The sequence below is a fragment of the Pezoporus occidentalis genome, unplaced genomic scaffold, assembly GCF_034315485.1.
Source record: "Pezoporus occidentalis ecotype Australia unplaced genomic scaffold, CSIRO_AGI_Poc_V1 ctg398, whole genome shotgun sequence".
NCBI lineage: Eukaryota > Metazoa > Chordata > Aves > Psittaciformes > Psittacidae > Pezoporus > Pezoporus occidentalis.
Genome location: NW_026915722.1, coordinates 30,747 through 102,835, shown reverse-complemented (window position 1 = coordinate 102,835; position 72,089 = coordinate 30,747). Strand labels below are relative to the sequence as shown.

General features: G+C 42.0%; 1 protein-coding gene across 1 annotated transcript; it reads right to left on the bottom strand.

The window, feature by feature from the left end:
• Positions 1-19,656: 19,656 nt before the first annotated feature.
• On the bottom strand, positions 19,657-60,590 carry IFTAP (intraflagellar transport associated protein; the record flags this gene model as incomplete). Its single annotated transcript, XM_062632768.1, is given in 5 exon segments — positions 19,657-20,673; positions 36,276-36,403; positions 42,288-42,342; positions 42,719-42,765; positions 60,545-60,590. Coding segments are annotated over 5 exon segments (429 nt in total), but the record flags the coding sequence as incomplete, so codon positions are not given.
• Between the last annotated feature and the right edge of the window lie 11,499 nt (positions 60,591-72,089).

Below are 72,089 nucleotides of genomic sequence, written 5' to 3'. Positions count from 1 at the left end.
GGCTCAAAGGAAAAAAACCTCATTAATTTTGTGTTGGTGAAATGGAAATTGGCTCAGCTGTGATAGAAGCACAGAGAAGGGGTTGTCTGCCAGGCACAAAGCTCAGTGAAGACAAAGGAAAAAACAGGGAAGACCATGGCCTAGGAACCAAACCAGGGGAGCTGCAACAGCACACCAAAAGCAGGACAAACAGAGAATCACAGAATCATAGAATAGTTTGGGTTGGAAGGGACCTTCAGAAGTCATCTAGTCCAACCACTCTGCAATCCGAGCATCTTCATCTAGATCAGGTTTCCCAGAACCACAGACAACCTGGCCTTGAATGTCTCCAGGGATGGTGCATCCATCGCCTTCTCTGAGCAACCTGTGCTGGTGTTTTACTACCCTCATTGTAAAGAATTTCTTCCTCGCATCCAGCCTGAATCTCCCCTCTTTTAGTTTAAAGACAACACCCCTTTCCGTATCATAACAGGCCCTGCTAAAAAGTCTTTCCCCATCTTTCTCATAGGCCCCATTTAAGAATTCATAGGCCATAATAAGATCTCCCCAGAGTCTTCTCTCTGAAAGACAACAGCCCAAGAGAAATTAAATACTCAGTTGTCACCATTGTCTTTGCAATGTAGGGCCTCTCCTTCTCTGTCTCCCTCTGAAGGGGCTTCCTCTCAGGCTGAACAGAGAAAAAAGCCATAGGCATTGATCATAAAACTGATCTCGATTATGTTCCCCTTGTGGTCACCACCTTTATATTTTGGGAGGTATATAACAGAAGTGCTTAGAGTTGCACACCTTTTTTCTCTTTCTTGGGTGGTCAACCTGTGAAGGAGACATTCTCTTACCCTCCCAGCCCCCTCGCAGACTGTTTACAGCATTGTTTGAGAGTTTTGAAGTTTTTGAATGGCCTTTAAATACCCTTGAGACCTATTTGCTGATCGTGATGGGGATCACCATGTTGGCATGCATACAGAGTGTGTTTTGCTCACGACCGTTTCATCTGATTTCAAGAGTTAAGCAGAGTCAGGTTTGGGTCTTGTTTGGGGTTAGATGATGATATAGGAGGACCAAGAGATTTTCCCTGAGGCTGGACAGCCATGAGTGGCAGGGTGTGTGGGATAGTATGGGCAGGTATCTAGGTCAGTGGGCCCCTCCAGTGCTTTGGAATTTCACCACCAAACAAGTGCAAAATCCAGAAAAATTAGTAAAACACTTAAATGAGGTGTGTGGTCATTCTGGCCATACCAGAGATGGACAAATCATGGCAACGTGCTGGGGCTTGGCCTATGCTTACAGGGCCTTGTTCAACACTATCCAGCACCTTCAAAAGGAAAAAAAATGTCCCTGGATCTGAGGGCAAAGCAACAGATAGTGCAGCTACTCCAGCTCCAGGCACAGCAGCTACACCACCCCCTGCAACAAGTACAGTTGCTGCTCAAACTTTGGCTGCAATGGACAGCGCAGCTACCACAGCAACAAGTACAGCAGCTACTCAGACTTCAGCTGCAACAGACAGTGCAGCTACCCCAGCTCCAAGCACAGCAGCTACACCACCCCCAATGACAAGTACAGTAGCTATTCAAACCACAGTGATAATCACTGCAGCTAAACCAGAGGACCAATTCATACCAATATCTGTTGCCCCTGTACTCAAGAGAAAAAGCAAAAAAGAGGCAAGAAGGGTGAAGCAAGATGAAGAAATAATGTTCTCACCACCCGGGCCAGCATCTGATCAGGAGTCATCATCACATGATGAAGAAGAAGAAGAAGAGGTGATTTCTCGACCTTGGACCTCAACCGAGCTACGGATTATGCGAAAAGATTTTCCCCGTCAACCAGGGGAGCACATCATCACCTGGTTGCTCCGATTCTGGGACAATGGGTTCACGAACTAGAAGGTACAGAAGCCAAGCAGCTGGGATCACTTGCTAGAGTAGGGGGAATTGCCAAAGCAATTGCAAGAGAGAAAAAGCCCCTCAGTCTTTGGAGGCGGCTCTTGGCAGCTGTGAAAGAAAAGTTTCCATACAAGGATGATGTTATGAATTGTTCAGCCAAGTGGACTACTTTAGACAAAGTCATCTAGTCTCTGAGGGGATCAGCCATCGTAGAGATGATCTATCACATCAAGCTGAATAACAGGGATATACCCGTAGATCCAGATGAAGTTGAATGTATACGACTCATGTGGCAAAAACTTACATGGAATGCACCGTCATCATATGCCCATTCATTGGCAACAGTAACCTGGAATGACATAGCACCACTAACAGTGGATGAAATGATTCATAAACTCCGAGAGTTCGAAGACAATCTCACCCCTTCCATCATCTCAGCTGTGGAAAAACTGTCCCAGGATCTCAAACAACCGCTAGACGATCTATCTGATTTATCCAGCTCCTCACATGTACCAACACATGTCTCAGCTATTAACAAAAGGAGTCCTATTGTTTGAGAGAGAAGATATAGAACGTATACGCCACGTGCCACCCTATGGTTTTACCTGCAGGATCACGGAGAAGACATGATGAAGTGGGATGGAAAACCTACTTCAGCTTTGGAGGAACAGGTGCATGAACTGAAGACAAGAACAAGGGTCAAGGCTGATCATCCCATGAAAGCTGCGGCTTCAGTCTCTGGTAAGCAGGATCCCAGATGGAGTGGAAGAACCGATTTTACTCCGGCTCCTGTGATAACGAAGAATAATCCCTTTCAACAAGACTTAAGTGTCCAACATTGTGTCAACTATTAGAGAGGTCCTGCCTCCAGCCAGGGGGAGTTAGGGGACAATCAGATTTACCAGACTGTGTGGATCAGATGGCCTGGCACATCAGTCCCACAGAAGTATAAGCCTCTAGTAGATACCCATGCACAGTGTACCCTGATGCCATCAAGCTGTCAAGGGGTGGAACCCATCTGTATTTCTGGAGTGACAGGAGGATCCCAAGAGTTGACTGTATTGGAGGCTGAAATTAGCCTGACTGGGAGGAAATGGCAAAAGCACCCCATTGTGACTGGTCCAGAGGCTCCATGAATCCTCGGCATAGACTACCTCAGAAGAGGGTACTTCAAAGACCCAAAAGGGTACCAATGGGCTTTTGGTATTGCTGCTTTGGAGACTGAGGAAATTGAGCAGCTGTCCACCTTCACTGGTCTCTCAGAGGATCCTTCTGTTGTGGGGTTGCTGAAGGTCAAAGAACAATAAGTGCCAATCACGACCACAACAGTGCACCTGCACCAGTGTTGCCCCAACCAAGACCCCCTGATTCCCATCCATAGGCTGATCTGTAGACTGCAGAGCCAAGAAATGACCAATAGGACCCACTCACCCTTTAATAGCCCCATACGGCCAGTGCAAAAGTCTAACAGAGAGTGGAGACTAACAGCAGACTATTGTGTCCTGAATGAAGTCACACCACCATTGAGTGCTGCTGTACCGGACATGCTAGAACTTCAGTATGAATTAGAGTCATAGGCAGCCAAGTGGTATGCCACAACTGATATGGCAAAGGCATTTTTCTCAATTTCTTTGGCGGCAGAGTATAGGCCACATCTCGCTTTTACTTGGAGGGGGTCCAGTACACTTGGAACTGACTGCCCCAGGCTGGGAACACAGCCCTACCATCTGCCATGGACTAATCCAGAGTGCACTGGAACAGGGGCAAGCTCCAGAACACCTGCAATACATTGGTGACATTATTGTGTGGGGCAATACAGCAGAAGAAGTCTTTTAGAAATGGAGGAAAATAATCCAAATCCTGCTGAAAGCCCGTTTTGCCATAAAACAGAGTAATGTGAAGGGACCTGCACAGGAGATTCAGTTTTGGGGAATAAAATGGCAAGATGGACATCACCAGATACCCACAGATCTGACCAGCAAGATAACAGCAATGCCTCCACCAACTAATAAGAAAGAAGCACAAGCTTTTCTTAGATGTTGTGGGGTTGTGGAGAATGCACATCCCAAATTACAGTTTGATTGTAATCCCTCTCCATCATGTGACCTGGAAGGAGAATGATTTTAAATGGAGCCCTGAGTAACAACAAGCCTTTGAACATATTAAACAAGAGGTAGTTCATGCAGTAGCCGTTTGGGCCAGTCCGGACCAGGCCTGATGTAAAAAATATACTCTACACTGCAGTCGGGGAGAATGGTCCTACTTGGAGCCTCTGGCAGAAAGCTCCAGGGGAGACTCGAGGTCGACCCCTTGGCTTTTGGAGTTGGGGATACAAAGGATCTGAGGCCAGCTATACCCCAACTGAGAAAGAGATACTGGAAGCCTATGAAGGGGTTCCAGCTGCTTTGGAAGTGATTGGCACTGAAGCACAGCTCCTCCTGCCACCCCAGCTGCCCGTGCTAGGCTGGATGTTCAAAGGCAGGGTCTCCTCTACACATCATGCAACCAATGCTACATGGAATAAGTGGGCTGCACTAATTACACAACAAGCTCGAATAGGAAATCCCAATCATCCAGGCATTCTAGAAGTCATCATGGACTGGCCAGAGGGAAAAGATTTTGGAATGTAATCAGAGGAGGAGGTAACGCTTGCTGAAGAGGCCCCACCATATAATAAACTGTCAGAAAGTGAAAAACAGTATGCCTTGTTTACTGATGGGTCCTGCGGTACTGTGAGAAAGCATCGGAGATGGAAGGCATCTGTATGGAGTCTCTGACAAGCTGCAGAAACTGCTGAAGGAGAGGGTGAATTGAGTCAGTTTGACGAGGTGAAAGCCATCCAGCTGGCCTTGGACACTGCTGAACAAGAAAAGTGGCCAGTACTTTATACTGACTCATGGATGGTGGCAAATGCCCTGTGGGGGTGGTTGCAGCAGTGGAAGCAGGGGAACTGACAACGCAGAGGTAAAACCATCTGGGCTGCTGCACTGTGGAGGGACAGAAGGATAATCAAGGGACTGGAGCACCTCCCGTATGAAGACAGTCTGAGAACATTCGGGCTGTTCAGCCTGGAGAAGAGAAGGCTGCATGGAGACCTCATAGCAGCCTTCCAGTATCTGAAGGGGGCCTATAGGGATGCTGGGGTTGGGCCATTCATTAGGGACTGTAGTGATAGGACAAGAGATAATGAGTTAAAACTTAAACAGGGGAAGTTCAGATTGGGTATAAGGAAGAAGTTCTTTACTGTGAGGGTAGTGAGGCACTGGAATGGGTTGCCCAGGGAAGCTGTGAATGCTCCATCCCTGGTGGTGTTCGTGGCCAGGTTGGACAGAGCCTTGGGTGGCATGGTTTAGTGGGAGGTGTCCCTGCCCATGGCAGGGTAATTGGAACTAGATCATCTTAAGGTCCTTTCCAACCCCAACTATTCTATGATTCTATGGTTCTATGATATCTCTGCCTGGGTGCAGAACCTGGTGGTGAAGGTATGCCATGTACCCAAGAGTCAGGCCACTGAGGAGCACCAGAACAACCAACAGGTGGATAAAGCTGCTAAGATTGAAGGGGCTCAGATGGACTTAGATTGGCAACATAAGGGTGAATTATTTTTGGCCCAGTGGACCCATGACACTTCAGGCCATCAGGGCAGAGATGCAACACAGAGATGGGCCTGTGATCGAGGGATGGACATAACAGTGAACACTATTGCCCAGGTTATTCATGAGTGTGAAACATGTGCTGCAATTAAGCAAGCCAAACGGTTAAAGCCTCTTTGGTATGGAGGACGATGGCTGAAACACAAATATGGGGAGGCCTGGCAGATTGATTATATCTTACTCCCCCCAACCCGCCAAGGCAAGCACCATGTGCTTACCATGGTGGAAGCTATCACCGGATGGCTGAAAACATATGTTGTACCCCATGCCACTGTCTGGAACACTATCCTGGGCCTTGAGAAACAGATTTTGCGGCGACATGGCACTCCAGAGAGAATTGAGTCAAACAATGGGACTCATTTATAGACACTTGGGCCAAAGAGCATGGCATTGAGTGGGTATATCACATCCCCTACCATGCACCAGCCTCTGGGAAAATTGAACGGTACAATGGGCTGTTAAAAACTACACAGAGAGCAATTGGTGGTGGAACTTTCAAGCATTGGGATACACACTTACCAAAGGCCACCTGGTTGGTCAACACCAGAGGATCTGCCAACAGGGGTGGCCCAGCCCAGTCAAAACTTTTGCATAGGGGATAAAGTTCCTGTGGTGCACATAAAGAATTTGCTGGGAAATACAGACTTGGTTATTCCTGCTTCATGTAAAGGCAAACCCCCTCATAGGATTGCTTTTGCCCAGGGACCCGGATATACTTGGTGGTAATGTGGGAAGATGGGGGAGTCCGATGCGTACCTCAAGGGAATTTGATTTTAGCTGAAAATAGCCAATGAAGTCAATTATATGGTGTTGCCTGCTACGTATCACTTTTATAGCCCACCAACTAGATGTCTTCAGATCACCAGTGACTGTCCCTGACTTCCCTCTGACCATCATCCCAACAAAGAATGATGAAACCAGACAAGCTCAGCAGTGACCAGACAAGTTCCATGGTGTCATCAGCAGGGAACAATCCAACACTGCACACAGTCTCTCCTGCTCTGAAAGACTGTTGCAAGAGATGGAGCCTGACATCAGGGACTTGATGAACTCAGCAGCTTTATAGCACTAAGGAATGATATCTCTGTGTATGTGTGGATGTATATATATATATATATATATATATATATGATTGAGACAAGAGTGATGGTATATTGAAAAATGTGGAATCTGAGCATGATGTGAATGGTATGGAATAAGGGGTGGATACTGTCCTGGGTTCAGCAGCAGCAATCATTTTTCTCCTTCTTAGTAGCTGTTGCAGTGCTGTGTTTTTGACTTTCAGCCTGGGAACAGCACTGAAAACACCGATATTTTTTAGTTGTTGCCCAGTAATGTTTACTCTGACCAAGGACTTTCTGAGTCTCATGCTCTGCCAGGGAGGAGTGGAAGCCAGGAGGAAGCAGAGACAGGACACCTGACCCAAACAAACCAAAGAGGTATTCCATACCACAGCACGTCATTCCCAGTACATAAACCGGGGGCAGTTACCCAGAAGGGCTAGATGGCTGCTTGGGTCTGGCTGGGTATCGGTTGGCGGGTGGTGAGCAGTTGTATTCACTTCCCCTGTTATTTCCCTTATCATTATTATTATTGGTGGTAGCAGTAGTGGTTTTGTGTTATATCTTAGTTACTGGACCGTTCTTACCTCAACCCATGGGAGTTACACTCTTTCGACTCTTGTCCCCATGTCTCCCGGAGCAGGGGGAGGAAGTTGGGGGGGGGGGGGGGGGGGGGAGTAAGCAAGAAGCTGTGTGGTTCTGAGTTACCAGCTGGGCTTAAACCACGACACTGCTCTGCTGCAGTGATCACCTGAAGGGTTCCATCAAACAACACCAGCTTCAGGGGGTTTTGTGCCAAGAGCCTGAAGCTTTTCCCTCTAAGTTCTTCTGCAATGCCAGCGTTTCTTTGTAGACATTTAGGGAAGCTTATATTTAGGCTAGAGATCTTTTTGAAAGTTCATGGCTAGCTTATTTGAGCAGTAAAGCTTTCTTTTGAGAGGGAGAAAGCTTCACAGCTCTTGTGTTATCTCTGTGCACAATGGGTAGAGGTTTTTATTAATCTAAGCGCTCCTCTAAGGCAGATGTATTTGGGTTTATGGAATAAAACTAAATAGTCATATCTTTTTCCAGTATCAGCTACATTATTTGTGCAAAACTTAAACTGTATCAGTGCTTAGGATGCACGTAAACAATATAAGAGTGGCAAAAGGAAAGGAAAAAAGAGTATTTTTCTTACAGTTTACTCTGTATTTTAATAGAAAACACAATCAGTGCTACCATGTGCAAGTATAATATTCCCTGGGTAAAGCATCACTCTACTGCATCTACCTATTTATTGCTCAGTAAATTAATATTGGCTGGGTAAGTGCCACATGACAATTCTTCAGGAGTGGTGCAACATTGCCATCATGTGTTCTGAAGTGAGAATTTGTTTTACCGTGTCAATACCACTACCCTCCTTTGCCCATTAGTTCAGAAAAATTTCTCCCCAGTAAAATATTTTATTATTGTAGACTTAGGTATTGGGAAACAGCACCTGGAGCATTTTGGAACTATTACATGATGCTCAGCAAATCCCACGTTGATCTTAATCCCATTTCACAACTGAATCGTAAATTTCATGGAATCACAGAATCATAGAATGGTTTGGTCTGGAAGGGACCTTACAGCTCACCCAGTGCCAACCCCCTGCCACAGGCAGGGACACCTTCCACCAGACCAGGTTGCTCCAAGCCCCATCCAACCTGGCCTTTGCTCTCACCCCTTTAGTCTTTCTTCTCCAAAAGAAAAAACCTTTTTAGTTAGTGACCTTTCATCTCTCCCTTTGTCGGCTTTCCCTCAAACCCTGTCTCATAATAGATTCAGACAGCAGGACACTTGGGATTCTCTTACTGGTCTTTTGTTCTTGTGGAGTAAAACTTGAGTCAGGAATTAATGACCTGACGTCTAAGTGGAAAATTCAAGAACTGAAATAGATCAGGGCTGTTTGGGTTTTTTTCCTAAGAATAGTGTCTTTCTTTAATATTTCTGTGAAACTGTCAAACCACATATTTTCTAAAGTAATCCATTGGAAATCACATTCTAGTTAAAGTGGGAGTGATTTGCTATACATGCTATACATGCTGACTGCCTTTATGCATCAGTGACATGTTCAATCATCTTTGACACATTCTTCTGTCTTTCGGAGGGGTAGGTCTTGGCTATCTGTGATGCTGGTTCCAGCACTAACAGAGTTCCCAAACCATCTGTCTTTGCCTTTCAACAAGATCAGAATGTACTTTTTTCCTCTTGATGAAGAATGCTAAACATTAAAATCAGAACCTTAATGCAAGGAAAATACAGTAGCCTGAATGCATATGATATTTTTGTGATTTTTCACTTTGAAGAACTAAAAAGTACACAAATGTATGGCACCTGTGATGATAGGAAAGACAAACCTAAATTGGAACTAGGTAAGCTTTAAGGTTCCTTCCAACCCAACTATTCTATGAATATATAATTCTATGAAATAACAAAACCAGGAAAAAGTCTTTTTGTGTAATGCCTATGGATGGGAAGGTTGTGGGCTACACTGAAACACTCATGCCACAGATACGCAAGGCAAATGTGTGTTTGTACCAGCAGTGTGAAAAACAAATACATTTATTTTCAAAGATATGTTTATTGACTGCACTGAGTCAATTAAGCCTGATCATCACAGTCAAGGTTGTGGCATTTCACGACACGGACTCAAGTTGATGCAGAGACTCAAATCCAGCTTTATTACAACCAAGCCCTTTTTATCCCCCTGTTCGGTACTTTCCCAACCTCCACATACATACAACGTTCAATCTCATTGGCCCCTGTAAAACTCTCCAGGTAAATAGTCCAATCGCAATGCTGCAGACCCTCTCATAACCCCCACATCCTCTGGCCTTCAGCGCCCCAACTCATTACCCCAGGGCTTGTCAAAGCACCAAGGCCCCAGAGCATATTCCCAAACTGTTCTTCATGCAAATCTTATCGCCTTCACTCCCCACAAAGGTCACTGATACTACAGTTCCCAGTTGGTCCAAAAGACTGGAGGGGGTAGTACTATTTACCACACTGGCTCCCTCAGTGAGCCACAAGCACATTAGAAACCTACCCTTAAGGAAGCCAGTCTTCACTGAATTAGGTGGTGTAAACTGCACCCAATGCAAGGCAACATGATACGCAGCCATTCTGGTCATACTAAATATTTTTACTGGTACAGAATCTTTGAGTGATATTATTTAAAAATCATATTCCCAGCAAACACACCAAATGTAATTGTTTTTGGCTAAGAGCTTGAGGCAAAAATTGTTTTAAGCAGCAGCTAGTGCAGCAGCTACTGTAGATGCTACTGCAAATTTGATGTGCTACCAATAGTCCATAGCTGCACAAGAGTTTGAATATCACCTGTCAGTACACAACAAACAACGAATCACTTTCACTCCTCATTTCAGTACAGAACCGATAGAAAATAAGATCTGAAGCCTGAATATTCCCCAAGTAGGGGCTGCCTTAAGCTGTGGGGGGCTGCTTCAGTCCCCAGGGTGGGTACAGACTCTGAAGTTCAGCTCAGATTTCACCAAAGTTTTGACTAGAGGAGACATTTCAGACTCTTCACTGAAACTGCCTTTTTGTTTACTCCATTTAAGCCTCTCTTCTGTATACAGCTAATAACTTTTCTGTCACATGCTCTGCAATTAATAGATAATTGCATCAACCCAGCAAGAGCATGACTCATTAAGTGAGCAATATCCATTTTCAACAGGACAAAAATACCCATATAGGCCCAATTAATTGTTCCATGATACAATTTAGCATGTATTGAATTAATTAAAAGGCTTTCCTCCCTGTCAAAGGTATAATCAAGGCAATTTGCTTACAAACATAATCAAGAAACTGTGCAAGGAAAGCTGAGCAATATGAGCTATTTTTTCATGTGGAAAGTTAATTGATTTTCTATCATTTTTCCACTCTGGGATTCAAATAGAGCTTTACAAAAGTTGTTTTTTTATGTGTAATTGGTCCATGTGAAACTAGGCCAGGAAAGTACTTTTTTTCCCTTTTTCTCCTGAGAGATTGTATCAACAATTCTTTAAAAAAAAAATGAGCTGAGGTCACAGAAAAATCCAGAATGCTTAAACTAAAATAACTGATGTTTGAAACAGAGAAACTTTACTGTGAGGTAGCAACTGATGGAGGTGTTTTGGCTTTGTTTTTTTTTCCTCAGTGCTGGCACCAGAAGTAAAATTCCATCTGGAAAAGAAAGGTTAGGGAAGGTCAACTGAAAAGCTTGAAAATGAAAAAATTGAAAGCTCAGTTAAACCAACAAGTGATAATCATAGAATCACAAAATGGTTTAGGTTGGAAGAGACCTTAAAGCTCATCCAGTTCCAATCCCCTGCATGGAAGGGACACCTTCTACTAGACCAGGTTGTCCAAGGCCCTGTCCAGCTGGGCCTTGAACACTGCCAGGGATGGAGCAGCCATAGCTTCCATGGGAAACCCATCCCAGTGCCTCACCAGCCTCATAATCATAACGACAACCATAATCATAATCATAATCATCATCATCAGTTGGCATTGGTATTCTCCCCTAGCTATTCCTTTGGGGAGGTAAGGGTGAGGCATGTTTTGGAACAGAAAAGAAATAAAAATTACACTCCCCTCTGGGAAGCCTCTTGATAAGCTGCAGCTCCCTGGAAATGTCCCAGAGAAACGCAAGAGATGGCAGTGAAAGTCAGCATGTTTCCTATGCTGATTCTGATAGAGCTACTGTGGGATGGGAGTATCAAGAGGAACTTACAGTGACCACAAGAAAAACTATTATTTTGAAGTTGATTGAACTGAGTTTTCTTCTGAATTATTTCAACCAGCAGCACCTCCCTGACTTGGGTAATACAAATGCTTCATAAAAATAAGGGCTTAACGCAATACACACGTATTCAAATTGAAAAGTGGTCATTCAAAGAGAGACTCTTAGGCTCTTGATGTGGAGAAGGTTCCCCTTTCCCATTGAAAAATGTAGCAATGCTACACCCTGTTATCTGTATATTACACTAGAACCAGATGATCTTTAAGATCCCTTCCAACCCAACCCATTCTATGATTCTCTGATTATATATTTATTGCTGTATAGTGTGGCTGTTAAGACCAGTAAAGGCAAGGAGGAAACACAGTACAAGAAGCATGCCCTACAAATACAAATTTGTTACTGGTTTTGAATTCTGGAAAAAAAAATAACTTCATATATTCCAAAGTAAGATCAAACGTGATGTAATTTACTCAGGCAAAGAGTTCAAGGCTGTACTTGAAGTCATGAGCCACAGATCTACATAAAGACAGGTTTTCTCAAAGCCCTAATGTGGTTCCAATCCAACGTTTCCCTTCAAAATTCTGAATTAAGGAGTTTACATAAAAGCAGAAAAAAATAAAAGCCATCTCTCCTATACTAGCATGCAAATGTAATGCACTAGACTGCTCAGAAAAGCAGAGTATTTAAATAATACATCATTTGAATTTTTGCAAATGCTGGCAGTGATGCATCATAAATGGGTTGCCATCCTGTGTACAAATCAAGATTTTATAGAGATGCCCTGGAACTAAGTCAGACTAAACCTACATCACTAAAATGTACTATCCTTTTTACCATTTTCAGAACTGGAATCCCAAGACAATAACAATCATAGTGAGCAAAATTCTCCAGACTTCAACCATTTGTTCTCACATTCCTTAGTCTTAGAGGGAAAATAATCAAATCCAGCTCCTAGCTGATGCAGTGCTTTGTTCCTATAGCATATTCTTCACCATTTTTTTTCAGATTTATTTTACTTAACCTTAGCCCACCAGCTTCCCTCTGTGGTAGTTGCAGAGTCTAGTATATAAAATAGCATATATTCACAATAGAGAATGAGAATAATATATATTCAAGGCCAGGGGGAGCGTTAGGACTGGATGAGTTTTAAGGTCCCTTTCAAACCAAACCAATCTGTGATTCTATGATTCTATATCTGAATTTCAGCAAGTTGTTTTTTTCCTAAATTTAACATAAGTTAATTTTATTTTGTTCCTTATTTCATCACTTCTGTTACGAGAACTCTAATTTATGTTTTTGCAGTATCATCTCTGAAGGATGACTTTAATCTGTTGGTTCTGGGGCAGTGAGCGAAAAGTATGAAAAGAATACATATTTCAAAAATGAAATTTGGACAAGTAGAGGATTCCAAGCAGATAAACACTTATTTGAACATTTCTGCTCAGAAATGCTCTCAATTGCAAGCACCTTGCAAAACACCCTATAATGATTACTATTACCCTTGGAATAGTAGGCAATTAAATTTGGATAGCTTGTTTGCCAGCACATCCATACTTGTGGGTTTGGGAGTGGGATTTTATTCAGCCAACTCTTTTGACAAGGAAGATTCTTGTACGACTATTGTAAAATCAAAAGAAAACATCAAGTGCCACATTCAGAGCACAGGCAATATTTGGCTGCTCAGCAAAACTCTCCTTACACTAGCTCCCTTCTTCCTGTTGTCAGCAGAAAGATACTCACTGGGCCATTATCTTTTTTTATTGATAATGTACATTATCAAGTACAGTTTACTTTACGAATGTTTATGAACATTAAATAGATCTGTGGAATTCTAGAAGTGTTTTAAAACCCAAAACAGAAAGTCTTAAACGGATCCCAATTTGGTTCTGGGAAATGCTATTCAGCTAGTGAGAGCTGTCTGTACTTTTGACAGTCTGGATTTTGAAATATGTTACCAGAACCCTTGGTGGGCAGAGGGTTCGAATTGTAAGCAGCTGACTTAAGCACAGGCAGCTTGTAATTAAATTTTCATTCAGTAAGCAGGCTGGCCAGCATTTGCATTTTCCTGAATGATTGTTTTTAATGGCTTCGCAAATGTTAAGCTTGTGCATGAAATTCTAATGGTGCTTTGATGTTTCCTGGCCCAGGCAGCAGCCTTCCATCTTTTTTTCCTTGAAAAATTTATCCAGCAGGAAAGTCGTTCATTGCTTTAATGTAGTGTCTTATCAAGTTTAGGAAAGCTAGTTGCAAATTTGACATAGGAAAGACAAAAACAAAAAAAAAGAGGATGAAAAAATGTATCTCAACATTTCTCTCTCAAAGAACAAATGTGCAATCTGCAGCAAATCTAAATGGCAGAAGCAACACTTCCAAGTAATTGGTAAAATTTGTCTACTAGCTAAGTCATTCTGAGGAGTATAGGCAACATGATAAATGACACTTGCCTCTTTCTAAGAATTATGCATATCATATTGCATATTACAAGGATTTATACATACAGACAGAAAGCAGATGGATTCAATAGAACTTATTAAAATTAAGGTTTACTTGCTGCAAGTACACACCTGCACTCCAGAAAGGGCCACCAGATTCCTCAACCACAATAGCCACAAAAGAACGAAGTCTGTTGTAAAAGATGATAGAATGAGGCTAAAACCTTAATTTATGCTGTTAGCACTGCCACAGAATACACTGAAGAATCCTATACAATTTTTAATCTCATTTTAATGGCTCAAGAGGTAACTGGGTTGTAAATTCACTTGAATTACAAAATCATTACACTAATTTTTCAGCTGGGCATTCAAAGGTTCTCAAGAATTGTGTGAAGTCAACAGAATATTTTAGTATGGTTTATTATCTAGAAAAATGTATTTTTTGACTTAATGGTACTGCCTTTAGAATCCTTTTATCCATTATCTTCCTATACAGTTATTCCAACTGTCATGTTCCCTAGTTTTTTTTCTATGGGCAGGTCCCTGACTGCTTTGTATTTTGCAGTCCAGATGGGTACTAAATGGTTGCCTGAGAAAGGTTTGGTTAGAGATTTTTCAAGTAGAATATCTGCTTTCCCAAAGTTTGGGAACATTCAGATTAAAGAGGGCTTTATTTAGTGTGAAGTTAGATTTAGGAACTTTGTTAAGATCTATCTTTGCTTATTATTTGGAAACATTTATGTGGATAGATGTACTGAACAAGACACCCCAGAGCACATAAAATTATAGATGATTAATCAGGGGAATTTTATTATCTGTCCTTTTTGGAAGTGCTGTAAATGAGACAAATATTTCTGAATTTTTCATAGACCATTAAAATTGATTTCCATTTTAACTTTGGAGCACTGCAGTTGCAAATAAAGTAGCCTGTCTATAAAAATGACAGTACCTCTTAAGATTCACTTTTCTTCTTGCAAACTTGTCATAAACAAGCACTAAAACTATCTTCAGTCTAACTTCGTGGCATTTCACAGCACCTGCAAAATCCGCTTAGAGTACCTTGCCCGCAAAACACAAGGTGTCACCTCCAACAGCCAGAAGTCCCAAACTTACCAAACTCATCACCTTTTGAGATGAGGTACAACTTAATACTATGTCAGAGAAAACTGTCTTGTTTTCCTAAGGGATAAGCAGTCATTTAGCACTCAGGTGAATTGCATATGCCTAAGACTGGCAAAGGCAGCTGCCTTTCAGTGAAAGGGTGCATCCCTCCATGAGGAGCCCAGGACACGTGGTACCTCACACCCACCTGTGCTAACTGACGCCTCACCACAAGAAAGCACACTGTGATGGGAATGCCCTGCGCTATCACAAGTGCTCAGCTCTGTGGTGAAGGGAGCTCACCTCCTGAGGCCAGAGGGAACCCTTATCATGGGTTTCCTCACTTCACTGGGTGGCCTGAAAACACCAAGTCTGAACTTCAGCCTGTGAAGGGGGGTAGTAAGCCACTTGTTCAGCATGGTCCAAGAAAGTCATGAGGTCATAAAAATCACAGAATCATGGAATGGTTTGGGTTGGAAGAGACCTTCAAGCTCCTCCAGTCCCAACGCCCTGCCATGGGCAGGGACACCTTCCACTAGACCAGGTTGCTCCAAGCCCCCATCCAAACTGGCCTCGAACACTGCCATGGATGGGGCAGCCACAGCTTCTCTGGGAAGAACTTCTGCCTAAGAGCTCATCTCAATCTCCTCTCTGTCAGGTTAAAGCCATTCCCCCTTGTCCTGTCCCTACAGGCCCTTCTTAAAAGCCCCTCTCCAGTTTTCTTGTCAGCCCTTATTTCTTATTTCTGCATCACTAACCAAGAAAGTCTGCCTTTATAAGAAAGCATATGTTTTCACAAAGGATATCATACTTTCCTAAATTAATTCCAAGATAAAGCAAAGTTCACTTCCAATCCTTGCCAAGATGAAGAGGGAGAAAAGAAAAAAAAAACCCAACCCAACCCAAACAAACTTTAAAGCAGGTGGGAATCTTTATTAATGTGTGTAATCAAGTTTCACAATTTGAACAGGATTTGAAAATACATGTGATATTTTTATTAAAGCAAAAATCAATGTTCTAAGCACACGCCACTACAGAAACTCCAAAATTACCAGAGTAAAATTAGTAACTGAATTGTTAAAGATGTTTTTTACATTTCAAGATACGTTTTTAATATTTCATGTTTGCATTGGCTCTGCATTTAAATATTTTCCCATCATGAAAATAGGTCATATATATAGCTATATATTCAGTAATGTTAAATCAGGAACTAATTTGGCTCCATATTCTTTCAGCTAAGACTGTAAATACCTGGGTCCCATCTGCTCTGTATGAATACAGATGGCTTCGGTGGAGTTCTGCCAGTTTATAGCAGCAGAAAATCAAGGCCAGAGGATCAAAGCGTCTCCTCCATAACAGTAAGGATTTGCTTCCATGCCATCCTCTTCAAGAGGTTCTGAATTATCTGGTGAGTACTCTCCATACTAAAATTATGTATGTATTGTATGTAATGTAATGATACCTTTGTGCATTAATAGAAATATACTTAGAAGTGTATCTGAGTCAGATTTGTCTGCATCTCTTCATTTCTTCCATTTTTATCTTACTCTTTCACAACCATTATCTCAGCAAATAATTACTCTTCCTTTTACGCCCACAAGGAGTAACTCTGAGCATTAGTAATATCTAAGCTTGCACCATTGCCAGCCAAGGTAACAACCATTCAGGTTCCTACCCTAGTGGAAGGAATATTATTCTTTCCATAAAACTCCAGGAGTTCCTCCCCACAGCTCAGGATCCATCAAGACTGCGGAAAGAAACAGTCTGGTAACACCTTTCACTATATCATTCCCCCTTGTCCTTGTCCAAAGCCCCTCTCCAGCTTTCTTATATGTCCCTTTAGGCACTGGAAGCTGCTCTTAGGTATCTCCAGAGCCTTCTGTTCTCCAAGGATGAACAAGCCCAGCTCTCTTCGCCTGCCTACAGATGAGCTCTCTGAATTATATGGATGTATATCTGTTGCACTTTGGACATCAATGAAGTCACGAACACAAAGGGATTAGAGAGATGCATCACCCAGCCTTAACTTCCAAGGGGTGAAAGATTCTGTAGTTCTAAATCCTTGCCAGTGTACTAGGGGTAAAATCATATTCCCTACTGCAGCAGCTCCTAAGTTGATTCCAAGTAGCACTTTAAGCTTCCTGTTCCATGTGTGAATTTTGCCTTTAATTCTGGAAAAGAGTCTAAATGTTTAGAAAAGACTGTAAATAGAAAAGGACAACATCCTTACAGAAAAGGACAACATCCCTCACAACTCATGCTGAATATTTTAAAAAGAATACAAGCTATAAGAAGAAAAGATACATATTATTCAGACTTTGAACCACCTTGTGAACACTGAAACAATTCCAGGTAACTAACTCCATGTACATGTATAAAATCTAACATGCACATAAAGTATGTTCTTAAAAATGACAACCTGGTAATGGAGAAGAGGGAAACATGCCTCCTCTGTGAAGGATAATCAATTGAAAAGTACAGTCCAAAAACAACCACAGGGGCAAGCCAATAAAATATTCAGAAAATGAAGCCTGCATTGCCTGACCACAACTGTGATATTCATCTTTCTTAAAAAAGAGCAAAAATCTATCTCATGAGTGGTGTAAATGTAAGTGAATTATCCCCATTCCTCTGTCACTAGAGTTCCAATTTTGTTGGGTATTCTGTAACAAAGTGTTTCTTTATATCAAACAGAACCATACAATGACTAGACTGAATGATATTTACAGAGCATAATAGGTATTCTGAACATCTGGTAAAAGAATCATCTCATCGTATGAGAGAAGGTCCTGAATGGCTGGATGTATCTCTAATGTACAGGGAAAAACTGATAATGAAATGAACAGAAAATGTACTTAAGAGATTCCAGAGGTGATTTGGAATGAAGATCATCATGAATCCCTGGACAAGGTTTCTCATTGACGCTACTGGCTATAAGATTCCAACAGGACGAATCTCTAGTTTGTGTGCCTCATACCTTTTTTATAATAACATACAGAAAAGTTCTGAATTCATTATTCCACAAAAGTTCATCTTCATTTATGGTTGATTCTTTGTCTGCAGGATAGCAAACTCTGTACACACAGGTCTCTTGCTTTATATTTGCTATACATACATATAGTAATGAGGCTGTCCCTCTTATTTCTCTGTTGAGGCTTTTAAAGGCAGACCTTGCTATCTTTATGCAGTAGTTCTCCATTTGTTCCTCCCAGATTTGCCATTGGAACTCTTCCAGAACTTAGTTCTTATCCCTCCCATTTATACACATTAACTGTGTCTTCCAGAAGAAGGTGAATTAATAATTAAATCTGCTCAGGAAATTTTAGCTGAATGTTTCACTGGAATATTCCAGTTGGATCTGAAGCACTTCATTCAAAGTAGGTTGGGTTCAACAACACAATTCATGGAATTCAAATGAACTCACATTTAAAAAAAAAAAGGAAGATGTTTCCCAAACAACAGTAGAATCTGATAGATAGCAAATTATCTCAAAAACTACAGCACAGGCATCTTTATTAGTGTAAATCTAAAAAATTAATTTCTCATTATCTCCTACAAGCAAGAACCTATACAGACTAGTTTTTCTATACAACACACTGGCAGTTTTATATTACTCTCTTTAAACATCTTGTCTGAGACCCCTTTCTTTTCTGGAGAAGAGAAGGTTCTGGGGATACATACAGCAGTCCAGTACCTTAAGGGGCCAACAAGCAATCTGGAGAGGGGCTTCTGACAAGGGCCTGCAGGGACAGGACAAAGGGGAATAGCTTTAACTTGACAGAGGAGAGACGGAGATGAGCTCTTAGGCAGAAGTTCTTCCCTGTGAGGGTGGTGAAGCACTGGCACAGGTTGCCCAGAGAAGCTGTGGCTGCCCCATCCATGGCAGTGTTCAAGGCCAGTTTGGATGGGGCTTGGAGCAACCTGGTCTAGTGGAAGGTGTCCCTGCTCATGGCAGGGGGTTGGATCTAGATGAACTTTAAGTTCCCTTACAACCCAAACCAGTCTGTTATTCTATGAGTCTATGAATCTCGCTCTTGAACTATATCCCCCTAATCAAGGTAAACACCATTTCTCAGAACAAATACTATTCAGATTTCAGTGGTGTGTGATTATGGTCTACAAAATTACTGATCCAGAACATTTACTTTGGAGAATCAAAGCACCTTTCCTTGCTTTTCTAAATTGCCAATAACAGATCAGCCGACCAGGCACGGGGATTTCATTCACAGCCTTTAAGCAACTTGTGTTTTGGTCTCTAGTATGTCTGCTCCCTTCCTATATTGATCCCACTTCATAAGTAATATATTCACCCACTTCAAAAGTAATGGAGATAGACAGGCCAAGGACAAAATGTTGGTCAACAGACTTTAGCTAATGTAGTTTCACCAGAAAACAATGAATAATACAATTCAGTGCAGTGACGTTAAACCAAACCTCAATAGTGAAGCTTCCACAGTAAGCTGGAAAAAAGTAATTCTAAAAACCTCATAGCTAGAGTACATACTACCCTGTGTCAAAGATACACACTCTTCTCACCTTTACTCAACTCCAGAGTATGCTGTATTTCAGTGATGCTTAGTATAAGCCATAAGCTGGAATTTGGAATCACCTCAATGCCAATTTTCAATATGAACAGAAATTTGTATTTTCAATGCCAATTCTTTTAATGGATGAGATGATTATTTTTTACTTTGTGTGGAAGGCACATGTTATTATTGTTAGGAGTTATACAACGTCAATTTTGATGAACTCAACGAGTTTATTGGAAACAGGAATATTTATTTCTCTGCAGAACTGAAGTAGCTCAAAAAACAGAGAAAAAAACCAAAACAACATTCCCATATTTATCCACTCATGTAACTCCGTACATTTAAACCTTATAATGAAGTGAGTTTATGGACTGATCTGTCAGCTGCAGAAAGCTCTTATTTGCATTACTGAAAGAAGTAGGTAAACGGCAGCTCTAGGACTAGTTTAGCACTAGTCAGGACCTGAGTCTGCACCAAACAGAAGCAATAGTAGCCATAGCGCTATTTTGAATTCCACCAGCTAGCTTTGGTCCTATGGAGCAATTACTCCAGCACGCCTCACCTGAACCAATACAGCATGCACCCTGCTCAAGGATTTTTCTACAAAAGGGAATTCATGGTTGTCACTGGATACATCCTTCCAAATGCCTTGTACCACCTGGAAAACAACATCATAGCTAAACACTGCAGACTAAAAATATTATCTATATAAATATTTTCTATACAACATTATTATTATACAAAAATCCTGTTTGGGTTCAGGAACAAATGCAGACTTCAGTCAACCTGAATGCCTAAGCAAATCATTGTACAGACATATAATATAGTAGCTGAATGGCTATTATACAAGAACTCTGAGCAAGCACCATCTTCCTATTCCATGTTCTCATGAGGACTTGGAAGGAGGAGATACAGGGGAAGGGAACCAAAGTCTCCAAGGCACATTGGTACAGCAAGCAAAAAGGTATTGAGGATGTCATTTACTGGCCACACAGACAAAACCACTAAATAAGGATAAAGTGAAGTGCTAGATTTACCCCCTAAAATGTTATTTAGCAGCACTGCACAGAATGCCTTCAACCCAGTCTTCAGCTCATGCCGACTTCACATCTGTCCCTGTTTTCTTCTCTTCAGACAAATCTATAATGGCCTTGAGCTCAGCTTCAGAGAACTTCGGGGTCAGTGCCACACTGTCATAATCAAATCCTTCATCAAGTGAGAATGGGTGAACATCATCTCCTAGTGGCTGTAATGAAGAGAAACAGATATGTAAGTAACATTGCTGCAAGTGAAGATAAGGGAGCTCAAAATACAAACTTCTAATTAATACTTCCTGACTCTAGCACTGTCAGCTGATTAAGCTCTTTTTAAGTAAAAGAATAAATTCAATTATTCAATTTGACCTAATTTAAGCCATTTAATGTGCTCCATTTGTGCTGTACTGTATCTGAATGAATATAATTAGCTAATTTTGCCCAAGGCAAGGAATCTAAAAACCTCCCTTGCATGTATCTATTACATTCTTGACACTAATACTGGCAGGGCTGTGGGGATATGGACAGTTACGTACAGATATGTTAAATTTCAAAGACAGATTCCATATCCCTAAAATTTCAGCAAATATCACATGGAGCTTGGGTGTACATGCATCTGATACTAATGTAATATGCTTCCCAGAACACAGTTTCAACAAAGGAAATGCCTGGAATAAGCAAGATGACACAATCAATTTTCAGACTGTAATTCTTTTCACCATCTCAGAAATATGCAATTGGCTGGTTTGGATTTCTTGCATGATGACTGTAAGAGTTGTACTGCATTTGCCAATGTTTGCTTTGTTGACATAGTGTAAAGCATTTCTTTATTGCTTCTTATTGAAATAATTTAGAATAAACAATCTGCCTATAAAATAAAATAATGAAAACAAGTAACTGTGGCAGGCTGTATAAGGGGCCAAGACACAGAAGATTTATGGCCAGCAGTTACATAAAATTAATTCCAGAGCTACACAGAAGACACATCCTTGCTGCCCAAAATGGATATGAATGCCCCCTATCCTTTGAGAAGTCTAGAAATTTCAACCATGAAAAACAGCACATCTCCTTAAGGGCTATGTGTTTCAAAGATTTAAGTACTTGAGTACCAAGTAAGCAAAACATTTAAACACATGCTTATTTTTATAAACTTCTGACAAATCCTCAATGAAGCCAAGGACTGAAGTTAAAAATATGCCTTTTTTTTTTTTTTTCTGAAAGGCAAGAAGGACACTCAGCATCTTACCACTCAGTTTAGAAGGCCCAGTTTCTGGTAACATTTTCTAAGAAGCTGCATTAACACAGTTAATGCCATCTAATAAATCAGAGAAGTGGTAGTGGGATTTCTCTCCAGTGACCTGGAACCTGATAGAGATGGCAGCAAATGCCCTGCAAATTCTACATCTTTTATTAATAAACTTTAATATTTACTGATTGATCAGGAAATATTTTTCTGGTTTTGTACAATTTTATTAATCATCTATATTGCTTAATGGCTTAATGTACTATGGGCCTGGCTTACATTGGCTTCTAGAGTTGCTGGATCATATATACCATCTCAGATGCAGACCTTGAGACCCTAGGCAATTATAAATGAGAAAAACAAACTTCAGATAAGAGTTGGTTTAGAAAACAGTATTCATTCTGAAAGCAAATATTACCTTGATTATGTCCATAGACAATAAAAGGTAAACTGTAAGCGGCGAGGAGAACCAGACAGGCCAACCCAATATGGGTGATAAGCAACTTCTAGTTTATTTGTGACGCAGTTCACATATATATAGGAGTGGTATTCAGCCACTCCTCCTTGGCACAACAGTATTGGTTAGCCCCACACAGCTTCCTCCACGTTCTCCTCCCATGTCTGGTCTCTGGTTACCTGTGGGGGCCACCCCCTGCCTTGCTCGCACAGTCCTCCAGGGCTCTATGGTCCTGCTCCTAGAGTCATTCTGCAACAATTCCTCCCTTTTTCTTTGTGCGAGCAAGGCATTGTGGGTTATTTTGTTCACCTGTTTTATCACACAACTATAAGCAAGTCTAATAGCTACGATGATTAACCTAACAATGATACATAAGTGCAATACTTTAAACAGCAGTGTTTGACTCAACCTGTAATGCCCCGTGAAGACAACCATCTAGTTATTCTTAGGATATTGCTCATTTACTATTGCTGGGTAAGCTGAGCCAGGGTTCTCAGCTGTGCGTGCATCGAATTAGCATAATCAGAGAGACTCATACAACACATTCCATCAAACTCTTCACATCCATGTCCCTGTTCCAACAACAAAAGGTTCTGCAGTGTTGCATGTCTTACAGAGTCAACATTAAAACAAATCAGAAATTGCCTTCGATGTAGAATTGTCTGCTTAGCAACTCAGCAACCCAGTCTGCTTAGTTGAGCCAAGGCCCCGGCTGAAGCACTTACAGTGATTTGGCATATTATGATTGGATACATGTTTTGAAGACCCTCAGTGACTAACATATAATTGGTTAAACACAGGTGTGAGAACTCAACCTTGAAAGCTTGCCAGCAGTCCACAGTTCTCATTAACTTGGTGAATTCCAGACTCTTATCTTGCTTGCTTAAGCTTCTTCAGGCCTCTCATGGCCTTGCTGTATCTTTCAGGATTATTCAAAGTTTATGTACCAATTATGCGTTCTCCCATGTGAACACTGTCTCCACATCTTCCCCCTTTATGTTTTAGATATGGTTTGGGTGACCCTACTTGAGCAGGGGATCTGGACTATATTATATCTCCAACATATGCCAACTACAGGCTGCTGGGCCTGCCCCTTTTTTCTGCTGTATGGCTCTCTGATAACAGGCTGTATAGCTCTCTGATCCTTCACATCAAGGTCTGGCATGGCATGTGTCTCCACCGCTCCACGCCTGCTGGGTTGCAGCCAACAGCGGAGCTAAAGGTTCTTCTTGGTGGCAAACACAGAGGCCAACCCAGTCTTGCCCTTGACTGTGGGAGCAGGCATTTTGTCAGCCTCAGTCCTTGCACCTTGCTGTCAATGCAGAGTTTCACCCGCTTCATCCAGTAACAAGTCGCTACTACAGCAAGGCACACACAAATTTACATTAGCAGAGTAACTATTACAGGGTGCAGCAGCATGTTGAAGATGCTGATGGCAGTGAGGGACTAGCCAAAGAAATTTCTTACCAGTGGAATTCTCCCACCCTCTTAATTTGTTCCATCACCTGCTTTATAACACTACCATTGTATTAGAATCTTTCCAGCTTTTGTCTTAGCATTTTCTAGCAGCTACTGCAAATTTCCATACTCTAACATCTCTTTTACAAGTGACAAATCTATACAATACAAGGTGTAGTTTCTTATTAGCAACTGGCTAGTAAATACAGGTGGTTTTATACACAAAATCACAGCCTCTAATAATAGCTACTTTACAAGCACACATATTCAGGATGTTACTTTTCAGTTGCCCCCAAGTGATGTTTTGCAATCATTCGTTTTTCTCTTCCTCTATCTCATTCTGCTTGGGGTATTCATGGTCAGCTCCTGTAGCTGAGGCATCAGGTTTTTCCATTCCTCTGTCCAGCTCATGGCAAGGCTTGACAAACTTTGCAGGCAGTCGCCATGGACCCGTAGGCAGGAGGACACAAATATAGCCCCTCCTCCAGGTTATCAGTTCTTGAGAAGCAGACAGGTTAAACTGCACATTGTTAACAGTTGAGGAGTTTGCTGCATCATTGCCTCTTTTTTTCTTTTTTCTTTTTTTTTTTTTCTGCCACCCTGATGCTGCTTAGGTGACGGCTTATAAAGCTTGTGCTTGCACTACCCCTCTCACCTTTTCAGTTAGCAGTTCTTATTACAACCGATCTATCTATTCCTGCAAGTCTTGGATTCACCCCCAGGTTACCTTAAACATACTAAGCAAGGCTCCTACCATGCACCCACTGTGTCGCAGGTGCTCTTTAGGCTTTGTCTGTGGTGTCTCTACAAACTGCCTCAATAGATTGAGAGGTTGGGTTTTGTTTGTTTTGGTTTGGTTTGTTGGGGTTTTTTTGTTTGTTTTGTTGTTTGGTTTTTCTTCCTTCACTCCTCGGCTCTGGCGTCCATCCTGGCCGTTCCGCCGGTGGAGCACCGGGAGCTGAATCGGAGGTCAGCTTTTTTTTTTTTTTTTTTTCCCCAAATTCGCTCACCCTGCTTTGCACAGCTACAAACGCCGGCCTGCTTGGCAGCAGCTACATCTGCCTGCCTGCTTCAGCAGCAACCATAAATACCTGCCAGCAACCGCACTTTTGCATTAACCCTTTCTTGCCCGAAATGTTAAACTGTTACCGGTTAAAAACTTTTACATGAACCCAACAACAAAAAAATACACAGAACACCGTCTGCCCTCAACACACACACACGTATGGGATCCCACAAGCACACTCCACACAACTACAATGTTTGAAGCACAAAATCCAGACAATCATTACTCCCACTACAGTCCCACGTACAGAACGTGGCACAAGGATCCTGTGGAGACTAACAGGAAACCAGCTCCGAGAAGCATCATTGCAGTGCGAGGTGGCAGGCTCATCCTTAGCGGGCATCCCCACAGAGGCTCTGCCTCCCCCACATCGTATGAGGCTTGCGCTTTTATACTTACCAAAATGCACGCTCATTCCGACACAGGTGGCCAGCCTATGTTGGAAGAAGTGGCCAGCAATATCTATAAAGGTCTCCAAAGGTCGATAGAAACCTGGACATACTTACATTTACCAACTTCTAGTACATGAGTATCACAGAGAAACTGTATTAAATGAGTTGTATATGGGCTCCCAAGTCCACGGTCCGTCACAGTATGCCCAATACCCCTGATAAGAGCATATGAGAGACCTTCCCACCACCAGAAAATCACACAATACGTCTGTATCCCGCGCTCATCTTGCTTCCCTGGAGGTTTGGGGGAGGGGGGGGGTGGGGGTGGGGGGTAGTTCTTTTTGGGTTTTGGGGGTTTTTTTTGTTTGTTTACTTTAACGTAAAAAAGGTTGCTCCCTTCACTTCAAGAAGGACTGAAAACATACACAAAACGGATGTCCTAAGCTCAAATTTCAATTAATTCAATCACTGACAAGGGGGATGTCCTGGAGCGGTGCTGACTCTTGCCAGGGTTTCACCCATCGAGCTGGCACCCACTGCAAACCGGAATCTGTAATTTACACACATATAACCTCAACCAGTTAGTTTTACTTCCGCAGGACCTTTCCAAATGCCGGTTTCCAAATCCTTGTACTGGACCAGAATACCCGGAGTTTTAGTCATATAACCATAATGCCTGACCATGTGTTGTGGTTTAAACCCAGTCAGGTAACTCGTTCACTCACTCCCCACTTCTTCCCCTCCCCCTACTACCAGAGGGACGGAGAGGAGAATCAAAAAGAATGCAACTCCCACAGGTTGAGATAAGAACAGTTTAGTAACTAAGGTATGACACAAATCACTACTGCTACCGCCAGTAATAATAATGATAAAGGAAATAACAAGGGAAGAGAATACGACATCTCACCCCCAGCCGACCGATAACTTGCCCCCCCAGCCCGACCATGCTCTGACCGATGCCTCCTCCAACCCTGCCGTCTCCCAGCCCTTCCGGCTATCTCCCCCCCCGGGCATGACGTGCTGTGGTATGGAATACCTCTTTGGCTAGCTTGGGTCAGGTGTCCTGACCCAAGTAGCTGACCCTGTCAGCTACTGCAAATTTCCATACTCTAACATCTCTTTTACAAGTGACAAATCTACACAATACAAGGTGCAGTTTCTTCTTAGCAACTAGCTAGTAAATACAGGTGGGTTTATACACACAATCATAACCTCTAACAATAGCTACTTTACAAGCACACATATTCAGGATGTTACTTTTCAGTTGTCCCCAAGTGATGTTTTGCAGTTATTTGTTCTTTCTCTTCCTCTGTCTCATTCTGCTTGGGGTAATCACAGTCAGCTCCTGTAGCTGAGGCATCAGGTTTTTCCATTCCTCTGTCCAGCTCATGGCAAGGCTTGACAAACTTTGCAGGCAGTCACCATGGACCTGTAGGCAGGAGAACACACATATACCCCCTCCCCCAGGTTATCAGTTCTTCAGTTCTTGAGAAGTAGACAGGTTAAGTGCAGCATCATTACACTCTATCTCTCCCCCCCCCCCTTTTTTTTTTTTTTGTCCCTGCAAAAGCCATCATTACTCCCACTACAGTCCCACGTACAGAACGTGGCACAAGGACCCTGTGGAGACTAACAGCAAACCAGCTCCGAGAAGCATCATTGCAGTGCGAGGTGGCAGGCTCAACCTTAGCGGGCGTCCCCGCAGAGGCTCTGCCTCCCCCACATCGTATGAGGCTTGGGCTTTTATACTGACCAAAATGCACACTCATTCCGACACAGGTGGCCAGCCTGTGCTGGAAGAAGTGGCCAGCATTATCTACAGAGGTCTCCAAGGGTTGACAGAAACCTGGACATAATTATATTTACCAACTTCTAGTACATGAGTATCACAGAGAAACTGTATGGGCTCCCCGTCAATTGCAAGAAAAAATCATAACATATACAGCTTGAGTGTAAGAGGATTTTAATGCATACGTGGTCACTGTTTGTCAGGCCTCCTTAACTATTTTGAGATCAAGAGCTTCCCACTCTTTAGCCCCCTGCTGTGTAGTAAACACAGGATATGCAAAGATGCCCATTGCAGAAAATTCCCCAATAATGTTCGCATCCTTGGTTACCCATTGTTACAACTGAGCGTCTCCTTGGCCAGTAAGTCTGAGCAGACCGACCCGGGAGACGAAGAGTCAGGGTCTGGAAGCAGAGGATATAAATCTGGATCGGATTCAGGGGATTCGGGGGCTGATCCTGCGCTGAACTCGGGGTCTCCGTTGCTCGCAGCTGTGTCTTTCTTATCAGATGTATCTCGTTCGGTATGTAGCCATCTGCAGACCTGGCTCCTCTGTGACTGAGTTAAAAATTTTTTCACTCTAGGGCATAGTGGGTTGGAGAGGCTCACAGTTCCTTTAAATCTCCTGCTAGCGCATGATCTCTATTTTCTACTGCATGCTTCAAAATGGCGCCGCAATCGATCCGGCGCCGAGGCACCGCCCTCTTTCTTTCGGATTCCTCGACATTTATCATACGTGTACCTTCTAATATACTTTCTCTGTCCTTTTCATAGTCCCTACTTTCGGAACTGGGGTGGTGGGGGAGCAGGGGGTTACACCTCCTCTGCGGCACCTTCTGATGGAGGGGGAGAAAAGGAAGGGGCGGGGGAGAACCCTGTTCTTCCGCGAGTTGTGGGAAATGAGTTGTAATCTTCCCCTGGTTTCAACCGACCGGGGACGTCTGTTCCTAGTTTCTCCGTTGCTACTGCGGCAGTTTTATTTTCCGCCTTGTATCTTTTTATACAGTTTATTACTTCTCTCCGTGGTTTACCGAGTTTCTTTCCTGTTTTATCATCATTAAGCATTGAGTCAAATAGTTCTTCACCAAACTTTCACCACTCACTCTCCTCAAAAACTGTATTAGGATCTACAAAAAATCCCTTAGCCTTCCCTACAGCCACTAGACCTGCTAGCTGCTTTAGAGTCTCAGGCTCAATTCCCCGCTTTTATAAAAAGCACTGTAAAAAGTTCAGGGCTCAGTTCCCCGCTTTTATAAAAAGCACTGTAATAAGTCCAGGGCTCCCTCTCGGTCCATTTTCATGGCCAGCCTTTTCCGGATCGTCTTCTTCTGGGTCGTCCTGTAATCTCGGTTTCCGGATCGGCCTCCCGACGCAGCAGTGTCTGGCTCGCCCCAGCGGCGGACTCCTTTTGGTTAGTCCAAGCACCCGGGTCCGTCACGCCACCGCAGCAGCATTGCCCGCGCTTCTCGGCCGCTGCCGCCGGCACCACTCACTCGCCGTTCCGGGTCCCCATTAGCCGGGGCCCTGTATTCGGGTCCACGTCAACCGGGGCCCTGTATCCGGGTCCCCGTTAAACCGGGGCCCTGTATCTGGGTCCCCGCTGACCGGGGCCCTGTATCCGGGTCCCCGCTAGTCGGGGCCCTGTATCCTGGGTCCCCGCTAGTCGGGGCCCTGTATCCCGGGTCCCCGCTAGTCGGGGCCCTGTATCCCGGGTCCCCGCTAGTCAGGGCACTGTATCCCGGGTCCCCGCTAATCAGGGCCCTGCATTCCGGGTCCCCGCTAGTCGGGGCCCTGTATCCGGGTCCCCGTCGACCAGGGCCCTGTATCCGGGTCCCCGCTAACCGGGGCCCTGTATCCCGGGCCCCCGCTAGTCGGGGCCCTGTATTCCGGGTCCCTGCTAGTCGGAGCCCTGTAATTCGGGTCCCCAGTGACCAGGGCCCTGTAGTCCGTGTTCCTGTTCGGGCGCCATTTGTAAGCGGCGAGGAGAAGCAGACAGGCCGACCCAATATGGGTGATAAGCAACTTCTAGTTTATTTGTGACGCAGTTTACATATATATAGGAGTGGTATTCAGCCACTCCTCCTTGGCACAACAGTATTGGTTAGCCCCACACAGCTTCCTCCACGTTCTCCTCCCATGTCCGGTCTCCGGTTATCTGTGGGGGCCACCCCCTGCCTTGCTCGCACAGTCCTCCAGGGCTCCATGGTCCTGCTCCTAGAGTCATTCTGCAACAGTAAACCATCATTAACTTTTAGAAATAGCATGGTCAAGAATGTGTACGTGAGACAAAGCCTGCAAACAAGTTCTTTCCTATTAAGTCTAAGGTCAACTCCTCGACCTCCTCACTATATTCATGTCCGGTTTCATCTTTTCCACAGGCAAAACATCTTAAAATTCCATGCTAGTAATGGTACCAGCAACTGGGTTCATTACTACCTGTCTTTCCCTAGCAGAAATCCAAAACACTCTTCTAAACTACAATGTAAGGTGCAAATATCTTTCGGTTTCTTTGGTTGTAACAACAGCAAATGTTGTTTGCCAATGACACCAAGCTGTGTGGTGCAGTCAAGACACTGGAGTGAAGGGAAGCCATCCAGAGAGCCCTGGGCAGCCTAGAGAGAAAGAAACAGAGATGCTCTGAGGGCTGAAGCACCTCTGCTATGGAGATGGGCTGAGAGAGCTGAGCTTGGTCAGCCTGGAGAATAGAAAGCTCTGGGGAGACCTTAGGGCAGCTTCCAGTACCTAAAAGCGCCTACAAGAAAGCTGAAGAGGAGCTTTTGACAAGGACTTCAGGGACAGGACAAGGGGAATGGCTTTAAACTGACAGAGGGGAGATTTATATTAGGTGTTAGTCAGAAGTTCTTCCCTGTGAGGTTGGTGAGGAGGCACTGGCACAGGTTGCCCAGAGAAGCTGTGGCTGCCCCATCCATGGCAGTGTTCAAGGCCAGGTTGGATGGGGCTTGGAGCAGCCTTGTCCAGTGGAAGGTGTCCCTGCCCGTGGAAGGGGGGATTTGAACCAGATGAACTTTAAAGGTGTCTTTCAACCCAAACCATGCTGTGATTCTATGAACATTTGTTACCACATTTATAGGTAACTAAGCTAAGAAGAGGTTAAATTACAGCAAGTCTTCATGAGGATTCTACAAAACCAAATCTACGTTTTCTCTACCAACATAGTTACTGAAAGTATACACATTCACTATGCCCTTATGTCGACCTTGTTGTTCCAGGAACGTTCTATGCATGTGCAGAGAAACAGTAGACAAACCTTTGTTTAAAAGCTCGAGCCCCAAATGCTTATGGAAATTAGATACCAAAGTAGAACACACTCAACTTCACTGCTAACAATTTTCTCTTACCCACTCATTGCATATTAGAAAAGTTTGTTCACACTGCATATTTACCAGTATGCTTCATCCTTCAAATGATTTCTCAGTGCACTAGGGAGTCTCTTTTTCACTTCTTTTCCCAAAAAGCCATTCATTTCAACCTTCCACACAGACAAGTGGTCTAAAATTTTCACACTGCAAACTGCAATTTTCATCTGTTTCAAAAGTAAGACATTTTGCCACAGAACATCGAGTACTCTGAGCTGATCAAGTTATGATCTTGTTACTTTTGCCTAAAGAGCTGAGAGAAATAGGTGAATTTCAGGTGTCTAATTTAACACCTAATTGAAATCTTTTTGAGAGCTCTCTGGGAATAGAAATTTGCTCCATTAGAAAACTGACAGTAGCTTAAGATTGCTCCTGCAATTTACCCTGAAGAAAACAAATAATTTTCATTAACAGTTTCTGGATGTCCAAGTTAAAGCAGAAAAGACTGTAATATTCCTATTAATAACTAAAGTATTTTGCTAGAGGCTGGTTTTCAAAGTAATCTTATAAATAAAGTACCTTAAAGTTGAGACTTTCAAAAGTCTATTGATAATTGGCAACTCAGTTCTCTTTATTAATCTGTGCAGAGTTACAGCTAACTGAACAGCTTGTCTCTGTCCTAGGATTTTTATTTGTGTGTAATTATGGCACTCTATGATTCACTTGTTCAAACTATGTGAAGTATGCACATATACTCACCAATGATTTCACTGTATACTCAAGGGAAAGCTTACTAAATCAGTAACAAGAAGTTAAAAAAAATAAAATTAATATATAATGATGTATGTCTTGAGCTTGGGGCACTGCATTGGGAGTCAATAAATCTTGACCAATTTTTCACTTCTGCTTCATCATTCTGGACAAGTCACTCGTTCTCTGCGTCTTAACTGCCCTCTGAGAAGATGTAACTCTTACGTCTTCTTTCACTTAGTCAGTCCTGTCTTTCAGTTCTTATTTGTTCTTACTGTATTTATGCATAGCATGTAGGAGAAAAAAAAAGCTCAGTTGAGGCCTGTAAGTAAAACCTTAAGCCAAAGAAACTCAATGAAGCTGTACTTCAGGTGACAGGTACTGCCATTCTGCAGAGAAAGACAGAACCATAGAATCATAGAATCACAGCATCAACTGGGTTGGAAAAGACCTTTAAGATCATCGAGTCCAACCATCACCTCAGGACTGCCAAGGCTACCACTAAACCGTGGTCATTCAGGGCCTCGTCTACACAGTTTGTGAACACTTCCAAGGACAGTGAATCCACCGTTGCCCCAGGCAGCCTGTCCCAATGCCTGAACACTCTCCCTGTAAAGAAATTTTTCCTAATATCCAGTCTAAACCTCCCCTGGCAGAGTTTGAGGCCATCACCTCTTGTCTTGTCACTTGTTACATGGGAGAAAAGACCGATCCCCACCTCACTTTTAGGTAGTTGTAGAGAGTGATCAGGTTCCCCCTGAGACTTCTCGTCTCCAGACTAAACCCCCCAGTTCCCTTAGTCGTTCCTCATAAGACTCATTCTCCAAACCCTTCAACTTTGTTCCCCTTTTCTGGGCCCACTCCAGCACCACAATGTCTCTCTTGTCATGAGGGGCCCAGAACTGAACACAGGATTTGAGGTGGGAATTCACCAGTGACAAGTGCAGGGGGATGATCACTGCCCTGGTCCTGCTGGCCACACTATTGACGATACAGGCCAGGATGCTGTTGGCCTTCTTGGCTGCTGGGGCACAAGCTGGTGGCTCATGTTTAGTTCTGTCAATCAGCACCCCAGACCCTTTTCCACCAAGCAGCTTTCCAGCCCCTCTTGCCCAAGTCTGTAGCATTTCATGGGGTTGTGGTGGCACAAGTGCAGGACCCTGCACTTTGCCTTGTTGAACCTCACCCCATTGGCCACAGCCCATCAATCCAGTCTGTCCAGATTGAACTGCAAGAGCCTTCCTATCCTTCAGCTGATCAACACTCCCAGACAACTTGGTGTCATCTGCAGACTTACCAAGGGTGCACTCAATCCCCTCACACAGGTCATCAATGCAGATATTGAACAGCACTGGCCCTAACTGAGCCCTGAGAGACACCACTAGTGACCAGTTGCCAACTAGATATGACACCATTTACCACCACTCTTTGGGCTTGGCCATCCAGCCAGTTTCCAACCCAGTGAAGAATCCACCTATTCAGGTCATGAGCAGCCAATTTCTCCAGGAGAATGCTGTGGGAAATTGTGCCAAATGCTTTACTTAAGTCCAAATTCAATGACCACAGCCCTTCCCTCATCAACCAGGTGGGTTACCTTATCATAGAAGGAGATCAGGTTGGTCAAGCAGGACCTGCTTCATAAACCCATGCTGACTGAGCCTTATCCCTCCATTTTCCCACACATGCTTTATGATCTCACTTAGGATCATCTGCTCCACAGCATTTCCCAGTACTGAGGTCAGACTGACAGATCTGTAGTTTCTGGGTCTTCCTTTCTGCCCTTTTTGACCTCCAAACCTCTGGCACCTGCCAACTAGATCAGGACTGCTGACAAATGATGGAGAGTGGCTTAGCAAGCTCCTCTGCCAGCTCCTTCAGCACTCTTGGGTGGAACTCATCCAGCCCCATAGAACTTCCAGCTCCTCCTGTTTGTTGCCCATGATGTGGGCATTGACAGAAATGCATTTAAGTTGCCCTGTGGATCTCGACTCCAACAGCAGCATGCTACCCTGTGGCTCATGTCTAGTTAGCCTGGTGTTATCCCATTCCACCTTCAAACCTAGTTTAAAGCTCTCTCCATAAACCCTGGGCTAGCACCTATTTCCCTCTTTGGGACAGGCATAACCCATCTCCCCTCAGCAAGCCTGGTGCTGTATGAACTGACCCGTGGTCAGAAAACCCCAAAATTTTGGCACTGACACCAGTCATGGAGCCAGGAATTACTTAATGCCATTTTTCTGATGTTACCATTGTCACTGTTTGTGACTGGCAGGAGAGATGAGAACACTACTTGGGCTCCCAAACCCTGAACCAGTTGCCCCAAGGCCCTGAAGCCCTTCTTGAGTCCCCTCAGGCTTCTTGAGATTTCCTCATTGCCCACCTGGAAGACTAATAAAGGATAGTAGTTGCAGGGCGATACCAGATGAGTGAGTTTTCTGGTGAAGTCCCTTACTCTGGACCCAGGGAGGCAGCAGACTCCTCAGAGTCTGGTCACAGGACAAAATGATAGGCATGGTAAATACTTTTTTAAATGCTCAAACTAAAGACAAACAAAGGATAATTAACAAAGAATTAATTTTTCCTAATCCCAGCCATATAAAAATTAGTCTTCCAGATTAAGATGGAATCCCAGCCAAAAAGGACTCAGCTGAGAGTCAGCTTGAGGACAGACACGTACTACCATCATAGGACAAACAACTACAGCAAGTGGGATGAATCACTCGCTGGAAGTGCCCATCTCTCTTCCTGATGACAGAAGGACTAAATTAGACTACATTTAAAGCTGAAGGTAGGTGAGATGAACTCCAATTTGAATGCATGTTTATAGTGAGTGGATGGAAAATACTCATTCAACTGCACTCATATGTATGGGAGGTGAAGGGAAAATAGGGACAAATCCAGACCCTAGGAAGCAAAAAACTCTAATGTGTTTTATGAAATAAACTATTAAGTAGAAATAAAGGACAGAATAAATATCTGGGTAGGGAAGGTAAATCTTCTGTGATAACGTACTTCAACAATGGAGTTAATGCTGTTTGAATTTTCAGTGACCTGTGGGAAGTCATGAATATTGCACTGTTGATATTGAAATTCAGAAATATATTTATGCTAAAACCAGGGAAGAAAGATGAAGCAACACTGGTGAACAACATAAATAATTTGCTGTGTCATTCACTAAGCCTCTTTCCAACTGCTTTTGACAAAAAAACATTTTCAGGGAGACAATCTGTTCTTTAAAAATTAGCCAAGTCAGACACTGGGTCTTAACAGAGCTTCTTTTTTTAAACTTTCCCTAGCAATACATTCAGCAATACACACCTTGCCCTAAAGTCCTTCACAGATGCATCTGTAACAGACATTTGACATCCTACATTGAACTATTTTTGAAGCTTGTTTGTTTTTCATAGGGAATAGTTTTGCCCTTCCCTAACAGATTTGCTTTGATGGGCAGAGAACAGCCTCATTTCAAAGTAGGAATGTCTCCAGGGAAAATATTTTTCTCTTTCTAAACTAGTCCTGCCATAAGCAATACAAACCTTAACTTCCAAGGCAATGAGAACTTAAAGAACAGAATTATTTTAAAATGGACCTCTTCAGCCTTGACATTCTAAAAATCAGGCCACAGTTATATAATCTAAATGAAGCCACAAATACATGTATTATTTAGGGAATAGACTGCTTTCATCTTGAGTAGCTTGGCACCAACCAAATGGTTATGAAAATCTTAAGTCTTTCTCCTTGAAAAATGCAGCAGTGAGACACTGGCACAGGTTGTTCACAGAAGCTGTGGCTGCCCTATCCCTGGTAGTGTTCAAAGCCAGGTTGGATGGGCTTGGAGCAATCTTGTCTAGTGGAAGGTGTCCCTGCCTGTGGCAGGGAGTGGAACTGGATGAGCTTTAAGGTCCCTTCCAACCCAAACCAATCTGTGATTCTATGATTCTGTGAAACTCTAAGCAACGTAATAGTACTCAGTTTCTCTTTTATAAAGCAACTTTTACTCAAACACAAAGGAATTTTGCATGCAGTGGGATCGTCATCTATTTTCCATGAATTATAGTTTAAAGGGTCACATGCAATCCTTTATGAACACTGTTGGCTGCCACAACCCTCCTTTGGTTTTATACAGAAGTTACCAGATAAGAAAACTATAAAATGTCATTCTAGGTTGGTTTTTCTGTGTGCCAAGGGATACTTCTCAAGGTAAAAACCTTGAATTATGTCAGTCCTTAGGGAAAAGGGTCAGCATTTTTATTCACAAAATGGTGGATAGTAAAGCTTGAAAGGTCATTTTAGAACATTTACTTTTTCCCAAAGCAGACTTGTTTCTTATAGTAAAGAGTTTATTGCAAAGAGCTAAATGCAATTGAGCTCAGGAAAGGAGGTACCATATGCACTGCTGTAACATCGAACTTTCACTGGTCACACATCATTTATAAACTTGATTTAAGCCTCATGGGACATCAATAAGCACATGAAACTACCAAAACTGGCCTATTTCAGCCAGCACCTAACTTCAGCTTCTATTACAATGATCAGGCAGGCAAAAAGAGTGGTGAAGAACTATGCAATAGAAATCCCCAAAACTTAATGCTCACACTCTACTTGAATAGGAAGCTTAATGACTTAAAATCAGCCTGTAAGCCATCCACACCTTCTGGAAGCTTGGAAAGAACTGAATTTCTGAGGAAAAATGGCCATTTTCATGTAGCGATTGTGACTGATTAAAAGGCTCAGACTCCATAAAGCAAATCTTTCCATGTCAGACCTAGACAACGCAGATTCTCAGCAGCACCTTGCTACTGTTCATTTCCAAGAGGAAAATGACCAATTCTGATCACAATATATTCTAAAACCTTCTTTACTTTTAATTGTCACGTTAAAGCGATTATTCGTTAACTTCTTGTTGCAAAAGATTTTTCCTATCTTCAGCCCAATGAAAATTGTACTATGTCATAAGATCATGAGATCACTGGAAAATTACATGACCCATCATTCTACATGAGTAATGATTTGTTAAAAAGTCAGAAAGTGCAAGAGTTTACTTGAGTATTTTGTGAGTTGCACCAACTAAATACTAAAAATCACACACACAGTTTAAAGTATTGAAGTACACATTTTGAAAATGTCAGATTATACAGCAGCTCTGTGCAAGACAAAATAGTAACTTTCTGTTAAGAGTTTTTATCTCAGTTCGTAACGTATTTTTTTCATTAATTCTTAATGCAAAAAATCAATAATGTGACTTGTTAACTTATAGCAGTTCCACATTCTCCATCTTTATCTCTCTGTTTTTGTGGAAATAATGTTAGAAGCCAATATTTAAATAAACAAACATGACTTCATACCTCCTGGGTTTTGCTGTCCGATGGCTGGGGAATTGACAAGGTCCTGGACTTCAGTTACATGGGTTTATCAAAAAAAGGTGTACAATAAGTCACTGTCTGTTCCACCTCTCCTGGGAGAAGTAATGACCCTGTTGAATAAAAAAAAAATAAATCAACTTTAACCTTCCATTCAATGTATAAATTTCAAAATCCTGTGTAAAAACCTGTAGTGCTCAGACATAGGCAGCAATTTGTTATTCAAAGCGTGCTGTACTTATTCTTGCATAATATAGGCAGCTATCTTCAAAACAGATCCATGCAGTCCCTGAGCTAAAAGCTAGATAGTAAACTACACTATGCTAAGTAAAAATCAAACTTGGTTGAAAACAGGCAGGTAGCTCTTCTATCTTGAGGACACTGAATTAAAAATCAGGATGTAGACACTCCTAAGCTCAGAGAGCACCTGGGATTCAGTTCATCTCTTTCATAGTAAAGTAGGAAGGTCCTGAGCAGAGATGTCTGCAGCAGGAGTTATAAAATACCAGACTGAATCCTGGTCTTGCCATTGATTAACTGGGCAGTCTCATTCAATTCTCTTTCACTGGACTTTCACTACTTGTACATTGGGCATAAAGATCTTTGCATCTTAAAGTACTCTCCTGAAACATTAAGTAAAAACACCTGCTGGAACTACTAATACTCCCCACTGCAGTGCTAGATGACTCTTTTGTCCAAGGATATTTCATGGATGTTTGCTCCTCCAAGAGCTGTCAAAAAAAAGAGGTACCTGAGAGGACTTCCCTACACCTGGGACATGGGAACACATAACCTTTCCATACAGTCAGGATTTGGTCCAGTGTTTACAAATGCACGGACTTTCTGAATCACTTTTTCTTTACGTATGTAAGCAAAATGTGTCTATTGGGAACAGTAGGTTTGCTTTCTGTGACAGCTCAGAAGGATATGCCTTAGGTTTAGAAATATCCTTTAACATGAATCAATCTCAGCTCTGCTACAGCACAGATGCGTCTATCTTGTCTCAGTAATGTTTTTATGAAGGTACTTCAGAGCACCATATGTTTTGCAATTTATTCAAAGAATTATGTAAAACTAACCTACTATTTTTTCTGGCTGATACAGCAGTTTCTTTACAGCTTTATAGTACATTTTAGTAGCTTAGACTAAATTTTCAAAGTGTTGCTTAAATGTTAGTTAAAGGAAGCAATAAGATGGTACATAGATCCAGGGTTAAAAGGAAGAAATGGCTACTTACCTTTACCTGCACACTTTTGCCACAGTAGTGGAGTTACACACTTCTCATTCTCCTATAAATGAGATTATAAATGAGACCATAATGATTTCCTAGCTAGGCCTTCATAAAAAATGCATTATTTAATTCTTCATTTAGTTTTCTTCTGGGAATTGCATAGTATTTCAAAGCCAGCAGGGCTTTGCAATTGTGTAGTAGAATGTTCTTTAACATAGAGCTCATGCAAAATGAATTCATTCCTTGGGGTATTTCATTCTGGGGGTTTTGTCTTTTAGTTCATGATTCATGTATAAGTGGTTTCATTTTCATCCCTATTACATTGATTGCTTTTATCTATCTCTAGTCACCTATGTGCTTACAGTCCTTGTTCTCAGTATAGCATCTTATCTTATTCTGCATCAGTTACATGAGAAAGCTTTCTGAAAAGAGCAGTGCAGCCCACAAATATATATGCTATGTCTTCACACGCTCTTCAACTCCTTTTTTCCATCTTTTATAACTTGGGCCAAAACTATTTGTAGGACAGAAGGATGATTTGAATGCTCCTTTAGAGGCAACTGCATCTTCCACTGCTGTTTACAAATAAATATATATCACCACTGAAGGAAGGAAAGCCTGGACATTAGGAGGTTTGTATCACCTCTTGATATAAACACTTCTTCCTTTATTGAGAGGGCTCACCCCTCAACAAACCAACCTGTGGAGAGATGAGGAGGAAGCACTGTTACACAACAGGCTGGCAATGGCTCAGAAAGGCAACCTTTAAAAATGAGGACAACAGAAGGAAAGGTATTTTTCCTTTTAGCAAGAACTACTTGACACCCTCAGAATGTCAACTCCACTATTTTAAGGCTCGTTAGTAATGCAAACAATGTTTCAGATTCCTTTCAAACATCCCATGAGAATGGTAATCAATCTCTGTTTGCCAGTAGACATGCCAGACATGAACTTTGTCTCTCTAGCCTGGCTGATGACAGTATATGAAAGTCTAATTGGTAAATTCTGCTTCCCCTCATAATGTTTAATCAAGAAACTCCTTCAGAAAGATTAGGGAGTTTTGACACTCTTCCTTCTTAGTGGAAGCTCCTAAAGGAACTGTACACTATCGTAAGTTCTGGCCAGTACCTCACAGCTGGTTTAGCCTGATGTTACAGCACTAGTGGACGATGATCCTAATTAAGCCACTAATTATGTTCTCTGTGGAGGTGAAAGGAAAATTAAATCCTTGGAAAGCCTTGGATCCTGCCAATGGCACCACATACAGAGGTAAGAGGAGGCAGCGATACCAAAAATCTGAGATTTCAGAACACACCCCTCACACCATGAAGAATGAACTTCCTGGTGATAACAGCAGCAAACTCCAGTGGTTTACCCATGTCCAGCACACTTTAATGAGGGCATATTTGGAAACTGAGCAATTCTTTTCTGTTCAGTCCCTTTCCCCACACACACAAAACAGACCCACAAAAAGTGATTACTAAATGTGTGAACACTACTCAGTTGGGTTTTTTTCCTCATTTTGTACCATTGACATTAATTACAAGTACAGGAAAATAAATCTATTGACACAAATCTGATTTGAACTTTCAGGAGTGAAATTCAAAGTTTTGTCTGTATCTTTAGCTTTACTGTAGCCAAATGATGCTCAGCTGGTAAAACACCGGTCTTACCACCTTCAGGCACTACATTTCATGAAAATGCTGTTGATGGGGGGCTGAGGACAGGGGCAGTGATAAAGAAAAAAGCTTAAAAGCTAAATGTTCTTGTCTCCTCTGATTCTCAGTCTTCAGGGTGTTGGCCCCAAAGACCTACCTAGCGTGAAATCAACATGGCAGTGTTAAATGATTGCAAAGAAAGGAGAAATAAAAAAGGGAGAGATTTACCAGTTGAAGGGAACCCTGTACTTGAAAAAAATCCACATAATTTAACTAAATCCTCTTCCTCAACATGATTTTTCTGGATATCCCTGGCAGTGTTCAAAACCTGGTTGGATGGAGTCTTGGGTGACATGCTTTAGTGCGTGGTGTCCCTGCCTACGGCATGGGTCTTGGAACCAGATGATCTTCCGGTCCTTTCCAACCCTAACTATTATATGATTCTCCTCAACCTCTGCAGGGTAACAGAGAACTGAAAACTTGAAAAGAAAAGTTTACAGTACATCAGCAGTCCAAGTTGAATTAGGATGAAACTGATATAGAATCATAGACTGGTTTGTGTTGGAAGGGACCTTAGAGCTCATCTAGTTCCAACACCCTGTCCCAGGCTTGGAGCAACCTGGTCTAGTGGAAGGTGTCCCTGCCTATGTATGAGCTTTAAGGTCCCTTCCAACCCTAACCATTCTATGATTCTATTTTGTACCATGCTTCTCACACTGTAAACTTTGAGCCACTTACCCTTGAGTGCAAATATTGTACTAATGTAAAATTGCTGACTAAGCTTACTGATCTGCCCTTTAAAGCTAAAAGAAAAATTAAGATACTCAACTGTTGCCAATGACAAGCAGAGATAAAAACTTGTTGTAATTACACTAGCAAGGTAAGATATTTTTTGCTAGGTGTCTTAGCTTGTTTTCTCAGTAAGAAGTATTTAATCTACCATTTGTTCTGACATACAGGTGGCAGCATTTAAAAAGGACAACAACAGAATGGCTTCCAAATTCTGTCACACTTTTTGCCTCACTAATAAACTAACTGGAATTACTCAGAATTAATCCTTTACTGAAGTGGTTAGTACGGATAATTTTTGTATTACTTTATTACTACAAACAATAGAAGCAACACCATTTTGTATTTTGATTAGCATTTTGTTGGTATGGTTTCTATGTGGTTGCCCCATCCCTGGCAGTGTTCCAGGCTAGGCTGGATGGGGCTCGGAACAACCTGGTCTAGTGGAAGGTGTTCTAGTCTAGTGGAAGGGGTTGGAACTGGATGAGATTTAAGGTCCCTTCCAACCAAACCAGTCTGTGATTCTATGATTCTCTGAAATTGCTTCTTTCTGCACTGAAGCAGTCTGTGCAGAGTTTGTGCAGGGGGTGCTGTCCCCTAGAAGAGCTGGGAGAGCAGAAATTCAAAGCCAAATCAAATGTCATGTAAAAAGCGAGTAGTTAGCACATTTATCTACAGTAGTGGTAGTATAATGTTATGTTTATTGCTTTTATAATCACCTATAAAAGCACTAACTGAAAAGTTTTCCCAGTGTGGCTTGCATAAAGTGCTATTTAGATACTACAAGCAGAGGATCATTTTTGTAATTCTCATCGTGTTCAAATACAGTCTGTTTTACTAGGAGTTTCTAAATGTGATTAACATTTACTCTTGCAGACAAAAAATACACAGAGATGACTGAAAAGCCTAGAGAGAAACATGGTCCAGAAAGTGGTGAGCTCTAGCAGAGCTCTTCTTTCCTCACTGCCCTGCTTGATATTTTAGTGTGGGGTTTATTTCTCATCATCCAATTTTTGGCCTGTTTTGAACTAGAGCTATCTAACTCTACTTCCATGAACTAGACAGATTGAATTCTCATTTCATTATGATAGAAGTGAACTGTAGGTTTATTCTTCCACTAGTAAGCCCTGGGAAAATATAGATATTATCAGAAATTAAAGCATAAACACAAAACAATGTCCTACAAAGGGAAAAATGGATACATTTGAACACAGCACTCAAAAGAAATCTTTGTACCTGATACAAGACTTCTACCTTACTTCTTCCTTCCTGAGATACCCACGTTGGAGAAAATATTTGCTGTAAACCTGACATGCTGATTTATTATTTCCTTGCAAGTTACAGTCAAACTCCAAATATTAAATCAACTAGAAGTTTAGAGGGCTTAAAAATCTCTAAGCCCTCTGACTGCACCTACAGCAAGGAAAGACTAAACAAATCTTTAATGTATTAGACAGACTCATCAAATAGCAATAAGTAAGGACCAAAGTCCTGTTCTGTACCAGCTTCTTTCAGTGACCTTAAGCAAATCCCTTCATCTGTGTAGCTTGGTTGCTTTGTGCAGTAACAACTATAGACGAGGAAAACTAATTTAATCACTAAAAGGTTGTCAATGCTGATGGTAATAAAAACCACACAAGCAACTATGGCAGACAAACAACTACAGACACTAGGTTTCTCTTTACTTGTTAGAGGTGGAAGAGTTATAATTATTATAGATATACAGAACACTTGAACAGAAATCCAAATGCTCCTAATTGGAATTCTTAAAGGAGTTCACTGTAAATTCAAAATTAGGCTCATTTATTAACCCCAGGATGGAATAATTTTAATAGGTAGAGACATTGTTATTAAATATTTCCACTTCACAGAACTCTCTTAGCACCCACAATACTTTGTGGAGAAAACTTCGTAATCAAAATAATTTCAACTGCAGAAAAAGAAGTGCAGAAAAAATGTGGAAATGATGCTAAAAATAAGCGCTTTGCAATTCTGAAAAAAAAAAACCAAAACACAAACAAAAAACAAACAAACAAAAAAATTGACAAAAAAAACCCAAACAAACAAAACCAAAAAACAACAAAAAATCCCCAGCCCTGCTCACCAGGACAGACACAGTATAATAAATATTCCTTATAATTTATTATCTCATTACCTCCTAGAGTGAGGAAATAAATCATTTGATTGGGGAATTTTCTAACAATAGAACTGAGGAAGAATATCTTTTTCAGAGGAAAAAAGTTTTTTAAACAAAGTCCATACACTTGCATCCAAAGACAGACAATGATAGTAAATATGAAAGTGGGGGAGGGATCCTACCACTGCATGTCTCTTCATCTGTGTCGGTATCTTCCAAATATACAGCCTTGTCTACCTGTCATTAGAAAAAAAAAAAAAGTAAGTAGATTAATGTATAAATTTCATAATATAATGAAATGGGGTTTGGAACTAGATAATCTTAAGATCCTTTCCAACCCTAACTATTCTATGATTCTGTAATCCAAAGCAAAGCAAAAAAGCAGTACAGTCTGCTTCATCTTCTCTATTCTCCCCTGCATTTTTCCAAGAAAGCATATGAATTTTCTTTGAAATGTGTAGCCCAAAGGAAATAATTTTACCTGTAAGCAAAGAACTGCTGCCAAAATTGCTGCATATCAACTACTGCAACGGGAAAGAACCTCAAGCTGTACATCAACTTTTTCAGGAACTTAGCGGGAAGGTGGAGAAATAAAATATATATGACAAGTTACCTTGCAGTTTTGCAAGCTCACTGCATATGGCACAGAGATAATACATGCTGCAGGCAAAGAAAAGCTTTTGTTACTAATGGTGAACAGAATGGAAAACAAAAAAGCTAAGAATTATTACATTTTTGATATTTCATCTGGGACATTGCACCACTGTTTATTCAGGCTGATTTCAGTCCCTTGAAAGAGATCTAAACTATCTAAAATGTACCACAAGACTGTGTCCAGCTCTGGAGTTTCCAGCACAAGTGGGACGTAGAGCTGTTGGAGTGAGTCCAGAGGAGGCCACTGAGATGCTGCGAGGGCTGGAGCAGCTCTGCTCTAGAGCCGGGCTGAGAGATCTGGGCTTGTTCAGCCTGGAGAAGGCTCCAGAGAGACTTTAGAACAGCTTCCAGTGCCTAAAGGGGTCAACAAGAAATTTGAAGAAGGGCTTTTGACAAGGGCCTGTAGGGACAGGACAAGGGGCAATGGCTTTGACTTGACAGAGGGGAGACTGAGATGAGCTCTTAGGAAGTTCTACCCTGTGAGGTTGGTGAGGCACTGGCACAGATTGCCCAGAAAAGCTGTGGCTTGCTCCATCCCTGGCTGTGTTTCCATAGATTAGAAATGCTCCTAGATAATTTTATGAATTGATTTGACACCATTCTCATCCACACCTACATAACCTTTACATACTAATTAACACTGGGGAGAAAAAAAAATCCTGGATGGTGATGTGCTCATCCTTCTTTCCCACCAGTGGAAAAAAAAAAAATCATCAAAGAATTGCAAGTACTTTGTAAATGAATACAGCAAAAATAAGGCATGTTCTGCTCATCTTCCCCACTTTGAGGAAAAACAAAGAAAACCTAACTGTCACTCTTTCAGACAATCAGAGATTGTTTTCATCAGGGCCACCAGCTTTCCAGCTCTTGTTCATCACTGGCTGTAGACAGACAGGTGGAAATGCTTACATTCATGAAACAAAACCGTACCACAGTCAAAGATACTATGTTAGTATATACAGATCTTTTACAGTGTACTTAATTTAAAAAAAAAAATTGAATGCAATGTTCCTGAAAATAGAACAGACACAGGTAACCCTCTGAAGTCACACACAGGATTAGACTGAATCAATTGGAACAACAGTACAAGAAATCGTAATACACCTACAAAGCAGCATTTAGAACAGAATCATTGTTTTCAAAGCAGGGTTTCTTCCTCTTTCCTAAGGGCAGGCTTAAAGGTTCCAGTGGCCAACTTACTGTGTTACAGCTTCCTCCTGCTAGTAACTTTTCTGATGTATTCTACTATAACTGTATTTGTTTCTTAAACCGCTAATGTGACAAAAATGTGCAGCCATGCCTGAAACTTTTTTGTTCTATAGCAACAAAGTATTAAGGTGTTCCATTATATAAAGAATAAAGTGTTATAAAAACCTAGCCAATCTGTTTTAATTGATTTTTATTATAATTAATATCGAGAGACAATAAGCAAGCAGTGCTGGGTGTGCCGGGGAGTCTCTGCTCCGCCTGAGACACACGAGGGGAACTTCTGGGGATAGTCTCTTATACTTTTTGGTTTCCCGGGCTTCTTGGGTTTCAGCCAACCCTGTTGTCTTCTTTTCTCGGGCTTCTCCACCTGTTGTTTGGGTCTTGTCTCCGGGTGAAGAAATATTATGTCTATCACAAGTTTGACCACCATCTTAGCCCCCATAAATTCCACTCCTTATGTGTTTATTTGTTCAGCTCACAGATTTCACAACGTTCTGTAACAGGACCTATCTCTAAGTTACCTACCCCCCCCCCCCCCCCCCTTTCTAAGGACATTAATGCAATTTAAACAATGAACAAAACATTTCTTTGCACAATACTGCGACTGACCCAGGGGAATTATTCCCTTCTTTCTTCTTCCTCTTCACTGTGGTATAGACAGGGACACTTATCATACCCTTTGCACATAGCACAATGATCACAAGGGATTCCATCTCCACACAAAGTGCAATGATCACTAGGACCCCTGAGTTGCTGACACGAATCACTCTTATGTACCTCACATAAAGGAAGTTACCCATTGCTTTATGGGGCAGAAAGACAATTCAAAGGGGCTAAAGTATGAGACCCTAAGGCAGTCTATCCCAATTAGGCAACCATATTCTTCATGAGAAGAATGGCAAAAAGATTCTTATTTATTATACAATCAATTGGCAGAATGGGATTGTTTTAAAAGCCTTACTTGACTCCTTCTCAAAGGCACATGCTAGTAGTGAGGAAAATGAGGCCTGGCAGGCCCACCACTTGAAGGCACTTAAGTACAGGTCCGTGGGTCCTGATGAGATCCATCCACAGGTCCTGAAGGAGCTGGCAAATGAAGTTGCGAAGCCGCTGGCCATCATATTTGAGAAATCACGGCAGTCAGGTGAAGTTCCCACTGACTGGAAAAAGGGAAATATAACCCCCATTTTCAAGAAGGGAAAAATGGATGACCCGGGGAATTACAGACCAGTCAGTCTCACCTCTGTGCCTGGCAAAATCTTGGAGCAGATTCTCCTGGATGGCATGCTAAGGCACATGAAAAACAACAAGGTGCTTGGGGACAGCCAGCATGGCTTCACTAAGGGGAAATCCTGCCTGACCAATTTGGTGGCCTTCTGTGATGGGGCTACAGAACTGATGGACAGCGGTAGAGCAGTTGATGTCATCTACCTGGACTTGTGTAAAGCGTTTGACAACTGTCGCACACACATCCTTGTCTCTAAATTGGAGCGACATCAATTTGATGGATGGACCACACGGTGGATAAAGAACTGGCTGGATGGCCACACACAAAGACTTGTGGTCAATGGCTCAATGTCCAGCTGGAGACTAGTAACGAGTGGCGTCCATCAGGGAACGGTGTTGGGACCGGTCTTGTTTAACATCTTCATCGCTGACATGGACAGTGGGATTGAGCACACCCTCAGCAAGTTTGCCGATGACACCAAGTTGTGTGGTTCGGTTGATACCCTGGAGGGAAGGAATGCCATCCAGAGGGACCTCGACACGATTGTGAGGTGGGCTGATGCCAACCTCATGAAATTCAACAATGCAAAGTGCAAGGTCCTACACCTGGGTCAGGGCAATCCCAGGCACAGCTACAGGTTGGGAAGAGAAGAGATTCAGAGCAGCCCTGCGGAGAAGGACTTGTGGGTGTCAACTGATGAGAAACTGAACATGAGGTGGTAGTGTACACTTGCACCCCAGAAAGCCAACCATATCCTGGGCTGCATCAAAAGGAGCGTGACCAGCAGATAGACGGCGGTGATCCTGCCCCTCTACTCTGCTCTTGTGAGAACTCACCTGGAGTATTGTGTACAGTTCTGGTGTCCTCAACATAAAAAGGACATGGAGCTGTTGGAACAAGTCCAGAGGAGGGCCATGAGGATGATAAGGGGGATGGAGCACCTCCCGTATGAAGACAGGCTGAGAAAATTCAGGTTGTTCAGACTGGACCAGTAGTCTGCATAGAGAGTCATAGCAGCCTACAGTATCTGAAGGGGGCCTACAAGGATGCCTGAGAAGGACTCTTCATCAGGGACTGTAGTGATAGAACAAGGGGTAATGGGGTCAAACTTAAACAGGGGAAGTTTAGATTGGATATAAGGAGGAAATTCTTTACTGTAAGGGTGGTGAGGCACTGGAACAGGTTGCCCACAGAAGTGATAAATGCTCCATTCCTGGCAGTGTTCAAGGCCAGGTTGGACAGTCTTGGGCGACATGGTCTAGTGTGAGGTGTCTCTCACCACAGCAGGGGGGGTAGAACTAGATGGTGTTAGGGTCCTTTCCAAACCCTAACTATTCTATGATTCTATGATTTCTTATCAGCTCCTTTAATCTATCCAGGGTTTTATCTATGACAGTAGCTCAGCTGTCCAGAAAATATATAACCTCAGAAAATAAGTTTGCCAGCTCCTGTGTACTATCTAATTATTACTGCCCAACTATGTGTCACAGGTCTTTTGATGCTAAAAGTGATATTTTATTTAGTGAATTCAGAACCTATATTTTGGAGAAAGATGACATGATTTATATCCCGGAAGAATGAACACAGTGGTATCCAAGATAGACATGGCCTTGTGCAGAAGTATCATGTTTATTCAGAATTTTTTGGCTGTATGAATTATGTTGCTGATTATGCCAGTAGGTGATGCCCTTTGTCTCTCTGTTGACCTGACTGAGGAAAGTGCATGGCTTCCAGAAACCTTTCCTCACTTCCCATGCACAAAGGCTACAGATGTGCACAGGAAGGTTGCTGGGTCCTCAGTCCCTGTTTTTACTCTGTAAGTCTGCGCATGTTTGTCTGCATAATTTTCTAATACATACCTTAAAATACAGTAAATATCCTTTTATGTCTTGTCATTCCTAAGTATAAAACACTTGTAACTTCTTTGTATAAAACAGGAAGCCCATCCTGTCCTACTAACTAATAACACGAACAAAAGATTGAAGCTTTTTCGGTTAGTAATCCAGTTCTTCCTATAAAGAAGGCTGTCAGTAAAAATACCGTCTAATAGTGGGTGACCATTTTACCTGTCAAGAATTTAAAAGAGGGTTTCTTGTGTAATACTGCTTCATTTCTGTGGCTTGACAAAGAGTGTGTAGGAGGAAGAGCTTGCCCATATGTACTGATGCTTCCAAATGCTGTTATAAGAAAGTACTTACTGAAAAGGGAGGTAGAACCCAGAAGCTGTAGCAAGAGATGTGGAATTTAGGGATTATTCAGAGGATCCATCTGTGGTCTGAGCATTAGAATCTGTTTGTTCTATTCTGGTGCAATTTACTTTCTATGAATCTTGACTCTTTTGAGTGAGGACTTGACATTATGCCCAGACTGCCAGCCCTCTCTGGGTGTCAAGGTGACTGCAGCACAGACCTGACCCTTGGGATTAATCAACAGCTCAATGTAGTAATCCCAAAATCATCATTAAAACTTTTCATATCAATCACTTCAATGCCTGTTACATATAGTTACGCTTTAGAAACATGCTGCAGTGTTTCTTACTGCTACAAAGTAGATTTTTGAAACTAAGCCAAAGAAACTCTGTTAAATGAGCTTTTATTTTTCATTGAGAACATGTGGTGTGAAGTTCATTTGAATGATTTGTCCTATAGCTGCTTCATATTTGATAATGGGATTTTTTGAAATAAAAAGTCCTGCATTTTTATTTTTCTAATTATTTTGCATAATTCTTGTAGGTCTCCTTTGGGTTCTAGAAAGTCTGCTATACGGTCTCCCTGGAGTCTTCTTTTGTTCAGCCTAGAGAAGCAGCTTCCAGTACCTAAAGGGGTCAACAAGAAAGCTGGAGAAGGGCTTTGGACAAGGGCATGTAGGGACAGGACAAGGGGCAATGGCTTTAAACTGACAGAGGGGAGATTGAGATGAGCTCTTAGGCAAAAGTTCTTCCCTCTGGGGGTGGTGAGACACTGGCACAGGTTGCCCAGAGAAGTTGTGGCTGCGCCATCCCTGGCAGTGTTCAAGGTCAGGTTGGATGGGCTTGGAGCAAGCTGGTCTAGTGGAAGGTGTCCCTGCCCATGGCAGAGGGTTGGAACTGGATGAGCTTTAAGGTCCCTTCCAACCCAAACCAGTCTGGGATTTTATGATTGTGTGATTATGTGATGCTGTGATTTATTTTGGTCATAATTAACATATTTTTTGGCCTGTTGTGGGAAAATAAAACCCTAATAACATTCAGCATAGGTTTGGAAATCCATACTTCCATGCACATACTTGTCCTGTTCTGTTGTCAGCTCCTAGATCCAGTCTGTCATTTTGAGGTTTCATTTGATGATCACCTAGCTGTACCCTAATTCTGCCTGCTGCTCCATGCCCCATGGACCTGGCTGGTAGGACAGTCAGAAGCAGTAATAGTTGTTGAACAAGGTAGTTGTTGTAGTAATAGTTGTTGAGCAAGGACAAGTTGCTCTTGCTATCCAAGGAGTTGTTAAAGGCCTGAAAGATGTCACAAGCTATCATTGAAAGACTGAGTTCTGTTTCTGAATAGTTCCCTATTTTCATTGAGGGCCTGATCAGCCATTATTGATACATAAAATAAACATGAGAAAAGTTTTTCCAATCTTCTATCAATTCACTGACAAAGTATTTTTCCAGTCTGCCTTTCAAGAGTAAAGGAATCTCCTAAGGGAACAAACCCCGCTTAAACCTCTGTATTTCATCTTTAATCTCAGGATCTAAACTTCTGGCAATTAGATATCACTGGCGCACTGCTGTTTGTTAGTCTGATCCCAATAAAAACAAATGTATACTTGCAAAATTTTCCCACCCAGTCAGATTGCTGATACAGGGAAGAAATCAAATCAGTAATAAGCTAAGTCATGAGCATACTTTACTTGTTAAACACTGAAAGCAGCAGTGCCTAAAGAAATCAGCTAAAATAAGGTATTTTGTCAAAGAATCTTAGAATCATAGAACAGTTTGGTTTGGAAAGGGACCTTCAAAATCATCTAGTTCCACCCCCCTGCCATGGGTAGGGACACCTTTTACTAACTAAAGGTACAGGGACTATGTTATGGGGCCTGTTAGTGCATCTCATCAAATGGTCCTGGACTGGTGGAGATTCTGGCAGTGGTGCCCATGGACACCTGAGAGCTCTGTGGGTGCTAGCCCTGGTCAGATTCACCAGCTATTATCAGTATTAGCTCTGACAAGAGCTGCCAAGGTTCACTTCTATCCTAGGCAACATGGGCATTTGCTCTAATGGTTTTGAGGTTTCCTGATGGTCTAAACAGGGTGACAACCTGTAAGTTGAGATAGAAGAGACAAGAACTACTCCAATTTTGGACCAGGTCATTGCTGTACTGTGATCAAAATCATAGTCCTGTCTTGTGCTTGGTAAGAAAGTACATCATTGTTTTGGTAATGTGAAGAAAAGGAAGGTCCGGAGAGGTTGTGTGCCCATGGAAGCTGTGGCTGCCCCATGCCTGGCAGCGTTCAAGGCCAGGCTGGACAGGGCTTGGAGCAACCTGGTCTAGTGGAAGGTGTCCCTGCCCATGGCAGGGGTTTGGAACTGGGTGAACTTTAACGTGACTTCTAACCCAAACCAGTCTGTGGTTCTATGATTCTATGAATATGTGCACCTGAACTTCTGAAGATATCAAGTGATTTTACGAGGAGAGAGTCCACATAAGCATAAATGTTGGACTTTTAAAACTAGACACAAAGTGTTGAATGTGTGTGCTGGTTTTGGGGAATGAGGGGGAGTTTCGGCTTTAATTCTAAAAATGTGTAACTAAAATAGCTGTGCTGAGCCTGTGCAGGTGCTAGGGGGTTTATAGTAGTGTTGCAAAGAAGATAGTTTTCATATGTCTGGTGTTTGCAAGTGCCAGATGAAGGCATGGGCAGAAATGTTATATACAATTTTGTGCAGATTTCAGAAAGTGATTAAACAAAGTTTTAAAGTAAAAACTGATGTGTAACTTTCCTCACCGTCTTGATTTTTTTTTTGAATTTTCATCTTTCATGTTGTTTTGTCAAGTTTTCGATATATTTCATGAGCTTTTGAGGCAACGAATTGTTCAATATTGAGGAATAGATGATACTCTGCACTTGAAGTTCAAACTGCATATTTAGTTCTGTGATAAAGATTGCAGAATGCATGTATACAATGCACATGGAAGCTCTGAGCATGAGAGGAAAAGTGAATGTGTGAAATAAGTCAATATTAGATTTAATGAAATTCACATTTTTCATTTTCTTGGATAGTGTATTATGTTATCTGATCTGGTACGGTTCTCCTTGCAGAGGAAGAGAGGAAGACAATTTATGAAAGTAAAGTTGACTCACTGAGGAAAATATTTTATACTTCTGAATTACCAAACAGAAATAAATGGGACGGCTCACGTGGAAGAAGCAAGAAAATCGAGGTGTCTCTTCTAACACAGCTGCCAAATGAGAATAAGGTAATGAGTTAACATTTATCCATGTGGACAAGCACCATATTCAAACAGACGGAAATATGTGGAGATACACTGTCCAAATATTAAAGGCTAGTGGTATTTATTCCATCTGATGCAAATACTTAAAATGCTGCCTTGATGTGTAATGCTTAGAGAGGCACCTGCAGGGATCACATTTGGCTGTGGCATTTGCTCTACTGAAGAGCTGCCATAATCTGACTAATAAATAAGGCATCCTGCAAGGACCTTTGCTATGCTTTCACTGAAGACTACAGTTAGTGGTAGGGTTGGCAAAAAGGAAAAGAATTTGAGTATATGAATGCCAGCATGCACAGATTTATTTTGATTTTTGGGGATTTCAGCAGGTCCTGAGTTCTGTGTTACTGAAGCTAGATTGCTTCAGCTACCTAAAGTAAACAGTAGGCAGGCCAGCAGCATTTTTAATCTTCTGAAACATATGAGATTAGGGATGTTACTGTGTAGGTTCAGGAAAAAAACAGGCATTATCTGGAGAGAGCAAGATGGAAATCTTTGTCCACTTGTTAAGCACTCCTGATGTTCTACTTGAATGACAAATAGCTAAGCTGTGATCCAGCTTCTACTATTCCCTTCATTGAAGTTTTTATTAAAAAAGAAGTAGCAGCTCATTTTGCGCAATACGCAGAGCAATATACTTACCCAAGGCCTCGACCAACCTGGTCTTGAACACTGCCAGGGATGGAGCATTCACAACCTCCCTGGGCAACCCATTCCAGTGCCTCACCACCCTAACAGGAAAGAATTTCCTTTTTATATCCAATCTAAACTTCCCCTGTTTAAGTTTGACCCCATTACCCCTTGTTCTATCACTACAGTCCCTGATGAAGAGTCCTTCTCAGGCACCCTTGTAGGCCCCCTTCAGATACTGGTAGGCTGCTATGACTCTCTATGCAGACTACTAGTCCAGTCTGAACAACCCGAATTTTCTCAGCCTGTCTTCATACGGGAGGTGCTCCATCCCCCTTATCATCCTCATGGCCCTCCTCTGGACTTGTTCCAACAGCTCCATGTCCTTTTTATGTTGAGGACACCAGAACTGTACACAATACTCCAAGTGAGTTCTCACAAGAGCAGAGTAGAGGGGCAGGATCACCTCCTTGTATCTGCTGGTCACGCTCCTTTTGATGCAGCCCAGGATATGGTTGGCTTTCTGGGGTGCAAGTGTACACTACCACCTCATGTTCAGTTTCTCATCAATTGACACCCACAAGTCCTTCTCCGCAGGGCTGCTCTGAATCTCTTCTCTTCCCAACCTGTAGCTGTGCCTGGGATTGCCCTGACCCAGGTGTAGGACCTTGCACTTTGCATTGTTGAATTTCATGAGGTTGGCATTGGCCCACCTGTCAAGTGTGTCAAAGTCCCTCTGGATGGCATCCCTTCCATCCAGCATATCAATCAAAATACACAGCTTAGTGTCATTGGCAAACTTACTGAGGGCACCTCAATCCCACTGTCCATGTTGCCGACAAAGAAGTTGAACAAGATCAGTCCCAACACTAACTCCTGAGGGACACCACTTGTCGCCCAACTCCAGCTGAACACTGAGCCATTGACCACAGCTGTCTGCATCCAGCCATCCAGCCAATCCTTTATCCACCGATTAGTCCATCCACCAAATTTATGTCTCTCCAGAATAGAGACAAGGATGTCATGCGGGACAGTGTCGAGCACTTTGCACAAGCCCAGGTAGATGATGTCAACTGCTCTGACCCTGTCCATCATTTCTATAGCCCCATCACAGAAGGCCACCAAAGTGGTCAGGCAGGATTTCACCTTAGTGAAGCCGTGATGGCTGTCACTAACCACCACATTGTTTTTCATGTGCCTTAGCATGCTTTGCAGGAGAATCTCCTCCATGATACTGCCAGGTATAGAGGTGAGACTGACTGGTCTAGTTCCCTGGGTCTTCCATTTTTCTTCTTGAAAATGGGGGTTATATCGCCCTTTTTCCAGTCATTGGGAACTTCACCTGACTGCTGTGATTCTTCAAATATGACAGTGGCTTAGCAAGTTGATCCACCACTTCCTTCACCTGCTGGTGAAGACTGAGGCAAAGAAATCATTGAGAAACTCAGCCTTCCCCAAAGCCAGGGTAGCTAGTTCTCCCATTTTCTTCTGGAGAGGGCCCACATTATCCCTAGTCTGTCTTTTGCTTGCAACATACCTATAGAAGCCCTTCCTGTTACCCTTGACATGCCTGGCCAGACTCTGAGCCTATCTGGGCCTTAGCTTTCCTGACCTGGTCCCTAGATTTCCTGACCTGGTGCCTAGATTTCCTGACCTGGTCCCTAGCTTCCCAGACAACATCCCTGTATTCTTCCCAGGCCGCCTGCCCCTGTTTCCACCTTTTATAAGATTCTTTTTTCCCTCTTAAATATATGAATGCACTTGCTGAGAAAGCTTATGTGCCATTTAACGGTCTCAGACTACAGCTAGAACTATCCCTCTTCTTAAGAGATCAGTCATAAACTGCTGTCAGAAACTTTTCCCTGCTTAAGACCATTGCAGAGTCATTGTGTTATAGAATAATAAACATTGTATTTGATGATGAAACATTCACAACTGCAATGTGATACTAGATTCATGACTGCAAGTGAAGAAAACTTAAGAAGGAAAAAAGTCTAAACCCAAAGCAGTTTTGAAATGGATGCTGTGGACAGAGTATCAGTTATGCAATCGTGCATAATGAGGCTACACCACATAAAATGGAGGCAGAAGGAGAATCAAACATTACATTCCTCAGGGCTAGTAGGATCCACCTTCAGATGTTCAAAGTAACTACTGATACCTGTAGTTTCTCAATGCACATGCCACATAACTGGCTCTTTTGAAGCAGTAATAGTCATGATCTTAAACAATACTACAAAAACTAACACACATAAATTGTTCTAAATCTAAAGAAACTACAACGTGCAGAGAAATATAACAGTTGTATCCCTTTGACAGAGTCATGAAGTTCAATCATTTCTGTCCTTACTTTCGAAAGAGAAACGAAAGGAGGGAGGATTACATTCAAGCCAGAAAGAGGATCACTCTGCCTTCCCACTGATTTACTAGTCACAGTTCTCAACCCGCCAGGACCCAGATGTACAACACTGGTCTTTGCAACATGTGACAAACGTCCAAAATAAGGTATACAAACACAGCAAAAAGTAGCACAAGAAGGAGGTTGAAATGATGGATGGAAAGATTCACATATTCAGAGTTTTTCAATCTTACTTTTTAGAAATTCCACTGTCAGTGCCTTTACAATGAAATAACAATCTAGCTTAGGTCTCTAGAAAAGTATAACCAAGTTCCTCAATAGTAATATCTATCATAACTGTGTGTCACTGAAAAGTATGTTGCAAACTTCAGAAACATGTTTCTCTCAGAAAGTATATCCAGCTGGATAAATCTTTTTCTCTCCTGCTATGTATCCTGTATATTGATTAAAATTCCCTTTGTCTTCCACTTTGGAAGGGAATCATTTGAAAATGTCCACTGAGCACCCACATATTTCAAAGAATAATGAACTCACTTATTACAAAGCCAGAGAAAACTGCTACCAGGACTAGCAGAAAAAAAAAAAATCCCATCAGTGAAATCTGTTAGATGAAATAGTAGCCCCAGAGGAATGATAAAAGTCTCATGGTCTGAAACATTTCAAAGCCAGACCACACACAACAATCAATAACAAAAGCCTATAGAAAACACTGTGCAAAACAATAGAAATTACCAGGTATTTCCTGTCTTTTTCAATTGAATGAATTCATTCCCCACCAAAAACAAATCATGTGCAAATAAAAAATAGGTCCCTTTAACTACATACTGAAAAAATAATACAGCTAAGCTGCTATTGTAAATTCCAATTTACTCCTTTGTCCTCCAAATGCTGAATTAGGCAAGGGCCAGCAGAAGGCCTGTGAACCTCTTAAATCTCTTCCAAATTATGCTTTGATGGAAAACCTGGGATTCAAATAATCACAGAATCATAGACTGGTTTAGGCTGGAAGGGACCTTAAGGTCACCCAGTTCAAACCCCCTGCCACAGACAAGGACACCTTCCACTAGACCAGGTTGCTTCAAGCCCTGTCCAGCCTGGCCTTGAACACTGCCAGGGATGGGGCAAATACAGCTTCTCTGGGAAACCTGTGCCTGCTTTTCACCACCCTCTCAAGGAAGAACTTTCAATATCTAATCTAAATGTCCCCTGTCAGTTTAAAGGCATTCCTCCTTGTCCTGTCCCTACAGGCCCTTGTTCAAAGTCCCTCTCCTGGTTTCTTGTGGCCCCTTTAGGCACTGGAAGCTGCTCTAAGGTCTCCCGTTAAGGAGCCTTCTCTTCTCCAGGCTGAACAAACCCAGCTCTCTCAGCCTGGCTCCAGAGCAGAGCTGCTCCAGCCCTCGCAGCATCCCTGTGGCCTCCTCTGGACTCACTCCAAAGGCTTCACATCCCTCTTGTATTGCTGTCCCCAGAGCTGGATGCAGGATTTGCAGCAGGTGTTTCACCAGAGCGGTGTAGCGGGGAAGAATAATACAGTGACTTAGGGCAGGACTCCCAAACAAAAAATTATTCTACTCATAATAGCATGGTAACTGCACAAAGGTCATGAGTACAAATCTCATGTTCATTCACCATCTCCATTTTTCAAGCAAATCATCAGCAAACAGACACATTTTAAAACCAGATGAAACCCTATCACTGACATATTTCCATAAAATATCACTGTGCCATATTCACAAGATGAAAACATACCTATATTACAACATATTTACAACTATGTACACTGTTGTATGCTGAGTTCATGTACCATAAATGACAAGCTGTAAGTGTAAAAAACAGATTTAAAGGCTGAAAATACAAGCTGTAAGTGTAAAAAACAGATTTAAAGGCTGAAAAATACAATTATCTTCCCAATAACTGGGAACCAAACTCTCAGATATTTTGCAGTAACCCAATCAAAACTTGCAGCCTCCTTCTGCTTGTATATTGATCAGCTGATAATAGTAGGTAGTGTTTTCAAGTTACTTAGTCCAGAAAACCTGCTCTGATTTAAATTCTCAAGCTATCTTCCTTTTTCCATGTATTAAAAAAACATGAATCTCTGTACATGAATGCCGTTTGACAACTTTTCATGACAAAAAGTCCAAGTATTCCATATAGTAAGTATCTGAAGGATTTCAGTATTAGACTTCTACATGCCAGTACATAAGAGCTATCCAGATGCACCTAAACTTCGTTATATAGTCCTTCTTTAAGAGACTTAGGGCATCCTACATGGCTTCTTGTTGCCACCCACAAAGACAGTGTATGTTCACAGAATCACAGAATCCCAAGGGTTGGAAGGGACCTCAAAAGATCATCTAGTCCAACCCCCCTGCAAGAGCAGGGTAACCTAGAGTACATCACACAGAAACTTGTCCAGGCGGACCTTGAATATCTCCAATGTAGGAGACTCCACAACCACCCTGGGCAAGACACCATATCCTATCTGCCAGTCTTCAGCACCTGAATTGTCTAACCCCTAGTTATCTGAATTCCTGAAGTCCTTATTTCAATCTTACTCAATCAAAATCCTCACTACTTCCAATGACAGTAATCTTGCAGTAGCATTGAACAACTCTTCTGCCAACATACCTTGATCTATACAGCAGAGAAAAGAAGAACTTACTTGCCTAAGTGTGCAAATTAGTCTTTGTAACACATCTTGAAAGTCCAGTATGTCAAACATTGTGGCCTTCCCTTTCTACACTTCACCTCCACTTAAGAGTATTTTTGCTGTAGTGTTTCCTTCACTGTAGTGTTTCATTCACTGCAGTGTTTCCTCATTGTAACTCACTCCTGCCTCAGGAATTCTTTGCTCTTTAAACCAGAAGAGAGATTCTGCTGGAGCATCTCTGCTCTGGAGCCATGCTGAGAGAGCTGGGTTTGTTCAGCGTGGAGAGGAGAGTTACCTTTTGTCCTATCACTACAGTTCCTGATGAAGAGGCCCTCTCTGGCATAGGAAAAAGGCTGCAAATTCCTCTTCAGGTTAACATTGTCCTACTGGTCCATTTTTAAAATAAAAGCAAATTTACTGTCATTTCTTATATAGTTTTCTGCTGTTAAGACTCACATTTGCAAAGTGAAAGTGCCCCCACTGACACATATATAGGAAGTTGAAAGTTGTTGTTTTGCCTAAATGTGGTTAATGAAAAAAAAAAGGAGAGAACTACTGTCAAACGGACTGTGAACTAAACATGTTGCTCAGCCTTCACTGGGGAATTCAATTAGTCTAATAACAACCCAGAATACAGATTTTGCATACCACCTGGGAGCAGAGACATGGTCGGCCACTTTCCAACTTCCTCTGCTTGACAGCTTGCTTGGCACAGGGGCATCAAAACAACTGCACTGAGGCTATGAAGTATATATCCAAGGTTCAGTTTGCTTAGAGATGGGGCTGACCACCACCCTTAGGCTTTAAGGCATTGCCACGTAGTGTGAGGTATATGAGATCAAACACAGCTAACAGCAGGAATGGACTTAATTTAATCCCAGTGGTCAAATGCCCCAGACCATGGAAAAAAATATGTATCTAAACTTGGGTTTGGGTAAGAATTTTATTCATGGCAGCATTTTTCTATGCAGCTGATTGATCCAGGATCCCATATTTTTAGAAATGGGAGAGGACTAATTAAAAATCTAGATGAAAAATTTGAAGCTTGGACAATTCTTTTTTCCTTTTTGGTAAAAGGTCAAATAAAATGTTTTATTCTCCAGGGAATTTCCCAGTCTTCCTCTGAGTTTAGAAAAACAAGCAGATGCTGCTTTCTAATTTTGGATATTATAGTTCTCTCCACCAGATTTTGAACACTCTTCCTAAGATTTAAAAGAGTCTCTCACCCTGTATGGCAACTGGGGATTTGATTTATTTCCATGAGATTTTCATCCAAAGTTGTTCTAGAAAGTGTTTAGATCTGAAGAGACCACACATTGAACACATCTACATAACTTTGTGTCATAGATTCCTTGGTAAATCAAACTCTTCTGAGGCTTCTTCCCTGTGAGGGTGAGGCACTGGCACAAGTTGCCCAGATAAGATGTGGCTGCCCCATCCCTGGCAGTGTTCAAGGCCAGGTTGGACAGGACATGGAGCAACCTGCTCTCGTGGAAGGTGTCCTTGTGTGTTGTAGGGCATTGGAACTGGATGAGCTTTAAGGTCCCTTCCAACCCAAACCAGACTGGGATTATAAGATTCAATGATTCTTCAAATCCACAGTCAAGAAATCTTTGAGTCTTAAGATTTTTCTCTGGACTTAATAAAACATAGCAAATACCTCAAAGCAAGCACCAGTTACCTGTTCTATTATCATCTTGTTTTTATACTCAAAGGTAAAAGAACAAGCTAACAAAACTAAATATTAACTGGGCATATGCATAAGGGAGTTCAGTGATTCTAAAACCAGCATATATGAATGTATTAAAATAAATGACTAATGAAATTTTTCCTCTAACCAACATGTTTGCTTTGGATTCGCACAAGAGGTGGTTTTGTTTTTTTTTTTTCTTTTTTTACAAATGCTGAAAACTTCTGCAAAACTTTACAGTGAGCATGACAGTTTCATTTCTGGACCTGGGCTCTAATCACTAAAATACATTCCAATGGGTTCACCAAGCCTTTCATCTATCTATTAGTTTTGTTAATATTACCCTCTTGACAAAAAAAAAAATACAAACACAAAACCCAAACCTACTTTGGATGCTCTAAGTAGGAAAAGTAAGAGACTTACAGAATCTTAAACTAGCCAATCCATTAAATCTATCCATCCATTACAGAATCAATAAAAATGGTTTAAAAATTTCCAGTTATGGAATAAGTGCTTAGATACTTTTTAAATATTACACATTTAAGATATATAGGCCCTGTTTGTTAGAGTATATATAGGTTTTAAAAGCTGAGCTCAGAGTTTTTGAATTACACAGAGGTATGTTTATCTAGGTCCCATCAGATATCACAGAAGTGAGGTAAAAGCCTTACTCTGGGATTTACTTGTCAATTAGCCTACGAATTCTCATTCTGTCACAGCATCAAGCACAGTTTTAAAAATAGAATCATTAGGGGGTTTCAGGAATACTAAAATTAGGAAGATTAAATTCCTATATCAAAGATAAAATTTTATGATGCAACTAATTTATAAGGTATCTGTGTGCTATTTAAGCCATACACATATCACTAAATCAACTACACAGAATTTAGAAAGACCTTATTTTGACTGCAAATCTTGTTCTAGTTGAGCTAAGACAACATCTTTTCAAATAGAACAAGGAAGAATAAGAGTTAGCCAAAGATAGTTATCACACATTCAGACATAAAAAGACAACATTCTAAAAATGCAATTTTCTTGATTAGGATATTAGAAATCCTTAAAAAGCCAGTGGAAGTCAGGAATGCAAAAATTCAGTAATACTGTTATTTACAACAACAGAACTATTCCGCTAGCAGAAGACCCTAAGGTCTAATAAACTGAGAATGTGATATTGTATAAAGTATTTTGCACTGCTCTGATGCTAAAATGCCTCATGCTTTAAGTGGAATTGCATGGGTCATTAGTTCATAATGCAAACCAGCACCTTGTGGTATTTTTTAAGGAAAATAAAGGTGGGAGGAAAACAAGCTGAGCTGTTTATACCAGCATAGGCAACTGCATTTCTAAGTATTTGATTCAGCTGAAGCTCTAGCTTTTATGCAGTTTTAGTGTTAGATGCTGTAGTGACAATGAAAGTGACTGAAATACACGCTAGGGCTTTTTGCAAGTAGCATCATGATATGCAGCACACATCTAAGATAGGAGCTATCTCCAGTATATCCATCATACATAAAGAAGACCAGAACCTAATTTTCAGTCCTCTTGCCTCATCCCCCAGTGTCTCTTTTCTCTTCTATTTTTTACTGGGAGGAGAGACAAAAGGTTGCCACAAGATTATTTCAATGGCAGCTTCAACTCCCCCAGCTGGTTTTCTCCTCAAGGCCTGTGACTTGGTTCTGCCTGAAGGACAGGACAGATTTCTGAGTGCCAATCACTGGAGCATGCCACATGCTGTAAGTGAAAAATACAGTGCTACTGCAGTAGCATAAGGACATCATTTTTAATGCAAAGCTGTGGTAAAGAGAATTGTAAGTGAGTTGTATGTAGCTAGCATTTATTTTACGGCACCTGACTTAACATGAACAAAAGAAATGAACCTGAGCTACAGAGTTTGGACCCAGCTCTAAACTGCCTGTAATTCAGCAATGCTCAGATCAGTGTTATGCCCCACCTCTTATTTCATCTGCAGAGCATGAAACCTTTTCAGACTGATCATCCTAATCTGATGTCCTTATGTGCCTTCATCCGAGTTATCTGCTAGCTTGGCACACACAACAGCACAGAGTAGCATGCTAGTCTTAGTAAACCTGTGAAAGTATCCAAATTGCACAGCCCTTATCTTAGGCCATCTGATACTTTTAAGGACTTCCCTTAGACTCTTCTTCTTTTATGGAAACTTCTCTATCAAAACAATGCAGAACATACTTAGGAAAAGCCTATGCATCCAAATAGTCCAAGAAAACCATGGTTCACCACCCGTAGAGACCTACCTTAGCAGTTTGTGAACCAAGCTAAGGAAAGTTATCCTTAGGGATTCCACTGATAGGAGAAACAAAAGTATCACAAGAATTTGCCTACACAAAACCCACAAAACAAGTGGGTAGCAGAATGACACTAAATACTACTGCTTCTCTTCTTGCCTTTCTTTCTGGCTGTGACTTCTAATGGGAGATTTGGAAAGTTACATACCTTTCAAAAGATAAGTGAATGTGTTTAGAAAGTCTTCATATGACTGCTCATGGCAGGATGCTGCTGTTCAACAGTTGTTCTCCCATCATCCACACCTTGACAGTCAAACAGGTTTATCTGCTTTAGTAGGCTGTTTCTGCAAAAGAAAGAAAAGAGTAGCATGCATCTGCAGGCAGAAAACAACTTAAGAGTACCTAACTCAAATAGGTGAGCACCAGAATGTCCACTTTTTATCCTCTCCTTTGAAGTTCTGATCTTGCTAACATTTCCCCCAAAATTCAAGTGAACATAGTAATTTTAAACACAAAGGGAGAGACTGATGCCTGAAATTTCTGTCCTTGGGAAGTATGAGCCACAGAAGTGCCAAACTCTCCTGGTAGTGCTCACTCCCTCTCATTTTCACAGTCATAGAATCACACAATAGTTTGGGTTGGAAGGGAACTTTTAGCTCATCTAGTTCCAATGACCTGCTGCAGGCAGGGACACTTCCCACCAGACCAGGTTGCTCAAAGCCCCATCCAACCTGGCATTGTTTAGTCTTACAACAGCTGCCTTCTTTGCAGAAACTGTGCCAACAGTCACTTGCACGATGGATTTCACAACAGTGACACCCGTACATTCAAAACTTGGACTGGATCCATCATTTTGCAGGTGCACTTCTCTGCACCATCAAAGCCACTAAACCCAGATTTTGGAGGACATGTTAAATCATGATGACACATGTGTATGGTGAAACAGTACACAGAATAGGAAGGGTAGGATGGGACTGGGCAGCCACATAGGAAGGCAACAGACATTCTCAAGAGAGGAACAAATGCTGAGAGCTGAAGGAATCCCATAGAAGCTTCTCTGGACTTGAAAGCTCCACTGTCCATGTCACACAGCAGTTTTCTAGCCTAACCCCATCACTTTACCAGACTCTAAGAGAAACAATTAATGGTCCTGACATGGCCCTCAGTAAAATGAGCTAAAATTAACTTGCCCCTCACTTATAAAAGCTGTGTAAATAATAGAATCACAGAATGGTTTGATTTGGAAGGGACCTTAAAACTCACCCAGTTCCAATGCCCTGCCAGAGGCAGGGACACCTTCCACTAGACCAGCATGCCCCAAGCCCCATCTAACCTAGCCTTGAACACTGCCAGGGATGGGGCAGACACAGCTTCTCTGGGAAGCCTGTGTCAGTGCCTCAACACCCTCACAGGGAAGAACTTCTGCCTAAGAGCTCATCTTGATACCCCCTCTGTCATGTTAAAGCCATTCTTCTTTGTCCTGGCCCTACAGGCCTCTCTCCTGGTTTCCTGTGGCCCCTTTAGGCACTGGAAGCTGCTTTAAGGTCTCCCCTTAAGGAGCCTTCTCTTCTGCAGGCTGAACAAGCTCAGCTCTCTCAGCCTAGCTCCAGAGCAGAGCTGCTCCAGCCCTCACAGCATCTCCATGGCCTCCTCTGGACTTGCTCCAACAGCTCTACATCCCTCTTGTGTTGTTGCCCCAGAGCTGGATGCAGGGCTGCAGCAGACGTCTCCTCAGAGCACAGCACAGGTGAAGAATCCCCTCCCTCAACCTGCTGGTCACGCTCTGGGGATGCAGCCCAGAACATAGGGGGGTTCAAGCGCTCACTGCTGGGGCATGGAGAGCTTCTTGTTACCCAACACCTCTAAGTCCTTCTCAGCAGGGCTGCTCTCAATTCAGTCTCTGTGCAACCTGTATTTGTGCTTCAGATTGCCCCAAATAGTTAATAATATTACTAAGTTTATATACATTGGACCAGACTACTAGAAGCAGAAAAACACAGGTGAGAGACACATATAGCTGGCATATTTGACAACTTAATAAAAAAAATTTGAATGACCATTTTGCGCATCTAGCAAAGATGCAAGAATGCATTATACACTATATATCTGATTTTCATATGTTCCTGTGCTGCTTCTCAATTTACCACAGCATTAAGAAGTGGAGTTTGGGAATGAAAACTTAATTTTTCAGCAAAACTACAAATCAAGAAAAGCTGTCAACCTGATTTTAAAGTTAAGTAAGTTCAAACAAGAATTGTTCAGAGCCCAGCAGGAAAATAAAGTGTGATTTCTAATGTAGAACTCTAATGTCATTGGATTGCCAGCTTGTAAAGAAGACTACTGTTCTGAAGATATAAAAACACATGCACACCCACATGACCTAAACTTTAAGTCTTCCAGTGTTTTACAAAAAACCAAATCAGTATTAACCTCTTGGTGAACTGACCAAACAGAATGTCATTTACCAGATTCTCAGAGTGGCTTATGCAAATGGCAGTGGTTTTAGAAGGAAGCAGGGCCTTCTATTCCTTATTATTGTTCAGTTATTACAGTCTCGATTTGTGGTAAATTTCATTATATGAAGGACAGCAGTGATTTTTAAGGCTAGTGTCAAGGGGAAAAAAAATCATATATTAAATCAAGAAAATGATAATATAACCTTTTCTTCTTCTTTGGCTTCTGGTGCCTAGGCTCTCCAAGTCCTCTATAAACACTAATGAAATAAACTTCACAATAAACACATGAGGAACAGCAAACAAATATTATTCCAAATAACAAATGAAAAAACTGAGTTACCAGGAGTTTAAAAGACTTCAAAGCAAATTAGAGGAGGGCTGGCAGTAAAGCTTAGATTTCTTGACTCCAAAATGCTCCAGGAAGCTAGAAAATCATCAGCCTGAGATTAAGCAAAATCTCAGGTGTTACTAAAATGCTGTAGCTCAATTCTTACTCTGCTGTGCAGCCTCTGCTTCCTACGTAACAATGTCATTCTGGCATCTACACTCCATTGCTTTTTATAAGAACTTCATGGCTCTGCTTCAAAAATCTAAAGCAGGAAATAGAATGCCAAATGGATTAGAGAGGTGCTAGTCCAACACAGCCCTGAAATCTTCTTTTCACAGCTGTTATTGACATCTACAGACTCATCTCCTCACGGAAAGGAAAAACAGCCAGGTTCTAATGAAAGCCTAGGTTCTGTCAGAAGAACAGCATTTACTCAGAGACTGGCAGCTGGAACTACTTGTGTTCCCCCTGTTTTCAATTATTTTGAAGAACTGCAGGGTGCTGCTGCATCCTTTTAAATGAAAGCAAGCACAGAGAAAGGTATTTGGAGAACACCTACTATCCCTGAAACTGAACATACGCTTCAGGTAGGATAGATGGCATTAGGATGCAAGGCATTTGACACTGACCCGCACAAGATCCTTGTCTCTGAACTGGAGAGGCATGGATCTGACAGATGGACCACCTGGTGATACTCAAAAGAGATGCGGTCAGCGGCTTGATGTCCAAGTAGAGACCAGCAAAAAGTGGTGTTCCTCAGGCGTTGGTGTTGGGACCAGCACGATTCAACATCTTTGTTGGTGACATGGGCAACGGGGTTGAGTGCACTCTCAGCAAGTTTGCCAGTGACACTAAGCTTTGTGGTGCAGTCAACACGCTAGAGAGAAGGCATGGGATCAAGAAGGACCTGGACAAGGTGGAGAAGTGGCACCATGTGAACCTCAGGAAGTTCAACAAGGCCAAGTGCAAGGTCCTACGCTTGGGTCAGGGCAATCCCAAGCACAAATACAGGCTTGGGGAGACTGGATGGAGCAGCCCTGAGTAGAAGACTTGGGGGTGTTGGGTGATGAGAAGCTCCCCATGACCCAGCAGTGTGCACTTGAGCCCAGAAACCCCCCTGTGTGCTGGGCTGCATTCTCAGAGCATGAGCAGCAGCTCAAGGGAGGGGATTCTCTAGTTTGCAAAGCACCTCTGCTATGGAGACAGGCTGAGAAAACTGGGCTTGTTCAGCCTGAAGAAGACTGCAGGGAGACCTTAGAGCAGCTTCCACTGCCTAAAGGGGCCTACAAGAAATTTGGACAGGGACTTTTGACAAAGGTGTGTAGGGACAGGACAAGGGGGAATGGCTTTAATGTGACAGAGGTACGACTTTAGGCAGTTCTTCCCTGTGAGGGTGGCGAGGCACTGGTACTGGTTGCCCAAGAGAAGCTGTGGCTGCCCCATCCTGTCAGTTTTCAAGGCCAGGTTGGACAGGGGATGGAGCAAGCTGGTCTAGTGGAAGGTGTCCCTGCCTATGGCAAAGGGCTGGAGCTACATGAGCTTTAACATCCCTTCCAACCCAAACCATTCTATGGTTCTATTACTCAATGATTCATGGCACAACAGAGGTGTTCAGAAACTTATCAAAACCTATCAAGGTTTTTGAGTTTTTCCTTTTTACTCCACTTTGGTTTTCTGCTGTTTGCCACCTATTTTATTCCTGAGTATCTCTTAAATGAACACCATACTTAGGTAAGCTTCAGAGAAGTCTGGTGATGTGAACAGCTGAAGCCAGGCTGACCAGAAGACTCTTATGTTTGCTAAAGATCTAACTGGTAGATTCTACATTCAGTAAAAGGTTTCAGCAACCATCTAATTCCCAGCCTCAAGGCAACGACTTCCTTGAACTGTCATGAGGAAAAATAAATTTAAAAAAAGTACAATAATTGATTGGAATCACAGTTTATGAACTGAAAAACATCACATCTCTATGAATGCAAGGACTGCACTGCTCTGTTAGAGAGTAACTAATCCTGACACCAAAACTCATCTTCTTTTTCCCAAAAGGCATCAAACTAACTTGGAGGTTTCAAAAAACGCAAGTTAGGCAAGGGTATCCCATGCTCGCTCTGAATGGTTGCAGAGTCAAATATCAGTATGTGATGCATTCAAGTAACAACTGTACTTTCTTTCTGCATCTCTTGCTTTTCCATCCAAAATACCATAATAAGGTTTCTTGAGGTGATCATTCACTAAGCCTTGGTGATCATGAGCAGACTGTAAAAAATCAGTTTTATTTCTCCGAATACAGTCTTCTTCCCAGCAGTTTAAGGCAAAGCAGAAATCCCTGCCTTGAATCACAGATGCAGGTCAAGTGAGTATCAGCATGATTTCAATTATACAGTTATTAGTACTATTAAAGAATAAAAAATGTGGTGGAATATAGGCTTCCTGTTTTACGCTGCATTTTTGAGGACTTTATTTTAGTTACTTTAAATATAATATAGGCAGTGAAAGAAAAATCAAGATTATGAATTTTAAATGGAAAGAGCAATAAGCTAATCCTCTCTACAAACTCACTAAAACCTGGCATAATTTTATTTTAAGGGGAGAAAAAACAACTTTACTAGTATTTCTGGCATAGGTTTAAGTCAGGTTTCCACACTATAAATTTGCTCTCCCAACAGATCATTTATAGTTTCATGCAAAACATCACTAGATACACCTGTTCTCTAGATTTTATAACCTATGTCTGCAAAAATAAGACTGAACATAAATACATTATTTTTACACCTTATACTCTGTTATCACTATACAATGTCTGATCTTTTCTCCTTATGGAGTTAACACTAACTGGAGTACCTACACTGGTCACAACTTTTTTTCCAAAAGAATTTCACAGAACCATAGAATGGCTTGAGTTGGAAGGAATGTTAAAGCTCACGGAGCTCCAACTCCCTGCCACAGGCAGGGACACCTTTCACTACACCAGGCTGCATGAAGTTCCGTCCAGCCTGGCCTTGAACACTGCCAGGGATGGGGCAGCCACAGCTTCTCTTGGGGAACCTGTGCCAGGGCCTCACCACCCTCAAAGGGAAGGATTTCTTCCTAATACCTCATCACATCTCCCCTCTGTTTGTGGTATAGCTGTGGTCACTACCTTAACAAATATCCCAGGATGGCACTGTGAAAGTGGGCCTAGTGACCATAGTGATTCTGGGAATTCCTGCTCCCAGAAAGACACACTTTTGCAGTGGGTCAGCAATGGAAGGTTACTCCCTTTCCAGAAAGCAGTCAACTGTTTCCTTCTCGTTCACACATCTGCAAAAGCCAAAGCTACAGTTACAGACGAAAGCCCTCCCTGCTCTACTACCCTGCCCTACTTTTCTGTCTCATCCTCCCCACTCCTCACCACCTGCAGGGAGACAGAGCTCCTACAGCAAACTCAACAGTAGCAAGATCTGGCCACAAACAGGTGTGGGTCAAGTGTACTAGGGAAACAAACTGAAAGACAATTACAAAGGAATAAGAAACATAAAGATGAGGTTCCTTGCAGTGTTTCTCAACTCAATGTGATGTGTAACAGCTAACCCTGTTTGCATCAACTGGATGTTTGCCACTGCCTTCAGCAGGACACTTTAAAGGCACACACTTAATGCATCAGCAATTTGCACGGGTAGAAACTGCATTTGCTGGCATGAGTGCACTACTGAGCCTCAGAGCCAACCTTGGCAATGGTCAAAAATATGTGCCTCTAGTGCTCAGCTTGTAAAAGCTTTTAAGGCACATATCATAGAATCACAGAAATCACAGATTTGAGTTGGAAGGGACCTTAAAGCTCACCCAGTTCCAGCCCTTCATGGACAGGGACAACTTCCACTAGACCAGGTTGCTACAAGCCTCATCCAACCTGGCCTTGAACACTGCCAGGGATAGGGCAGTCACAGCTTCTCTGGGCAACCTGTGCCAGCGCCTCACCACCCTCACAGGGAAGAACTTCTGCCTAAGAACTCATCTCAATCTCCCCTCTGTCAGGTTAAAGCCATTCCCCCTTGTCATGTCCCTACAGGCCCTTGTCTAAAGCCCCTCTCCAGGTTTCTTGGAGCCCCTTTAGGCACTGGAAGCTGCTCTAAGGTCTCCCGTTAAGGAGCCTTCTCTTCTCCAGGCTGAACAAGCCCAGCTCTCTCAGCATGGCTCCAGAGCAGAGCTGCGCCAGCCCTCGCAGCATCTCAGTGACCTCCTCTGGACTCACTCCAACAGCTCCACGTCCCTCTTGTATTGTTGGTCCCAGAGCTGGACACAGAGCTGTGGGGTGGGGGGTGGGTGGGGTCTCCTCAGAGCGCAGCAGAGGGGGAGAATCCCCTTCCTCAACCTGCTGCCCATGCTCTGGGGATGCAGCCCAGGACATGGGGGGTGGCTCTGGGCTCCAGTACACACTGAAGACAGGCCATGGAAAGCTTCTCATGTATTCTCAACATACCTAAGTCCTCCTCCTCAGGGCAGCTCCATTACGTCTCCCAGCCTGTATTTTTGCTTAGAATTGCCCTGACCTAGGAGCAGGACCTTACCCTTGGCCTTGCTGATTTCCATGAGTTTTCATCATATACGTCTAAGGGCTTTAACTGCAAGCAAGCACATTGATTCTGTTTGATTTCAGTGTTATTGTATCAGCCCCATAGATGATCACAAGCATTTCCAATGGCTTGTCCCTTTAAAGACTACTTGGAAGCCTCTGACAAGGGTAACATTTTCTGTGCACCAAACACTCCTCCCAAACATGGCAGCCTGCAATGCAGTCATCCTGCATTTGATAGTCAAAGCACAGCTCCACTATTTTAGATGAGCCTTGCCCCCACATGTTAAATACTGGTTACTGTATTGGATGGGTTTAGATGAGACATAAAATTGCAGACTGTGGGATGCTGAACTCCCTGTGCCATTTTTCCATAGGTTTCAGCCTTTGCACCCTGGCTAAATATCCAGCATGTCTGCATTCTGGCTGGCTAACCCTGCACAAATGAGTAAGGCAGCCTTCCCTTTCCCTGCTGGAATGCATTACTGCAGCCCACATGGAGTGAGCTACATTCCAGCTCTGAGATTCCTGTGTTTTTCTGGAAGAAAATACACTGAAAAGTCTGACTAAAAAACTCAATGCAATTTTGAATTATATGAAGAAAATGTAAACCACAAATTATTTTAAGTAATTACTTGTGGAAGAAGAAAATCAAGTGGAACAAAGCATTTCCACAGCAGCGAGCAATCTGCTGAAAACATATTACCTATGTCAGTGCTATTAAAAAAGAAATTATGAAGGAAAAGTCTACTTATTCATTTTCACAAGTTCTCTTCCAAATGAATTTAGAATGCAAATCCTAGATGTTCTTGCTATGACCTGGACAGTTCCAAACGGTACTTTCCTGCCTTGTACATATATTATTCTGAAGCTAATTGCTGCACCTCCTCCAAAGCAGCTTGTCACTGACAGTTACAGAAGACCAGCTTGTACATACCATGTCCTCCTCCAAAACCAACATGTTGTTGCCAAAAAACTTAATTTCTCCATCTTCTCAACCACAGTAATTGCAAAAAGAATTTCTAAAGATAAGGCATGTCAACTGGCAAAATGAGAATAAAATTAATGTGAAATATTCAATGAGACACAACTGTGGGGGTTGGACATTTTCCATAAACATTTATACCTCTTTTGCCAGTAGATCTTTCATCACAGACCCAAACATTGGTCAGAGTATGAATAAGAAGCACTTGAATAAGAAGCTGTCGTATATCATCTAGGTGCTACTGAAGACAGAAATCGATGTAATCTGAATGCTCTTAAATTTGGGGCAAGTTCAGTTCTTCGGCATTCAACTCTGCAGGGTAGTCTTTCATCCTTGTTTCAGTAGAGAAGTAATAGGCCCATATGGATGCTACAGGGCACAGTGCCTTAGAGCTGCTGTATCTCAGATGAGAAACATCCTCACTGCACAGCAGTTATTCAATGTCTCAAGGCAATTTTCACAAATATTCAGTACGTTTCCTTTGCTGTACTAATCAAATTCCATTTCAAGCTCTATTTCGTAGCAGTTTCAAATGGGAGATGAGGTATTTCTAGAACACTGTGCAGCAGATGTTGTAATTAGGGAGTGGGTGAAGTAAGGCCAGGAAAACAAAAGCAGGGAGCTATGAAGAGTGAATCGTTTTCCAAGTTTCCCTGTTTCCCTGCTGTGCTATGTTATGTAAATGGCTTACCCTCTGTGCCCCAGCACTGCTAGCTGTTGAAAGAATATGTTCCCAGAGGACTTCCCAGGAGTCTAAGAATTTTTTGTTGGAGAAAAGCACTGGGAAACTGATAAGAATGCCACAGAAGGGTGCAAAGGTTTATTAGTCTTTTAAGGTCTGATCAGAAGGCCACTGAAGGAGAAAAAAGACATTCCTAATGACCTCAGTGGACTTTGAATTGGACTTCCAGTCAGCCCTCGATCAACAGGTTGCATGTATTTGTCATTTCCTTTGCTCTGTTTCAGTGTCACTACCCACCTGCAGGGGAGCATTCCTGGGAAAAGCAGTAGTATGCCCATCAACAGGAATTGCTTTATTTTACTAGCTACTGAAATTATTTTATCTTTTAACCTAAAGATTACATTTTTATATTACAATAGCACTGAAAAATCCCCAAAAGATCATGAGGTTGACAGTGTAAAAAATTAAACTATAATGCAGCAAATGCAGCATATGATGCATACATTTACAATCTAACTACTAGGGATCTACTGTCACTCTGGTCTGGTTTTACTGCAAAGAGTTAAAACTTCTAGAGGCTAGTGGGTTTCTTTTTGTTCCGAGAGGAAAGAGGTAAAAAAACCTGCCACAGCCAGTTAGCCACAGCAGACCGAGTTCTCAAGCGCACATCTGCAAATTCAGCAGATAGGTTCCCCTCTGTCAGGCTGTGTCTCTATGCCACAAGCTCCCTGTGCTGTTAGAGAAGATTCCTCAAAGTGCTCCCATTTGAATCCAAACTACACACAAAGATTTCGGAGGACGCATAAACCCCTATCAGCCAGGTACGTTGAACTTATTGGTTTGCCCAAAGCAAACTTGGTTGATACACTTAGCAAATGTTCTCAGAAATACTATGTAAACATTTCTTTCCCTAAGTCTGATTATGGAGGACTTCAAAACTCTGTGTCTGAATATTATTTTGATTGTGCATAATTTGGGAACAGCATTTGCTTTTCAGGGATATGCTTTTTCATTTTGGAAAGGGATACCCGGCAGATCAGTAAAAGAAAAAAAATATACATATATATATATATAACATTGCAAATTAAATTTAATTTGCAAAATAAATTTAATTCTACTGTAGATATCTGTGTTTAAGCAAAGTTAAAAATAACTGCAAACTAATGACAGAATTTAATGGTCAGCAGTGAGCATTTAGCAAGTATGATTGTGCTATCCTGTAATCCATTCTCTCAGTGTCCAATCAGTGCTCTTCAAACACCTTATCTCTGTGTAAATTAAATATGGTTAGGGTTTGCTACAGTTCATAAAATAAAATCATTCACTATTTTGTAGCATTCAGATTACTGTGAAATTACAATGAACATAGCTTTTTTTCATATTGGTAACAAATATTAAGATGAAAATTTGTGCTATACAACAGACCTGATTATTTATTGCTCTCCTGGTTAAAATTATTTTGTTGCCTTATCAGGTAACTGGCACAGCACAGAGGTCAACAATTATTACACAGGGTCAACCAGAACAATAAGTAGTAAACACAGTTTGGGAGGGACTCAGTGCCAAAACATAGTAATGTAGTGACATTTATAAGCCTTAAATTTACTAGGACCTAGGAGACAGTAACTATGGGTGACTTGCTGCCTTCTATAGAAGACAAGAATATCCCATGGCGTATGAAATGTCACTTGATATTGAGGTGCCTGAATCCTACCCTTTGTTTCTAAAACACATTCATCCTATAAAACACATTCTGAAATAATACCCTACATACAAAATTGGAAGTACATCCATCTATCTCCATACCAAGCACGCTTCAATTAAATTAGCTAGTGCCTTTAAAAATCACCTCTCTTTATTTTATCAGTCTGTAAGTAAATCTCCCAATGAATCTATCTAAATGTGAATACCTTGCAATCTCTTCTTGCCACACAAACAACTATCACCTGAAAACACCCAGCTCAAAATCATGTTTGATTTTAAAATAAGATAAAGGTGAATATTAAGTTTCTTCTTTCTGTTTAAAAAAACCTTAGCTTCCAGGTCAGATCTCTACAGTTCACTTCTCAAATACGGAGGTTTTAAAAACAATGCTGGAACTCTCACTTATTTGTGTAATCCTTGGAGCTTCGCCTTTTATAAAAATAACAAATACAATGAAGCATGACTTGAGTCACTTTAACTGGTAATTGTCTATGTAACTCCACCCTTCATTATTTATCCATCTTGACTCTGATAGTGGCTTTTCCCCTCTATCTTAACTAATGGTAATCTGACTCCACAATGACATGGTTTTGAGCATAAAGCCACAAAAAAAAAAAAAACTTTATTTTTTTGTTGTTGTAAGTTTAGATTTTCACCTTTTGGCCACCTTGAAGCTGTTCATGGTCAGAGGAGGAAACAGCAGTGTTGGAAGGTTAGAGGTAGAGGACAGCACAATCAAATATCAACCACACTGTACTAATACACCATAATTAGCAGGAAACAACCTGGGAAGATAAAGCAATTCCAGCAAGTGCCTAAGGAGCTACTCCTGTCAGAGAATCTAGGATAAACATTCTCTCCTTTACTTACTGAACTGCTTGCTTATGTAAAGTTCAAGAAATACTAAGGGATGGCAAGGAGAAAGTGTGTTTAAGTAAGTTTATTTAACCAGCAACTTCTGTGTGTTTATCAATCTGTCGTGGTTTAAACCCAGTCAGGTAATTCGTTCGCTCACTTCCCCCCCTTTTCTTGCCCTCCCCCTGCTCTCGGAGGGACGGAGAGGAAAATCGAAAAGAATGCAACTCCCACAGGTTGAGATAAGAACAG